The following is a 53,757-nucleotide window of genomic DNA, read 5'->3' on the forward strand; positions in this document are numbered from 1 at the left end:
AGTAGTGCTTATCACGGTCGGTGTTCGGCAAACGTCTTATCAACTCACGCAATCTTGGAAAGGTGCCGCCGGTTGGCCGGTGGTGGTGGTTTATTGACGCACCGGCAGAGTGGCACTCGGTTGGTGTGGGTGCCTCTCGTGAGGGTGGGCAGGTTCTCAGGCGCTCATCTTCGCACGCAGACTCCGAACACTGGACCGTGGCCATGTACCGCGAGATAAAGAGCATCTACAATTGGCTCGTAACGGTCGCGATCAGTGGCATGCGAGCGCTGGGCGCTTTCAGACCGGCTCGAGCTGTACAGTGTTCTGGTGAAATGGTGAAAACGGGCTCCGGTGGTGGAACGTCGGCCGCTTCTGGTCGGGTCGTGTTGAGCCGCAAGACGACACAAACGGATGCGGTGGTGCAGGAGTTACGCAGGATGCGTGAGGATAATGCACGCCATCAGCCGCACGATTACTCGCACGTGTTCAGGTACACCTGCAGGGTTAGCATAGTGTGGGAGGCTACCGTGTTGCAAATAATACACGAGTGATCAGAAGCTGTCAGAGCGACATGTTGTGACATCTACAGAGCAGTGCCTGTAACATGCAATTTTGATTCACGTGCGGAATGAAGCCCTATGTGCAGTGAATAGGTGTTACATGATTCCGTTGGCGGAAGTAGCTATAACGTGGAGGTCTCCGTTTAAGTAGGGTGTGTAGAAAACAGTGCGCATCATTCAATGGGAGCTACGTGGTTCAATCGAGATGCATTTGTGTGATGCGATCTTGTGTAAGGTCGAACGAGATCGCCTGTGACGATCTGCTGTTTTGTGTCAAAGCATAGTAAGACCATGAGCTAAAAGTTAATTGCTAATATATCACCAATATCAGAGTACAACCTGCAGTAATTTGTTTTCATAAACTGCAATTTAATCCGCGATTCCAAAACAAAGGAGCAACTGATGTGAAAAAAAATGAAGTGTACAATGTTAGAAGGTTACCGGCATTTTAGACGTAAATTTAATTTGTGAAAATAAGTAAACACTTGTTATAGAAAAATTATAAAACAGTTCATATAATAAATTCTTAGTGTACCTATAATGACCTAAAATGCAATAGTGCATTAGTAGTTTTAGCAAGGGATGTGTAATGTGATCTTTTCTATCATCTGATCTGTTATACGTTTGTTCTCGTTAGGAAAAAGTCTCTGCTCGATTTCGTGCGGTTATCCTTCGTGATCATGGGCATCGAGATCGTGTACTCCGCGGAAACGGCTTTCGTGACACCAATCCTGTTGGGAATAGGCATCGAGCGCCAGCTGATGACGGTTGTTTGGGGCATTTCACCGCTAGTAGGCTTCATTGTGTCGCCGTTCCTTGGTACCTTCAGTGACCGGTGTCGTTCACGGTTCGGCCGTCGAAGGCCTCTACTGATCGTGCTAGGACTTGGGCTCGTTCTGGGTGAGTATCGGCACCGGGGAGTGGGTGAGATGTTGAAGGCGGTCTGTATGTTCAGGTGATCTTACATTAGTTTGTTCATTGAATGACACGTCGGTGATAAATAATGCAATTGAAACAATGTCACAGAAAAAGACATTTAATTTAAAAATAGAAAACATCTCACCCTTAAAGTCTAGCATTTCGACATATGTGTTATCTTGCTGAAATCCTTTTGTTATGAATCGGTACCGCTCACAAGCCATTTGTATACTGCAGTTGTGGTAAACTGTTTGCCCTCATACACATGTTATGGTTCGTGTAGCTCTTATCTTGCTTCCTTGCGTATGCCGAAAGCAACATTACGCTATCCAACTCAGTAGCCTTCAACATGATCTTCATCAGATCGAGCAACACCGCGTTGGGTCTCAATCGAGACGGAGTTGGTGGAATTAGTACCGGCGAATGTAACACAAATTAACTGGTGGCTTATCGTGATAAGCCGTATTACGATATTGCTCCCAAAACGATGTAGCGTCTTGGTACGGCTGCGCTATAAACGAATCCGGCCGGTTTGCCGTTGATTGATGATGAATGACTCAATGTACTTATCAACGTTAGCGCTTGGTGGTAGACGGCCCACAGCAGACGATGTGCTGCCCGACTTATCGCACTCCAAGCGTTGTATGATTTAATTAAATTTGTTACCGTTCCGTTAGGACGATTACCAGAGATCCCTTGTTTGCCCTTGCTGATCGATTACGGTTGAGCTCAGCTGCATCGATGCAGGGCGGTTCGCAGCCACCACATCGATTGCACGAGCCTGGTGAAGTTTTGAGCTGATAATCTTTAATCTGTGGGTTCGCTAAAACAATTTTGCACTGAAAACACGTTCGCTTTGTTGACTTCACGTAAACGAGCGTGCTTTGTGGTCAGCTTGCCGATGAGCAGGCTCAGTGGCAGATTAATTAACGTTTCTTACGCGTAAATGCATGCAGACTCTCTGAGTCAACGAAGACCAATCATCCAAGCAGAAAAAAAACAAACATTGAGGATGTGGCAGAAAATATATTGCGACACGTTATCGGTTATGACAGATGGTTTAAATTTATGCTTCATGCTCTTAAAAACTGTTTTAGGCATGTTTTATTGTAAATTTTTATTCTATTAGATACAATATTAATGTAGCTACTTATATTATCAAATGACGCTTTTATAAACGATTCAGGATGTCTTTTGCTGCCGTTTGGAGAAACCATTGGCCGTTGGCTGGGAGACATTGGAGAATCAGGAGAGCCCGTCATAAACAACACGGTCACGATCGATCGCGGTTTGTACCAACCAGCCGTAGCCAGCACGGACCATTACCAGTGGGCGATAGCAATTACCATCTTGGGGACGATACTGCTGGACTTTTGTGCCGACTCTTCTCAGGCACCATCCATGGCCTATCTACTGGACGTGAGTCTACCGGGTAAGCAGCACGATGAGAGATCCTCATAACATCCGCGTTGCTCACTTATGGATGTTGTTATTCACAGAGGATCATGGACAAGCGTGCAGTACGTACTCTTTGCTCTCGGGAATTGGTGGATGCATCGGTTACCTCATAGGAGCAATCGATTGGGATGGAACAGCACTCGGGGAGCTGTTGGGGGGCAACATCAACACCGTCTTCATTCTGGTTACAGTAATCTTCGCGAGTTGTCTCGTGGTCACGGTGTGCAGTTTTCGCGAGATTCCTCTACCCCTAATGGAGCACGACGAGTTACTGCAGCCATTAACCGAGCACGCCATCACCTGTGAGCGGAAACGACGTGCCACTGAGAAAAACCTGCTTCCCGTTAAGGATCTTGCCGGAGCGTTGCTACTGCAGCTCGACGATGATTCCGCAAAGAACGGGAAAAGCCACCCCTCGAATGGGTACTCCGAAAAACAACCGTTGTTGATGGGTGACTACCTCGAAGAGGAAGAACCTCGAAGGCCTCGGTCAGCGACGGAGTTCCTAAAGTCAACCTTCCGGATACCGGGTGCCCTCGGGTTGCTGTGCGTAACGAATCTCTTCTGCTGGATGAGCCACATCAGCTACTCGCTGTACTTCACCGACTTTGTCGGGGAGAATGTGTTCGGTGGTGATCCAATGGCGCACTCCGATTCGGACGAGTATGCGCTGTACATCGAAGGCGTCCGATATGGATGCTTTGGGATGGCCATCTACTCGATCGCCTGTTCAACGTACTCGTGTACGATCGAGCGGCTAATCAGGCTGCTCCGAGCGCGAACTGTTTACAGCGGTGGATTGCTGATTGATTTCGTCGGCATGCTGTGTATGGCTCTGTTTCCCAACAAGGTGACCGTGTATGTGTTCAGTGTTACCGGTGGTATTGTGGGGGCTTTGCTTTTCACGATGCCCTACATCATTCTGGCGAATTATCACGCCAAAGGACTGGTATGTATCCTTTTTTCATGAGGAGAATGTGTGTTATTGTCGATTTTTAATTAAACATTTCATGAAAGTTTATTGATCAATATCACAAATTATTGTAAACGTAAAGATAAATTTAAACAAAAACTATTGGTACTGAATAGCGTACCATCAAAAACCATTTGAATTGAGTTATGCTGCACGTTAGCTTTGTTTTCATTCTTTAGTATTGTTTTATTAATCCTTTTTGATCACCATCTTAAAATCGAATAAAAAATTAATTTACGGTTGTACAATGTATAAGCAACATGGAATAGAGAAAACAGTTGCGTTAAAGCTCTTTACCGCTCCTTATTGTCCTTTCAGCTTGATGCCAGTAGCGAAACAAACCTAGTACGTCCACGGCGTGGGCTAGCGTCGGACATTTCGATTATCGGAAGCATGTTATTTGTGGCGCAAATCATACTCTCCCTCACTATGGGTCCGCTGGTCAAACTAACGGGGACGACGGCCTCGGTCATTTACACGGCAAGCGCTTGCAGTCTCATGGCGTCGATATGCGCCACCCGAGTCCAGTATCTGGACTTGTAGAAAGGGTGACATTTATTGCGTTTAAATGCAACCCAAACAATGTGATACTAGCGAAGGGATGTTCGCGTATAAGGTTAGCTGTAGACGTTCGATTTTATCCAATAACAACACAGGGTTGCTGGGCAAAGAAATTGCCACGATATAGCCAACATTGTTAGCAAGGAGTAAAATGATAACGGAGTAGGTCGTAAAAATAAAAATAAAATAAACAGAATTGCACGACCAATTGCATAGTTTCAGGCGCATATCGTTCAAAGTTGAGAACATGAACAGGCTTTCTATGAAGCTTTGTGAATATTGTTCATCATTTAATTTCAGATATTTCACACGAATATAAATCATCAGCATAATTAAAAAATTCCCAAGCTGATAAGTAGTAATAGTGTTGGGAGCGTAGTCTAATGTGCCACTCACGAGTGACCTTGTTGACGTGGGCACTTAGACAGGCACCCGGGAGTGACTCGCTCTCTTCTGCCGGGACCGTCGACGAGGACGGATGTTAAAACATAGATATTAAGTTGTGCGTATTAAATGTAAAATAAAGTGTAACGTTCATAGAATACAAAAGTGGCGACGAGGAAAATACAAATCTACGTGAAATATTATAGTTGAAAGTAACCATAGTAATTGTTATAATATTAAAAAAAAGAGTCACACCTCAGATACACGATGCTGAACCCAGATGACCTCAACGATGAACAGCAGCCATCGCGAAGCAGCCATGAAAGCCACCGGCAAGGCAGCGTCCCTGAGCCTAACACCGCTTGGATACACGAAATGTTCAAGCAGCAACAGTGCATCCTACACCAACAGCAGGAAGCATTTTTGAAGCAGCAAGAAAGTTTTCTAACGCGTATGATGTCGTCCATGAATATGCGTGAATCGACCGGACCGGAATTCCTGATTGACTCGTTGGCGAATCATGTGACGGAATTTCGTTATGATCCGGAGGAGAACGTTACGTTTGCTGCATGGTACAGGCGTTTTGAGGGGCTTTTTGAAAAAGATGCTGCAAAATTGCCGGATGATGCCAAGGTGCGATTGTTATTGCGTAAACTTGGTGTGGCGGAACATGAGCGATACAACAACTATATACTGCCCAAAAATCCAGGTGATTTTGGTTTCGCGGAAACCATAGTGAAGTTGCGGGCACTGTTTGGTTCAAAGGAGTCGGACGTCAGCAAAAAATACAAGTGTTTTCAGTTGCAAAAAACACGCACAGAGGACTATGTTACGTTTTCATGCCGGATCAATAAGGCTACGCTAGAGGCGGAACTAGCCGGGCTCAGCGAGGAAACAATGAAGTGTTTGATCTTTGTGTGTGGTCTGAAAGACGAAGAAGATGCCGATGTGCGTATGAAACTGCTGAGCCGTATGGAAGAAAAAAAGGATGTTACGCTTGCGCAACTATCAGAGTTGGGTGAAAAGCTGGCGAATCTTAAGAAAGATACAACTTTGCTCGCGGGAGAAAGGAAAGTCCAGTTGATTGGCGAAGAAAAGTGTCGAAGCCCGAAGGGAAGGTGGCAAATTAATAAGAAGCCACACCAACAAATAGTTATCAAGATCATCGAATGCGGAAATAAAAAATAAAAAGAAGTCTTCTAAAATTGAGATAAATTGGGCATTGCTTAAAATTCAACTAGTCTTCGGATGAAAATTCGTTTGTGAACCTCGTAAATACATTTTATGAACGTTGCTTTCTTGGCTTCCATATACCTAACCTACCTTATTGAGAGAGGTAATTCCACGCCTCCCAATACTAGATCGTATTCAATGAAGATAATGTTAGATTTGTAATTCGCCTATCGGTGCAATTTGGTTGATTGATACCTTATCTGTTTGATGGTTTCAAAATAATGCAATTAATCGATCGACTATATATAACTTGAAGATATTGATTCGTTGAAATTTTCATCACAAATCCAGGATTTTATCTTCAGTGAGCTAATCTCTTAACTTAACTGTATGATGGTTACAAAACAAACTGCATGATGGCTGGTCGAAGGTTCTATAAATGATTTACCAAATTTGTTACACTGATACCAAATTTACAGTTTAATTTGTTTATTAATCAGCGCTTATATAAACCATCACCAATTGTTTACAAAACCACATATGTTTTCACTTAAAAAAAATCATATGTGTAAATCACACATTTACAGCACCACATGAACAATTACGGTGCGATACTTTTGCTATCACCGTTTGTGGTCTGGTATGCATCAGCGCTATGATTAAGCTACATCACATCATAACCCTCTAGGCGACTGTAAATAATCTGTCCACGATAGAAAATTACCGTCCGGTCAGCGCAATTAGTCTACTATCCCCGTTTTACGTTTTGTGCCAGCAGATTGGAATCGTTCTGATCACACCGCTCGTCCGAACCGTAGGCCATTTAGTGACCTTCCAAGCCGCCAGAAGTTTAAGCATGTCACTCACCAAAAGCGCCCATAGTTACGCACGATCATGCTTATTTACCGGTTGATTTTAGGCAAATAAAACATAAACAACTAAGATCAGCAGTGCAACTTCGATTCGAACAGGATAAGAAATAGCTCTGCCCTTGAACACAATCAGGGTAACGGAAGAATCAGATGATGAACGGATTAGTTTCAGATGCCCGAAAACATGAAACAGGAACAATGACATGTCACGAATCAACATCTGACGTGGTTCATGCCGCAAACAAAATAATGTTTTGCAATGTTAGCTATTCTCTGAATTCGCACTACTACCAATGTAACGGCACCGGTAATTATTTCCAGTTTGTTTTTCAAAACACGATCAAACTGGTAGTGATCTATCTTTGATTACCGTTAAGAGAGGTTTTTCTAGTTTGTGATCATACATTTTATATAAATATTGTTAATACGAAGCAAAGCATTATTTAACTTTTGAAATTCTTCCCCCTAACGTATCAGTTGAAAGAGGTTGTTTTTGAAGAGCTATTTTAGCGGAAATTGTATCGCATTTATTGCTTGGGAACAGATTTTCAACGGAAATTGATGCACTTCAATTTCTAACTGTTTATTACGTGTTTGGAGTTTACTGTTGGGAGTTCAACATTCTAGCATAAAAACTCTTTATCGTCAACGATATACGAACCTCGCTAAGATGTTAAGCTACCCGTTGAGTATCGCGATCGAGTGATATCATTTGTGTCGCCAACTGTTAGTAACAGTTACCATGCCTTCAACTACGATTGAGTTCGTCTACCCGGTGAGTTAGAATCTTGCAACCACTGCAACGCAAACGCAAACACGTTTGTTCACGTTATACCACAAAAAATGTACACCATCGTAACGATAGCAATCCCAGCTTTGCTCCGTTTATCGCGGAAAAATCACCCGATTGGAGACGTTCCTGGCAGGTGGGCTGTCCGAGAACAACAAATAAAACAACACCGATTAGGATAATAAAGCCGTCGCCGTAAAAATCGCTTATCAGCCGGTCCGCTTCGCACGATACTTTCTACAAATTGTGAGCTCTTCTGCCTGTCTCGGTTCAAATCTTGCATGGACCGTTTTTCCATCTTCCATGTCGTCATCCCTTGGCGACGACGTCATTTGCCGGCGACCGGCAGTGTCGCGACGCTGATATAAAAACGCGATCGCGACCGTCGACTCGGTTTAGTAGTGCGTTAGCGGTGCCCTTTTCGTGATCGGTTAAAATAGTGGCAACGAGCCGGAGACACGTGTTGTAAGTTTGCTGCTCCACGCGAAAACATTGTGCTCGGAAGGGTTGTGTCGCGAAGCGTGTGTGGAATGTGTGGTGGTATACAATTTCTACAAGATCGGCGTGTATTCAACACCAAGAGGTTGTGAAAGAATTTCGCTTAATTTGAAGCACGAGTGCGAATGGTGATCAATGCGTGACAAGTGTTTGGGTTTTGTTGTTCCAAAGAATCCTTTTATGGGTGTTACTTTTATCATCGGAAAGAGTCAGGAATTAACGTTGTGCAATCGTTCGTAGAAACTAGTACAGTTAGTGCATTTAAGCTTGCTAGACGCATCGTGTATTTTTCACATTCGAATAACAATCACCGCATTGATCGGAAATAGTTGTTTGAGAAGCGGTGAACTTGATCTTGTGGAAAAGAACAACAATAGATCGCCGACATGATGGCAGACACAACGGAACTATCCAAGATGGAGGTCGCAGTTTATGCAAACGCTTTGTCTTGCCCCACCGATAAGGAAATCATGGATGGCATGCTGCAAACACGCTTTTTGCACGCTAAAAAACAAGATCGCGACTATTCACACTTATTCAGGTATGGCCAGATATTCGCCAGCGGGTAACATTTATTATCTTTGTTGTAGTTAATGGGTATTAAATTGGACACCCATTTGGAAGTGTAGCTAATTTACTGTAATGATTTGGATCCAGTCGATTATTTAGAAGCTGACATTTCGATAGTTGATTGTCGATTTAAACAAGCCGTTTTTTGGATAGAAAAATGCTATCCCAAATTTCAGTCTTCGCAAATAAAATTGTCCAAAAGTATGCTATTTACTTACAATTCAGTACTTGACTCTTGAAAAACTTGAATACTTGAAACTTGAATACAATACTTGACATTAATCTTTACTTTCTTCGAATAACATTTACATGTTCTGAAAGATATGAAATTATAACAACAGCATAGTTCGATAATAGAGCAAAGTGATGTAAGCAATAGTTCTCGTGCGTCAGTTCTATATTTGAGCTAATAAAGCTGTGTGTCGGCGTGTCGTATACGTATAATGACTGTCGTATACTACAAAACAATCATTGTTGTTATATTTCCCCACTATCGCTGTTTGGTGTCATTGACATAATTTGTCAATTATAAACGAATGAAATTTTACGGCCGCTTTATCGGTATCGTAAATTGTTTATATCCTGATACATTTCTTCAAGCCATCGAGCTTTAGCAGGAAAGAAAGTACAACCGCTGTCTCGTCGATGTCTTGTTTTCGCTTACGTAGTGATGATGTTTGGCCGTACAACCAACGTGAGCTAGATAATACGAGTTTTGTTTATGGCATCTACCTGCTCGGAAAGCTTAAACACTAACTGAGACTAATCGCTCCATTGATGTTTTATCTGCCATCGCACGAGAAGCAAAAAAACACGAATCTTATCAAACCCGTTTACGGTTTCAAGTTTTACGGGATTGTTTGCACCGAACAAACGATTTAAGCTTTACTCTTCTATTTGGAAGTCATTGAGTGCAATGTGCAAGCTCGAGCGGCAATTTCACCATCCAGTTAATGTGAGCTCTTAATTCAAGCATGGCTTTACGAATGCAAAAAAATAATCTATTAACTGCTGCGTTCCAGCCCTACCATGGAAGCTGGATTATTAGGGGTAAAAAAATGTTCTTTGTGCCTCCATAAATTTCACCCATCAACCGTCGCCAGATAATGTGTTGGTATATCATCAAAAATTCAGTGTACGGTCAAAAAGAATTAAGATAAGTGCATTGTGCCACGGAGAGGATTAATGTCACGCGCTAGACTTCATCTTTTTTTTCAACAAGGTTTCTGATAACCTTTTTGACCGAATGGTGGTGATGTTTTAGCGACACAACTGTAGCTTTTACTAACGGGCCGTGATTGTTTTCAGCTTTCATTGTGCATTGATATTGTCGCCTCGTGACGTATTATGAATCGACATGTAAAGTTTAATGCAAGTTGGTTAATGGCACTTTTAAAAGCAAATTTGTGTGTTGATGGTGACCTATCTTTCGCTGATCATTAGTTAGTAATTTACGTCAACGGTCATGTTTTTTAAATGTAATTAGTGAGTACAAGAATAAATTTATAAAAAATGATCGTATATCGGCTGATTTGATCATGTTAATATATTGTTTTTAAAAGGATTAATAATCAATAAACTAACGATACCTATTTCGTTGGCTTTAAAAAAAAACATATTAGAGTATTTGAAACATTTCCGTTACTAAGAAATACTTCAGCGGCTTGAAAATTTAGATAAGGTTAATATCAGGATGAGTAATACCATTCCAAGACCATCTTCCACTAACACTAGGCTCTGGTAAGAAAATCCCTCTTTAATTTGAAATTTGCACCATAAAAAGGTGATATTTAAATGTCGGAATGATATCCTATGAAGGAATGATCTTGGAGAAAGACTATTCAAAAACTTAAACATTATCTAGTCAAAACCGAAACGTACTTTTATTCAAAAATGTATATTACTACGTAAATTTTAAACATCGAGCTTTGTATGAAAATATTTTTAGAAGAATTCCTGTTCAAAACAAGAATTATTATGATGAAACAAACTATTAAATCATCTCATCAATCATCAGACTATGATCATTCATAGCTATGCTTGAATTAAAATATAATCATTTAAAACGTTAATACAGATTAAATGTAATTAAGTTTGACTATGAAAGAGTTTATTTGAAATATATATATATATATGGATAAAAATTAAAAGCCAGCAAAAGTAAATTTTTTTTTCAATTTTACTAGGCGAAAAACGCGATGGCAGCTGATCCGCCTCTCTATGGTCATTGTCGGGGTCGAGTTTCTGTATGCAGCCGAAACTGCCTTCGTTACACCGATTCTCCTCGGTATTGGGCTCTCACACACTTTTATGACGATGATATGGGCGTTCTCGCCAGTTCTCGGCTTTCTCTTCACACCAATGATAGCTTCCTTCAGTGACACAATCCGGTTACAGTGGGGCCGTAGAAGGCCGGTTCTGTTAGCTCTTGGTTTGGCCATGATGACGGGCATGTGGATTTTGCCCCACGGCAAATCGATTGGTGTGTTTTTCGGTGATCCTGATGTACCCGTTGATCAGATGGAAGGCTTCCGGTGGTCGATTCCGGTCACGATCGTAGGACTTGTGCTGACGGACTTCGATGCCGAAACAAGCAACGGCATTGCGCGGGCGTACTTCATGGACATGTGCTCACCAGGTAGGGTGCCCTAAGCGATGTTTGCTTAATCACTTGCTTAATGATACTCACGTTCACTTGCAGATGATCAGGCACGTGTACTAACGACGGCCATGTTTATTGGTGGACTTGGAGGAACCGTTGGGTACGTGCTGGGAGCGATCGATTGGAGTCAGACGAACCTGGACATACTCGGTAGCAACGAAGCAACCGTGTTCATGTTTGTATTCATCGTCGTCGGAGTTGGGCTACTGATCACGCTGACGAGTTACCGTGAGGTCCCACTACCTGTGCTAGAAAGCGACCCACTGTTACGACCCGTAAGTTCGTCATCCTTTGAGGCGGAAAAAGCACGCCAACTGGCGGTGTACAGCATATCTAAGGATGTCCTCGTAGATCCAGTGAAGCCTGAACGTGATGTGCCCCTGGCGGTGGGGACTGACGAAAACGAAAAACCACTGCGTTTGCGCGACTTCATACGCAACATAGTACGAATGCCGAAAAGCTTGTTCATCCTGTACACTACGCAGTTTTTCTCGCAACTCGGTTACCTCAGCTTTTGTCTGTATTTCACCGATTTTGTTGGGGCGGAAGTGTTTAATGGTGACGTTGCCGCACCGTCGGGATCTCCTGAGCTCGCGCTGTACGAAGAAGGTGTACGATACGGTTGCTGGGGAATGGCAGTCTTTGCTGTATGCAGCGCATCGTACTCGACCGTTATTGAGTTGTTTATCAAGCGTTTCGGGTAAGAATTTCAAATGAAATGACAGAGTACATCGGGTTCTTTAGGAGAGCTGATGAGTAGTCATATAAATGATCTCCAACCATTAAGGATCAACGTAGATAAATGTATTATTTTTCTTTATTTAAAGCGCACGCCCAGTTTACGTTACTGGACTGCTACTGTTCAGCCTAGGAATGCTCTGCATGGGGCTGTTCAAGGAGAGATTTGTTATCTTCATCGTCTGCCCCACGGTTGGCATTATGTACGCTACTATATACTCCATTCCATACCTTTTGGTGTCTCATTATCACTCTAAAAATTCAGTAAGTTCTTATCCGAGTCATTGTATGAAGTAGTTTCTAACTAGCATTTAAATTTCTTCTTGTAGTTTGAAGTGAAGGATGGCAAATGTGTGCCCAACACAACCAAGCGTGGATTTGGGGCTGATGTTTCCCTGATGAGTAACATGCTCTTCTTGGCACAGGTGAGAATTACTGCCCGCCAAAGTAAAATGTGGCAGGTAGATAATGATTCACTTTTCTTTTGCAGCTCATCATATCGCTGGCCATTGGGAGCATAATCGATGCGGTTGAGTCAAACGTAGTTGTCATTTTTTCCGCGAGCATATTTTCTCTAATTGCTGCTTTTTCCGCCTCGCAAATTGTCTACATGGAACTGTGATATGCAAGATGGGCATGCTAGCTCGAGACGAGGTAGAATCTAGCATCAGTCATTGGCGGGGCCATAGGCTAGCACTTAGGAATTGTGATAAAATGTACGATATAAAAATGCCACAAAGCTGAGAGTATTAGCCAGACATTAGATCATTATCGATAAGTTTGTACGAGAAGTAGTACCTAGTACTGATAAGCAAATATAAGCTCATCGAAAACATCGAACTGTTCTCCCAGATCAAGGAACAGAAATATTACTGATGTAATTATATAATTGTTAAATTTTGATAACTGGATCATATGATTCAAACAAAAGAGTTTGACAATTCTTAAAACCGTTATAACCCTGTCAAAAATATCACAAAATATCACAATCTCTAAGGTATTAGCAGTATGTCATGGAAACTTTCACTGTAGCTTTTAAAAACAGTCAAAAAATAACCGAAGCAATGCATAATTTAATCCTCACTCACACGTTTGCAAGGGACCATCTAACCCGAAATTATATTGTAATCTAGCAATACATGACGATCACTACAATTGTTTAAAAAAGGATTAACATGGCTTGAAGCGATTAGTTCCTAGCAACACTCGTGTGTAATTGGCAATTACAGTTTCTCTTTTTGTGGATTGTACACATCCAACACGTATAAGCCAGACATCCTTATCGCTGGCGGTGCACAAATTTGAAGCGCACTGTAGAATGGATTGCGGGTAAAGTCGGCCAGCCAAAGGGAAAAAAAGTGTCCCATCTCTCCCGAGATTACCGTCGAGACCGTGATTTTTGGGCGCCTTCCACTTCCGCGCTGAAAAGATTACGAACGTCATCCAGACGCTCTCGGTTCGCTTTCGATCAGCATTAGCGTCCGTATCAGTGTTCTCTAGGTGTCTCAGTGACTAGCAGCAAACGAGCATGTACGGATCGTACCAGCAACTCGGTCGACTCTCGGAGGATGAAGTCCTTGAGGGAATGCTCGAGCGGCGCCAGCGATTCGCTAAACTTGATCACACTCGAGGATATCAACACTCCTTCCGGTGAGTTTCCGTGAAACTCGTGAAAAGTGTTCAGCTCGTAAAACACGGTGAAAATCTCTCCCACGTGCAGGAGTAAATCGAAATGGGAGCTTGTGCGCTTGTCTCTGCTGATAGTTGGAATCGAGTGTACGTACGCCACGGAGACGGCTTTGGTGGCTCCGATTCTGCTCGGTATAGGACTCTCGCATACGATCATGACGATGATCTGGGCGATGCCGTCTTTGGCCGGGTTGCTTTTCGCTCCAGTGATCGCTTCCATCAGCGATCGGCTTCGATCACGGTGGGGTCGTCGACGACCTGTCATGTTGGCACTGGGCGTGACGATGCTCACGGGGATGCTACTTCTCCCGAATGGAACAGCCGTTGGTGAGCGATTGGGTCTCTCCAGCGTAGGATGGTTAGCAACGATCACCACCGTGGGGCTGGTCATGACGGACTTCTCTGCGGAAACCAGCAACGGTCTCTGCCGGACGTACGCCATGGAGGTGTGCACTGTGCGCGATCAGACACGTGTCCTCAGCATTATGGTGTTGACGGGTGGAATCGGGGCCACGATGGGTGCGTTGTTTGGAGCCATCGACTGGAATCAACTCGGTATCGGGCGATATCTGGGTGGAAACGACCCGTCAGTGTTTGCCGCCAACTGGATCGTGCTGTTCGTGGGACTGTTAGTGACACTGACGAGTTTCTCGGAGATTCCACTACCGGTGCAGGAGTCTGAACCGATGCTACGACCTGTTACGCAGAAAATGCTACTCGATGAGGTGAAGCGCGTGAATGGAGACGGCCCGGTGGCGATCGAGGACGAACCTCTGGATGAGGTCGGTTTCAAGCAGTTCCTGCTCAATGTCCTCCGAATGCCGCGATCAATGAAGATCCTCTGCCTTACTCAGCTGCTCAGTCACATGGGCTATCTGACGTTCTGTCTGTACTACACCGATTTTGTTGGCGCAATTGTGTACGAAGGAGACGTTTGGGTGAGTTGCCTTATCGTTTCCTCAGATCATGCTGGAGCATATAGTAACATCAACAAAGTGAAACAATGTGACCCGTGCTAATGTGATTTGAAATAGTATTTTAAGTTCAATTAACATGAAAAATGTCATTATTTGTTACGTCAAATAACGATATTAGTATTCAGAAGTAAAATCGTGTTGTTCAAAGAAGTTGCTTTTAATTAGATTATTAAAAATTAAAATCTAAAGAAACAAGTTAGCTATTAAAGATAAAAAGTAACTAAAAGAGTATTTCATACTAATTATCAAGAAAAATATCATTATTTTTTACATAATAATAAGTTTCGCAAATGTTACGTTAAAATAAGGATGGTGAAGTAAAAAACTGTGTTTCAAAGAAGTTGCTTGTAATTAGATTATTCGAAATTCAAATTAAAATATTAAAGTTTACAAGCATCTTCTGTGTCAATGCAAAACTTCTTAAATTTTAAAGCATAACGGTTTTTATAAAAATAATTTTCTCAATTCAAATATGATAAAAAAGAATGTTTTACTTCGCACAGGCTCACACCGGTTCGCCGGCTCTAGAACGGTACAATGCGGGTGTTCGGTTCGCTTGCCTAGGACTGGCGCTGTGTTCCATGACTGCTTCCATCCACTCCGTGTTTATTGAAAAGCTTATAGCTCGATTCGGAGCTCGGCCGGTTTACGTTGGTGGTTTGCTAGCGCATAGCTGTGGCTTGCTTGCGATGGGTCTGGTACCACACAAAGTGGTCGTCTGCTTGTGCTGTGCCACGGTTGGAGTCATGTACGCAACCATCTACTCTATTCCGTTCCTTTTGATCTCCCATTATCATTCTAAAAACTGTGTAAGTAACACCATAACGTCTTTGTTGCTAAATAAAATATGTTAACAATTGCTTCTGCTGTTTTTATTGCTTAAACAGTTTTCTGAAGTCAACGGTCAGTATGTAGAAAACATCGCGCAGCGAGGTTTCGGAGTGGATGTTTCAATGATGAGCAGCATGCTGTGTTTGGCGCAGGTAAGCATTTACAACACCCATTTGAACAGAATTTAATAGAAATGTAAAAAAAATATTCGTTTTTTACAGCTGATCGTTTCTTTAGCCATTGGTGCAGTTGTGGATGCTGTTGGGTCAACTATTATCATTACTTTCATTTCATCCGCGTTCATGCTATGTGCTGCTTGTTCAGCTATGGCAGTGCTCTACATGGGGTTGTAAAGTAAAGGGAAATGCAATTAGTTCAATTTTAGAAATAATGAGGAAATAGAAACAGGTATAATGTAACATTAAAGCTGTATTTGAACAATGTAACATGAGCAACTGTCGAACAAACCAAATGGATCTTCAAACAAACTATTTCAGGAACTTGAAATATTTCATTTGAAACGATCTTTCACGTAATTAATTATGCGCCTGTGCTTATGCAATTGCAGACAAGCAAACGCTTTTCGCTCGTTTTTAAAACCATACCAGGTAATTCCGCACTGATTCTTAACTATGTAGCACAACTCATTAAAATTTTCTCCCTCGACGTAAATGCACATAAAATCAATATTACGTTTCCCTATTCCTATCCGGTGTGAAATTAATAACATGTGAAAATTTGTAGAAAAGATGCAAAGCAAAGATGATGAAATTATGGTAAGTTTTGCGGACCAGCGTGAGAGAGAAATAGCTTTGCGTATGAGAGTAATACAACCCTATAAGGATAGTATCACTATAAGCTAGCATTTTTTTTACGGAAAAAGATCTGCCTACTCTTACACGCCTTTGTTAAAGAAAGTTCCAAGGAAATGCGCATATTTTGCTGTGTCAATACACAGTAGATCGTGGACTCTATCGTATGCAACCTAGTTTCATTGATCATACCTAGCTGTTAGGCAGCGATTAACGTGAGTAATATTTATTCACTTTGCACGGAAATATGTTTGTGTCTGTAATCTGTGGTAGCTACAAAATGAAAATAGATAACCTGGTGCTTTTGGTAAGCAAAAGAACAAAACGTTTACTATCGTTTATGATACGTATTCCAGCACACATTTACCCATGCCTGGTCCCATCAACAACAATAAAATATCTTCTGTACATTTATTTGTAGTACAAAAATTGTTATGACATTAAATTGAATGAAATATAAATAGAATGAACTGAAGTGAATCATAGCGCAAGCCGTAAAAACCTTAAATAACATACAATGCGATAGTAATGTACGTTTGTTATAATCTTCATCTGAAAAGCCATCAGTCACCCATCACAGATTTGAACGCGATTCGCATTCAGTGGTAGTTACTTCATAAGAGGAGAACACTTAGGATACATCACTTGATGAAAAATAATACATGAATAACTTAGTTCAAATGGAGAGAATGCCCTTAGATAACACTTTGCGAGCGTTTTGAAAATTTATATGATTTTTATAAACAATTTTCAAATAGACTTAGACACGATTTTCATGCCCACGAATAGTTTATCTTCTTAAAACATAGCAGTACTCTCCGTAAAATTGCTGGAAAAATATAAAATTTATAATAAGTTTCATCATTTGTTGCAATTTGTCGCACCTTTTCTGCAAATTTACAGTTTAGACCTTGGCTTATCAGCGCTATCTCACTCTACAATGCTTTAATATAAGCATCAAGCAATTTCCGCTATTATCGCAAAGCTTTTCTCGCCATCAATTGCGCATTTTATCATCAACTTCCCGTGAAATCTCTGGCAAACCACACACAATCGTAATCGAAATTACCGCCACTAAAACTTTATCATATCTAAGCATCTCGATGCCACGACTATAGCACATGGATCGTGCGTGCGATGAACGAACAGCTGTAGCAAATAAAATCCCTTAAAGCGGTGAAGGGCAAATCGGCATGTATGACCTACCGTAACATACTGCTGATTAACTGCACCTGCGAGCTGACCATTGAAGCCCTTTCTTTAGCACCCATAGCAGCAATCGTGGTCACCTTCGCGCTTATGCGAATGGTCAATCGCTTTAGCGATTGGAACAGAAACAAAACCATGACTATCGATACTAACACTACCGCGAATGTGTAATGGATTAAGGCTTGTATGTCGATGCACAGCCCCACCACAGCTCGGTCTAACGCGGTCTTAACTTATGCTATCCAAGCACCGGATCGCGAACATACCACATGCTCTGGGGCCACGGTGGTGGTACGATGAAGAGAGAGAGAAAAATAGATAGGAAAATGGAAGGGAGATACGGCAGAGTAGCCTCACAGCAGCCCCAACGCTGGATTCCACTAAGCCAAGTACCATTTGGAACAGTATCGCGGTGCACGCTTCGGTCGCAGGTCGCATTGGCAGGAACGGTTGTGAATTCGGGTACTGGTGTGAACATCCCCTAGTGAATCCTCATGGTCACAAATGCTCGACTGCGGGCCGTTTTCACAGGGCTAAAGTGAAAGTTTTTCCCCAAGTACCACGTGCGTGCAGCCGCGTTACATAAAACCTAAACCCACCCCATTGTCACCGGTGGATGTGGTGAACTATGCCGGCACTAGTGCGCGTGTGAGAAACGCATCCGAAACATCCCCTTCGTGAACTTTCTTCAACGGCGTAGTTCCACATGGACTGCGATGCTGCAGCTTCACGCACGTGGTTCACAACCGTTGGGGGAGGGCAAATATTTACCCCAATAAAGCGAACGTTTGATTATTCGCCGACGCCGACGCTTTGGTGTAGCGTGTTCCGCGTTGGCGACGGGGATTAAAACGATCCAGACAAACCGGTTTTTGATATCCGACCAGGTGCAATAACCGTGCAAGTAAAGGGCTGCAAGTAAAGCTATGCTTCGCCGCATTGGATAGTGAATATTAGGTTTTAATTGTTTGCTGGGTGAGCCAATCACCCAACTGTAATGGGTCGGTTTTTTTTTCTGTGAGGAATATGTTTGCAAGGCTAATGTCAAATCGTTCAATTGATGGATTTTCGAAAATAAATACATTATCCGATCAAATTGTAATTATCTCGGTTTTAAAAAGATGTAGTCCATGTACGATTTTTGCTGTAAGTAACGTAAAACTCACTGTAGTCTTTTTACTTACTTAAAAGTGGTTAAAGAATTCTTACTTAGTTCCAAGCTAGGATGACTTGAAGCTTTGGAGAACCGTATTTGCATGATTTAATGTAGATTATATATAATTAAAATTCACACAAACACCAACAACACGGAGTATAATTTTGCTTTAAAACATCGAAGAACATATCGTGCTTTAAACAAATCTAGCGCATTAATGCCGGTAAACGAGCCAAAATGTGAAGTAAGCATCTTTGTCAGGCTCAAACACCAATCAAACACTTTAGGATCAAATTACGGATCGTATTAAATGTACATCCTTAGGCAATGGAATAATGAGTGTCAGTTGTTATTTTTGTGACAAAATACAAGAAATAAGCACAGAGCACAGTCACTTTCTGAAAATGATACTATTTTTTGGACACGAAAACCTGCAACTGCAACCTCCGATTTCTCGCGTCACTGTTTGTTAAGATGTTGCAGAAGTTCTCCTCGGGGAATTTGTGACAAGACAACACCTTTAGAAAACAGGCAAACCTTGTTTTCTGGTAAAAAACAAAGAACCAAAATTTGCAAGACATTCCCAATCGACCCACAGTACGCATTGTGCGTTCGAGGCGCGTCTGGGGCGAAATTCCCCGAATTAGACACTCGATAGCCACCGGCTCATCAGGAAATGCACTCGCCTCTTCCGCTCTTACGCTTGACTATCCATCCAGCCCCAAAAACAGTAAGACCGGATCACATTACCCGAAAAAAAAAACACCTACAAGACTCTCGGCGCGCTGCCTCGAGGCGGTTTTTCTCGCTAGTGCATTCTACCATGGCGACGAAGTTTGGTGTTATTTTCGGCCACCTTCGGGGCCATACCCCGGCCGGCTTTTGGCGAGAGGTCCTAAAGCCCACCCACAAACGCAACAACAGCCGGAAAAAGTGCCCTTACGGTCCAGCAACGCGCCCGAAGGAATGCCGAACGGGCCGTTGTAAGGTTTCGCTTCGGTAGCGCTCTTTGGCGGCATTGCGGTTCGGGCGAGTCTTGCTGGATTGCACGGTATTATAATTGTACCGAGTCATTTACACTAATAGTGGCCACGTCCACGCCCGTGTGCTTAAGTTTCGGGGCCCCAACGACGGGCTGCGTCGACGTGGAGGATCATCGGTCGAGTCAGTTTGCAGGAAGCCGTTCAGCCGGCCGGAGGTTCCTCGTCACCGAAGGACACTCGCAAATCCGAACCGCGGGAAAAATCAAACCACCCGCGCATAACCGACCTCGGTGGATCAAAAAGAACAGTGCGCGTGGCGGCAGAACTTAAGTGGACATAATTGGTTTTAATATTCACTCAAAGCCGCGTTCGCGCGCAGTGCGTTGCGTTTGATCTCGTCGGGACGAAACCGTGACCCGTTTATTGCGACACACATATCTGAGATAGTTCCGACTGGCGCCAGCGCGCCCTTTGGGTAATCCGTTTAGTAGCAACGTGCCGTCTGCGAATTTTGTGACAGTCGCGGAGACCCTCGTAGGCTTAGTAGCGCTTTGGGCACCTGCTTTGTACTGCGTACTTCTTGAGCACCGGCTCCTAGAGCGCCCTCGCGTAGGTTTGCGCCTCTGCGGAACCGGTTCTCACGGTAGTGTTAGACTAACCCAAACTCTGTAGGTTGTTCCCGTAGATTGCCAGCGCGGGCCATGCTGCCCGAGTTGGATGCCACACGTACAAGTAGTCTCAGGTGTCCCTGAGTGGTAGTTCGCACAAGTAAATTGAAACCCGCATCCAAGGAGCAGCCGAGTCGAGCGTGCAGTTAGGTCCGGTGATCGCTAACGCTGGTTTCCTGTAACACACTTTTCCCAACATGGCGACTAGCAACCCGGCATTTGAGGGTGATGAGCCAGCGGTGGTGGTGACGCATCAGCAGCCATCGGTCACGGGAAGGACCTCCGGTAAGGCGAGTGACCCTCAGAATCAGGCTGAACACGCACTGGAAGCCACACTCGAGATGAACCTCGTGAAGAACATGCACAAGAAGCAACGTGACAAATGGGGCAAAGACGTCGAGTTCCTGTTGTCCTGCATCGCGCTCTCGGTAGGGTTAGGAAATGTGTGGCGTTTTCCCTTCACGGCGCTTGAAAATGGTGGTGGTGCGTTCGTGATACCGTACCTAATCGTACTGCTGTTGGTTGGAAGGCCCATCTACTATCTCGAGATGTTGGTAGGACAGTTTGCGAGTCGTGGGTGTATCAACGTGTATGATGCTTCGCCGGCTATGCGCGGTATCGGTGTTGGACAGACGTACTCGACGTTCATCGTGATGACGTACTATGCGTCGTTGATGGCCGTTACCATGCGCTATCTGATAGCGTCCTTTGGCGATCCGTTGCCGTGGAGTGCGTGTGATGATGCGTGGAATGCGACCTGTATTGATTCGCGGTTGATCACGAATATGGCCGAAAACTCGACGTCGACGGCCGTTACATCCGCGGAGCTATTTTTTGTGTGAGTATCGGTGGCTGGAACCATGGGAGTTGATTATTCTGTGCAGGCTTTTCGTAGGGGAAAAGACAGCATTTTGTCCCCAGTAATGTGTCAATTGATTCTCAATTATATTAAGTTTTTGTGTAAACCATTGCATGTCTTGAGGGCATGTAAACTTCAAACATAATTGCTTTAGAAACATCATTAGATTCAATGGATACATCAGAAAAATTCGATAGCAGAAAAACGTTAAGCTGCAAATGCATTTACTAATGGAAATGGTTAAAGTACCACGAGTTCAGATCAAATAGAAACCCTGTTGTTTCGATAGGTGGCAATGGGAACTTTTAATTTATTGGGCTTACAAGCTTCACCAGTCTTTACGCTGGGCTTCTTAAGGTTTCTTAATGATTGTGAACGAAATTAGTTTCTAATGTGTTCATCCTCCACTATTGATTGAGCATGTTTGAATTGATTTCCAAAAATGAATACCATGTTTACTTATCTGTGTCAGCCAAATGAAGCATCGAATGACATTAAGCTTAACAGAATTTTCGTGTGGAATGGAAATTTGTATCTTTGGTTAATCTAAACTTTTTGTTTGACAGAATAATTGGAATGGGGGAAATAAATCATCAAATCTTAAGCTTTAAAATTCAGAATTAGTAGAAGAATTAGAAGAAATTAGAAGAAATATCTCTCGTAAACTAATTGCGATATTTTTGAAACTTCTCAGCAAAGACGTACTTAAAGAAGCCAGCACCATACACGATGGTATCGGCACACCCGATTGGCGACTAGTGCTATGTTTGCTCGTTCCGTGGACCTGCATCTGCCTCACAATGATCAAGGGTAAGCATCTCTACACGCACCGAGAGCCTCAGAAAACCCTAAAATCAAACTGCTCTATTTTTCAGGCATTAAAAGCTCAGGAAAGGTAGCTTATTTCCTGGCCATTTTTCCGTACGTCGTCATGCTGGTGCTGTTGGTGCGAGCTTGCACGCTAGAGGGAGCCGGCGATGGCATGCTGTACTTTATCAAGCCCCAGTGGGATCGCATTCTTGAGGCGAAGGTTTGGTATTCGGCCGTTACGCAAGTGTTCTTCTCACTCACGATTTGCTTCGGGAACGTGATCATGTACTCGTCCTACAATCGCTTCCACAACAATGTTTATCGGTGTGTATACCTCTCTCTCTCTCTCTCTTTCGTAGTTGAAATAGTTTTGCATGACTCATCGTGTGTTTTTTTCTATACTTCCCGATCTCAAACTTGATGAACTTGCGCAGAGATGTGACTATCGTGTCGATAATGGATACGATCACGTCAATGTTAGCTGGACTGATCGTGTTCGGTGTGATAGGTCACCTGGCACACGTGCTGGAAGCACCGAACATCAATGAAGTCGTCCGAGGTGGCGCAGGACTCGCCTTCATCACATATCCTGACGCGATCGCCAAATTCACCTTCTGGCCGCAGTTCTTCGCGATCGCCTTCTTCCTGATGCTGTTCGTCCTCGGCATCGGTAGCAACGTCGGTATGGCCACGACCATTATGACGGTGATACGTGATCGCTTTCCACATCTTCAACCCGCAGTGGTGGCCGTTGGAATCGCACTGGTTGGGTTCGGGATCGGGATCATCTACACCACACCCGGTGGACAGTATTTGCTGGACTTTCTGGACTTCTACGGTGCGTCGTTTGTCGCCCTTGTGCTGGCCGTTTTCGAGATGATCACGTTCGCGTGGATCTATGGTGTGAGCCGGATTTGTCGCGATATCGAGTTCATGCTTGGTATTAAAACCGGCCTTTACTGGCGTGTTTGCTGGGGCATTATTACACCGGTATTGCTGGCCGCGATCCTGCTTTATCACGTCGGCACCTACGAGACGTTCACCTTCAACGGCTACGTCTATCCGACTGGGATGTACGGTGAGTCAACCTGCTGACACTTGCGTTGGTGACGTCTTTTCTAACATCTCTCTTTTTCGCTAGCATTCGGATGGTGCGTCTTCGCCGCGGGAGTTTTGCAGTTGCCCGCGTGGGCTGTATATACGTTCCTCAAGCGGAAAGAGCCCGATTGGCGGGATCGACTAATTCACTGCTTTAAACCAACGCACGATTGGGGACCAGAGGACCCTGAACTGAACGCCAAGTACCACGAGTCCGTGTACAAGTACGAACAATCACTGCCAAAGGACCGATCGATAGCGAGGCGAATGTTTGACAACGTTTTCAGCTAAGAACTGTCCTGCACAGACTCGAAGAGTTATTTTTTTTCAAGATCACATCGATTAATACTGTAGAGTTATGTTTGTACTAGCCAAACTTCTTCTTAAAACATTACGTTTTTACAGGTAGTTATGTAAGCTTACTTTAGCGAATGATGCCACTGATGGTTATGTAATCTAATCGAAAAATAATATGAAATTAAGAGATCAAACGATATTGTACAATCATTTGCATTTCAATACACGGTAAATGAAAAAATCTAATTGTATGTTTGTGTATTTTTCATAACATTTTCCTTCATGTTACTTCTGATACCCGTTTCGTGCTTCCATTAGATTTGAGAAACATCAGAGACAAATTTCATTTTCAATCAATTTAATCAATTAATTTAATTAATTAAATTAAATTAAATTAATTAATTAATTTAATTTCAATCAATTGTTTTTCGAACTATTCCAGATCTAATTTGTTGCCACGCATACATCGAGTCCTAGTATCATTAAGTTTGAAATTTTATAATCAAAATACAGTTGATTTTTTTAATCGAAAAAAGTTTTCCATATGGCACTTTTATATGGCTTTCAATGAACATTGTCAATTGCCTACAGCAGTATCTTTGCCTCATATCAAGTTAAAATTCAATTCACAATTTATTCTAAAGGTTATATACGAATTCAATAAAATATATTGATAAACATATATTCTACCTCACCTTCGTTCAAAGTCTCATCACCAGCTTAACGCCACAGAATGGCAGCCTTTGCGTGTTTGCCTAGTCTGCGTTGTTGGTTTAAAGTGAATGGAAATCCCCTCCAATTTAACTCTCGGCAGTTAATAAAGCATTGAAGCAGTTCAAGGCTTAAATTAAAATATCAAGAACATCGGTTGATGGATTGCTTCTTCTGAAGTGTAAAATATAAACTCTTGCTTGAGTTATTCTTTATCGTATCAGTCATCCTGCTGTAAACTAGATGAAACAATATGTCATTGTCTAGAACATTCTTGCAACAATATGATAAACAAATTGTCACCCAACGTGCTGTTACGGTTACTTCCACGTGATTTTGAAGGGATTTAGGATGTTTTATGTTTACCTTAAAATAATACAGCTTTCTTCCACACTCTAGTTTTTAATCCCCATTAACGCGCCTCGCTTTTGTACTTTTATCAGATCATGACTCACCTGATAAACCAAGTAATCAAGCTAACGGAATCATCCTCCCCGGTATTAGGGGCACGTTTTCTCCACAAATCTCGCTCGATCCCGGGCAGCTCCCTCGGGACACGGTGTATCCCCAAATGATGTCACATTTGAGTCATATTACACCCGTTAAAGAGGGATTAAAAAATTTCCTTTCCTCAAACAATCCACACACCACTAGAACGACCATACGCTGTCATTGCACTCGCAGACTCACAACACGTCACAGGGGTGCATGGTGGGACCAACCCCCACCTCGTAGGGGTGGAATTTCCACCCGCCCACTCCCACCAGTCGACGGAACGTGCAGCCGCAAAAAATGCACCATTCGGCACGAAAACGCTGCACGCCGAGCTGCAACGGTGTGCAACGGATGCAACGTGTGTCTCGGCATTTCCCCGTGTATGTGTGCGCATCCCGGCCACATTCGATCTCCATGCCAACGCGCGCAAAACCACTCGGCGTGTGTTTTGGCGTTCGAGTTTGTCAACACACATGTCAAGGCCTGCTGAAAAAAAAAATCGGAAACGAACGCGACGTCAGAATAAAGGCGAATGAAAAGGTTGGATGAAAAAACAAAAGACAAAAAGAAGCCCCCAACCGAGCAAACCTGCTCGCGGCTCGCGATGTCGAAAGCGAAAGGGGGATTTCCCCACCGAACGAGGCTCGATCACCGATCTAAACCACCCTACCCCAATAGGCACGGAAGCTGCACCCCACTTCGCGAGCATCGTCTAAATGTTGGTGCCCACCCGCCGTTGATATGTGTGTGTGCTTCGGCTTTGATATTTCTTTGCGAACACGCGCGCCAAGCCATCCACTCGACTGGAACTGACCCGACCGAGCGATCGTGCCAAAAAGATCACTCTCCGGACGACGCCTCACCTGAGCGGACCTGAACCGTTTTGTGCGGCGTTTTTCATCGAACGCAAGCAGGCACGTGCGCGATCGTTCACGCGAAAGTGCCTCCGAGGTGCACGGAAAACGGCCGGGAAAGTGCGTGCGTGTGTGTGTGGGGTGTAAGGAAAAAGCAGCAGAAATTGTGGCGCCAAAGTGTGGCACAAAAGTGTTGAAGAAGAAAGAAAACAAAAAAAAAAATAACCGTGGAAAAGCGTGACACGAACGTCGGGAATTCCCACCGACCAGCAGCCCGCGATGGAAAACCACAGCTACGTTGGGGATGGAGCCGGAAATTTCGAAACGCTACCAATCGGGCGGCTTGCGGCACCTCACGAGCACCATCAACGGTCACCCCAACAGCCCAACGGACACCAGGTACGCTAAATGGAAAGCGCGCTTTTCGTCGTCTCGCTTGCACCAAACTGGTTTCCGTGACTGGGGCGCTTACGTAAGCAGCATAATCGTGGTGGTTTTGCTGGCCAAAAATCAAAAAAATCCACCCAATTCACCCACGGTGGTGGGTGGTGCGCCGGCGCGCATCTTCCAACGTTCGCGCGAAGGTGCTAATGAACACGTTTACGGTGGGCAGGGAAAATCCGCGCACCGGTGACGACCCCCAGACGAAGCACGTGCCAGAAATGGTGTCGGTGGTGTGTGGCGCCCGCGGCCGGCAATTGGCGCAATTGAAAAATTGTACCGTACGCGCGGCTTTTCGTTTGGTTTTTATTGACGACCGATCGGGGCGTTGGGCTTGCTGCTTGTGGCCATATTAATGGGCTCGAGTGCGCAGTTTTGTGACGAGTGGCGCGGTTTGCAAGCAAGATAATCGAAGTGTCTGTCTCGTTCAACTTAAGTGGAGCTTAAGAGGGATCTTAGAGAGTGTAGGAAGTAGATATAAATTCCACCCTCCACAGCGGTCACTTGAAAGCGCACAAAGAAAAAGAAAAACTTTTAAAAGATTGTCTTTTTGAATTATTACAATTATATGGAAAATTGCGCTTTATGACTCTGCATCAGCATTATTTTAAAATTCGCCTTAATTGGAATGTAAAATGCATTATTTCAGGTTGTACTCCCATTTCCAAGTATAGGCTATGGCGAGGACTTGATATCGCAGTCAATCATGCAATTAATATGACATGCGGGCAAACACGTTTATCCAAGGCGTCTTATCTCCCGCATGTTAGACAATATCTCCCTTTTTTAACAACGTAGACAAAATAGCTCTTTAAAGGCTGTATAAATATAAGACAAACTAGTCGACGTGGAAAGAGTGATAAAGTTCAAGTTTGCAACGTACTATAAGGCAATCACACACTTACTTACCGCTATGTGTAAGTGGCGTGTTAGATAAAAGTTTTCTTTAAATTCCTCCCATGGTTGCTATGATTAAAATAAACCCAGCGTAGCGCATCATCACGTTACATTCGTGACAAAGTGATAAATGACTAATTTCTTTGGTAGTTAGAGCGCTCGAGCGCTTCAATATTGGCAATGACTCTAATAAATCGGCGCATTTCTAGGAATACGATCTAATTTTCCGTTTCACGAGAAAACCTTTGTCAATAGGCGTGAATTGGTTGTGTTATGCGGCCCGTGTGCAGCCTGGGGTGCGAGTACAACGAAATTGATTTCCAGTGGCACAATTGAGCTTATACGACTTCGCTTCATGCTGATTACAAATTCTCCCCGGGGGATACTATCCTGCAATGGCCACATCCCGAAGATACGCTCCCATCCCAAAAACCAGTTCCGTACGAGTGGGGTTTTTCCAATAAATTTCTCCCGTTTGCTTCACCTTGCAGCACCACACCACAGTCGACGTGAAAACCCTGCCAATGGATGAAAAACCACCACTACGAGAGAAATGGGGCCGAAACATCGAGTTCCTGCTGTCGTGTGTCGCCCTCTCGGTCGGTTTCGGCAACGTGTGGCGTTTTCCCTACACCGCATTCAAGAACGGTGGAGGCGCATTCGTCATCCCCTACCTGGTGGTGTTGTTCATCATTGGCCGGCCCATCTACTACCTCGAGATGGTGCTGGGACAGTTCTCGAACCGGGGCTGCGTGAAGGTGTACGATCTGGCACCGGCAATGCGCGGTATTGGCGTGGGTCAAACCGTGGCCATCTTCACCGTCATCACGTACTACACCTCGGTTCTGGCCGTGACGCTTCGGTATCTGCTTGCTTCGTTCAGTGCGGAGTTGCCGTGGAGCAAGTGTGACCCCAGCTGGACGGATTGTGTCGATTCCAGCCGGCTTGAAAGTCTCGTGCTCGGGCCAAACGCTACCCAACCTCGCACGTCAGCCGATCTGTACTTCCGGTGGGTGTCCGATGGGATGGTTTTTGGGTGGTAATCAACTTTCGTAACCAGGTGTTCGCTTCTCGCATTTGCAGCAAAACGGTCATGCAGGCGGCTGACTCGTTGGACGATGGCGTGGGTTTTCCCGAATGGAGACTGGCGCTGTGTCTGATTGTTTCCTGGATTTGTATTGTAGCCATCCTAATCAAAGGTAAGTGACATTTTGGAATGCGTTTTCGTAGGAACGAATATTGGAAATTGTATTTGATGAAACGTGCTGAAGCTCCAGAGCAGTGATGGAAAAGTGAAGAAACTTGTTTATGTTATTACGAGCCACAAAGAGCTCGAATTTATTGATTTTGTTCTCATAAATACTGCATTTGAAACTTGGTCCTTTTTGTTTCAATTTGAAACATAACATAATCCTATTTTAGAATTTATCTGAAGATGCGATTAAAATTAGATTTATCGAATATATCATATTCCATCAATTGAAAATAAAAGCAGAAAAATTATTGTAAAATTTAGTTATAATTTTAGAACTACGAATCAAATCTCAAAAATAGCTTAATCATGAAAAATAATTTACGATTTTTTAAACTAATTACCAAATTTGATGATTTTATTGAACGAAACTGATTGTTCCACTCCTTCTCTCTCAAGGAATCAAAAGCTCCGGCAAGGTATCCTACTTCCTGGCCATCTTCCCGTACATGATCATCGCCGTCCTGTTGGTCCGCTCGCTAACGCTGGAAGGTGCCTGGAATGGCATCAGATACTTCTTCGAGCCGCAGTGGGACAAATTGCTAACGATCAAGGTCTGGTACGAAGCCGTCACACAGTGCTTCTTCTCACTCACCATCTGCTTTGGTGGGCTGATCGTCTACTCGTCTTTCAACGACTTCTCGAACAACATCTACCGGTAGGTAGTGCAGACAGGCCTCCGTTTAGTCTTGAGGCTGATTTTCGACCCATTTTGCAGACACGCCCTTATCATCACGTCACTTGATACGGTCACCTCGCTGGTGGCAGGATGTGTCGTATTTGGCGTCATAGGACATCTGGCCCACGTCACCGGTCAGCCGGACATCTCGAAGGTGGTCCAAAGTGGGCCCGCTCTCACGTTCATCACCTATCCTGATACGATCGCGAAGTTTGACTTCCTGCCCCAGCTCTTCTCGGTGCTCTTTTTCTTCATGCTGTTCCTGCTCGGTATCGGTACGCTCATTGGCATCGTGACGTCCGTCATCACCGCCATTCACGATCAGCGGCCAGACGTCGCACGGTGGAAAATTGTCGTCTCCGTTGGACTGGCCGGTTTCTGCGTCGGGTTGATCTACATCACACCGGTAAGCAATTGAGGATGCTCACCCGATTTAGCGATGACACTTATTAACTCTTTCAATCAAATCAACCCCTAAATAGGGCGGTCTCATCATTCTCGAGGTGATGGATTACTACGGCGCCACGCTGGTGACGATAACGTTGGCCGTTTTTGAGCTTCTCACCTTCGCCTGGATCTATGGCGTCAATCGGGTGTGCAAAGACATCGAGTTCATGCTCGGCATCCGTACTGGCCTGTTCTGGCGGGTTTGCTGGGGCATTATCACTCCGATCACCGTGTTCTTCATTCTGCTGGTAAGCTTGGTGCAGTACAAGCCACTGAACGTGCCATTCAGCTACAACGGTAAGTACCTGCGAGTATCCTTAGGTGGGTCGTTCTTAACAAATAGTTCGTTCTTCTGCTCCCTGTAGCTCTCGGATGGTGTCTGTATGCATTTGCCGTGCTTCAGCTGCCTTGTTGGGCCATTTATGCCGTGTTGCAGAAGCAAGGACTCACCTGGCTTCACAGTTTCCGTGCTGTCCTGCGACCGATGGCCGATTGGGGTCCGGAAGATCCATCAAAGCGATCTGAGTATGGTACGTTCATCGAGCAGTATAAGCAACAGTCGCCCAACCTCTCCGGGACGGTGGTGGATAAAATTCGGAGGAAACTATTTAAGTAAGCTCGCGCTGTAGATCTGTGATTACTCTGGTATTTCGTTTATCGAACGAAGGTATTGTTTTATTTAATAAAAAGCTATATTTATCAAAACAAAAACCTACCGACTTTTTTGTGTTTGTTTTTCTTAACTCCATTTTGCCCGTTTTATCCAACGCATCCGTTACACTGTGCAGTATCTTTTATCATCTGACAAACGGCATCTGATGCTGCAACACAGTTTTATCGTGTTTTCCTACGATGTTGCACGACACCGTCGATGCGCTGCGAAAAACGCGCGCGAATTAATTGATTCCTCCCCGCTGCGTACTACTCGTGATTGTGATGTTTTTCTTGAGAGCATCTCCCTACCCGGGCGTCGGTCGGCATCCGCCTTGACCGTGACCGTCATTCAATGCCGCTTCGAAACGGATGCGAAAGACGAGCGCATGCGTACGCTCTCCGGTCGGCGGTGCATTCATTCAAGATTTCCTCGCGAAGCTGTTACGCTGTGTACAGGGTGACCACGAGATGGTGATGGTCGAGATGACGGGAAAAATATGTAACACATTTTAATAACACAATGGTTTACTAATAAAATTTCACAAAATTAAACAGTAAATAAAATTTGAATAAACATATATATGTTCATTATCTATGTTATGCATGATGTATATAAAAAATTATAATTCATTGAATTAAATCTGATAAAACAAGCATTCAAGTATATTTAGGAGATGCGCTTGGTAAAAACGTGAATTTTTGAATAAAGTAGTTAAATAGTTTGTCTTCTCAAATTCACCGAATGGTCACCCTGCGGCATCGTTATTAGTATTACGAAAATAAAAATCAAGCGTCCACACGCAGAGGAAATGTTTACAAACAGCTGATCAACGCTTGGTGTCTGGTGTCGTGATCAAAACAACGCATTTATTATTCTTCTTGCTTTCTGCTTGCATTCATACACAAGGGCGAGAAAATGCTTACGGATGGGACAATCGAACCAGTGACCTATAAAGCACGTGAACAGTACGTTGCTTTTTTACCGAGAATTTTAAAGATTTATCACTCAAATCGCTGTAAATTCCTATAGATACCTTTTATTTCTGTATGAATACTGCCACTAAATTTGCAAAAGGAATTATTTTTTTCCTTTAAATGCCGCCAAATATGCATCATTTGTTATCCACTCACGAAGCGTGCAGCACTGTTAATTTTGTTCCGCCATAACCAAAGCTCCTGATCCTGCGCACAGCAGATCAGACGGAAGGATCCCGAAACCCGCCGAATCACGAAGCTTTTTATACAACCCGACCATCCGGCACAGATCCGGATCGATCGATCGATCGGCCAGTATCAGCGAGGACGTCTTCCGGTGCGTTTACGTTCTGCGTATTTTCCCTCAACGTGATCGGTGGCCATTCATTTCGTCCCGATACGCAATTGTGGTGCAAGTGTGTGCAGCATCCGTGTTGGGAAGCATTAGTTCTGCTGAACAAAACAAATAAAGATCATTACTAAACTCCGACCACTGGTTGCGTCAATCAACCGCATTCGGAAGGCCCCCGAGGATGGATTCCACTCCAAAGACAATCGCTAAAGGATTAAACGTACGTGATTGTAGCTGCATAGGGTCCGTTTCGTTTGAACCTAAAGGTCACCCTGACCGATTCCGTGTAGTTTAGATTGGTTTTCCCTACGGCCCACCCGGTGATGGAATTTGCTCCCAACCGCAGAGCGTAGGTCATAACTAACAACCATTACCGTGGCCGTTTGAAAATTGCCCGACCTCTGCTCACTCGCACCAGGGTTTTGTTGGCTTGTTTCCAACAAAATGGCATTACCGTGCATTAGGGAGGTGCTGGGGTGGACGTAAAGTTCCAAAATAAATTCAATTACCACGAACACTCCCAACCGGCGCAAATGGGCAGCTTCTCAGAATCCATTTCAAGTGGGGGTGTCTCTCGAATGAAGAAATTCTTTTTCAACAAATTTCCGCACTCATGTGCGCGCCATAGATAAACCCGATAGAGCGAAACAGGATTGAGGTTATATTTAACGAACTCGTCCGCCCGGCGAACGAAAACGAGATGTAGGACATGGGTTGATGTGTTGCGAATTCTGACGCTTTGTTGATCATGTTGTGTCAACTTGATGTAACGATGTCAACTGCAACAATGTTGGCGGGGTTTTAAAGCAGATTTACGGGGTGATTTTATCAACTCGCTGATTCTTGTGAGATTCTGCTAACGATAAATCAGTGACACGGTTATTGATAAAGCAATTAAAACGCATTAACACGTTTATTAATCCTCTTCGTCCTGCAGCACACCAATTGCGTCAGCATCGCGATCGCATCCCCCACCGTACCGGTGCGTGAAAAATGGTCCAGCAACATCGAGTTCACGCTTTCGTGCATCGCATACTCGGTGGGATTCGGAAACATCTGGAAGTTCCCGTACACCGCACTCGACAACGGAGGTGGTGCGTTCCTGATCCCATACCTGGTGGTGTTGTTCGTGATCGGTCGTCCGCTTTACTATCTCGAGATGGCGATGGGACAGTTCTGTAGCCGGGGTTGTGTCAAGATCTACGATATGGCCCCTGCTATGCGTGGTGTCGGTATCGGCCAGTCCGTTGCGATGGTTGTAGCGATGTCCTACTACACGCCGGTGTTGGCCATCACGCTTCGCTATCTATTGCTGTCGTTTAGTAGTGAGCTACCTTGGAGCAAGTGCGATCACTCGTGGAGTCGGTGTATTGATTCGGACTTCCGAGGGTACACTAACGTGTCAGAAACAGCCATGGAAGATCGCAGGAATGTCTCGGCAGAGCTTTATTTCACGTAAGTGATGAGATTTAAATCAAAAGAACTTTGAAAAGGATGCAACTCTGCGTTATCTTGCTCCACAGCAACACGATCATGCATCGAGCACCATTAGCCGAAGGTTTAGGGTTTCCCGACATGCAGCTGGTTCTCTGTCTGCTCGTCTCGTGGCTGATATTGGTTGTCATTCTCATCAAGGGTGTCAGAAGCACGGGAAAAGCCTCCTATTTTTTGGCCATCTTCCCGTACGTTATTATCTTTATCCTGCTGGCACACTCCCTGAGTCTTGAGGGCTCCCTGAAAGGTATCAAGTTCTTCCTAACACCCAAGTGGGAGAGTCTCTTCTCGGCCAAGGTCTGGATGGAAGCCGTCACGCAGTGTTTCTTCTCGCTGTCGATCTGTTTCGGTGGCATTATCGCGTACTCCTCGTTCAACAACTTCTCGAACAATGTGTACCGGTAGGTAACTGTGCGTCACATCCAGACTTTCGAACCTCCAAGCCTCCAGGACTCGTTCTACAGTTAGCGTGCTTTCTTTTCCCCAGTGATGCGATGATCATATCCTGGCTGGACACGTTCACCTCGATCATCGTTGGCTGTATCGTGTTTGGAGTACTTGGGAACCTGGCGCACGTCACCCATCGGGACAGCATCCAGGATATCGTGCGTGAAGGACCGGGTTTAACGTTCATGGCCTACCCCGACGCGATCGCCAAATTCGAGTACTTTCCTCAGCTGTTCTCCGTGCTGTTCTTCCTAATGTTCTACATCGTGGGCATCGGAAGTAATCTCGGTGCGATTACGAGCGTCATCACGGCGATCCGTGACCGCTGTCCGACCGTCGACAACTGGAAGATTGTGCTTGGGGTTAGTGTGTCGATGTTTGGCGTAGGTGTGGTATACCTAACACCGGGTGGATTGGATCTCCTTGACGTGCTCGATACGTATGGTGCGAAATACGTCACCCTTACGCTGGCCCTGTTCGAGATCATTACGTTTGCGTGGATCTATGGTGTCGATCGGGTTTGTCGTGATATCAAGTTCATGCTGCAGCTTGAAACTGGACTATTTTGGCGCGTTTGCTGGGGCTTTTTGGCACCTTTGCTCGTGGGTATCATTCTAGTTGTGAGCTTCATCGACTACGTTCCACTAAAGGTTCCCACGCAGTACAACGGTAGGCGTGTAAAGACTACAAGTTTCCATCCTATTTCCTAATGATATCCTTCTCTCTCATTCACTCTCCTTACAGTCGCTGGATGGATTCTGTATACTTTTGCCGTTCTTCAGCTACCCTTGTGGGCCTGTTATGCGGTGGTTACACAGGACGAGAAAGGATACCGCTCCAAGCTGAACGCTGCTTTCCAACCCACCGAATCGTGGGGACCGGAAAACGACGGCACACGCGATCAGTACAAAAAAATGGAAAGCAAACGGGCGAACATTGATGATTTACCCAGCCGGTCCATCACGAACAGATTTTATCGAAAGTTATTTGATTAGCTGCCGCCTGCTTGCATGAGTACAAATGTTTATCCTTCTCCAGCACCAGCTAGGGGCTTGTGAATTTCGCTCGGGCTGCAGGTTTATCACAGTGATAACGAACGGATGGAAGCAACCTGCAGAGACTAGAAACATCACGACCGAATCTAGCAGTTATTCAGTGAATGCCGGAAAGCAACAACCCCCTACGCTCGTTCTCTTCAAACGGAGCAAACAGTTCTTCGAATCGGATGTATAGCGTGGCGTTCGAATGTGGCGTTAAGTGGTCCAGCTTGCAGTGGCCGTAAACTTCGCCGTAGATTTGCGCACATTGCCGCCTATTCGCCCAGTGTCTTTGATGTGATAGTGCACCTATCAACACCACTCGGCGGGTTTGGTATTGGCAATAGTTTGCTCGCGGGAACAAAAGGCAACCAGCGAGCGCATTGTAGCGGTGCAGTTTTGGTGCATCGGACGTGTTGCCAAATTGTGGATGCGAACAAGGTCGTAGCTTGCAACTGCGTAGCTGGTAAAGTGTAGTGCCGTGAAAGTGAAGTGCGGTAAAAAAAGACACAGAACAAAGCCGACGAAAGCGATTCGAATCGAAAATAAACCCAACTGCGTCGAACAGGTTGCATGCACGTGATTCGGTCCAGCTGAGAATGAATACTGCAGAGGTAAACTTGTTGTGTACAGCTAGGATTAATGTGATTTTTTCGTTTAAAAATTGCGTGTGATGTTTTAGTCATAGAAAGTTTACTTTTAAAATATATCTATATTAATATAAATTAATATGAATATATTGTTATTAATAATATATTGGTATGAAATAAAATGTAAAGTTACATTTTGGTAGCATTAAGCTACATGAATACTTTATGCATCAAAATATGACAACCTTTGTCGTATAATTTGTAGCTAATGTACAATGCACTAAATAAATATCCACTCCAGATTCTCTTATGACGAAAATGGCCCATTAAATCTTATACCTTTACAACCGCCCGTGTTTATTAGCACTTGATAAAAAATTAAAAGGTTCAATCGCATCCAAACAATGCTGGGAATACGAATCCTTACTCAGAGTGTAAAAATAAATAATTAAATGCTTCTGCAAACCGGATTGGACGCAAGTAAATATTTTACAATGTTCCCCGAACAGCTTATTTATTCAGTTTACATTACATCAAGCAAACTGCTTACCGTGCTGAATCATTCATGACCGTCCTCGCGATACATTTTCTTCGCAAACACGCTCTTATCACGATGCAAATCCTCCCAGCAGGATCTTCCCGTCGAGCACCAACGACGCGTCGAGCACGGGGAAACTTTCTAATCTACGCGTAATTATAGCTCTTGACTGCGTTGCCAGTCCCAGCGCGATAAACGAACAAAAATTAGACGCTCTTTCATCGCGACTCGGGTGCCCGTTTCGGTCACGTTTCCCAAAATGGCGTCGGTTTCGCGTCAACTTCAATCAAAGCAATCACTGCAACATGGCAACTAATCGGTTGATGATATAATTAAGTTACAGAACGCCACGATGCCCGCGTGCCGTCCTGGCGCAGTCTCGAGCGCCGACAGCCAATTAACGCCCGCCGGCATTGAGGCGCCGGAAGCAACCCCAGCGCCCCCTGGTGAGGTCCGCGAGAAGTGGGGCCGCGGTATCGAGTTCCTGCTATCCTGCGTCGCTCTGTCGGTAGGATTCGGCAACATTTGGCGCTTCCCGTACACGGCGATGCAGAATGGTGGAGGCGCATTCTTGATTCCGTACCTGATCGTGCTGTTCCTGGTCGGTCGCCCTCTCTACTACCTTGAGATGGTGATGGGACAGTTCGCGAGTCGCGGTGGTATCAAGGTGTTTGATGTGGCACCGATGATGCGAGGTGTTGGTGTAGGTCAGACACTTGCGCTTGTACTCATTCTGGGGTACTACGCGGCCATACTAGCGATAGCCCTGCGATACTTCATTGCATCCTTCAGCGTACCTCTGGCTTGGGCTCGATGTGATCTCGGATGGGTTGGTTGTGTCGATTCCGAGTTTAAAGGGCGCGTCCAGAATGGCACCCTTCGTACCTCTGCCGAGTTCTACTTTAACCGATCGGTACTGCATAGCTACTGGAGCGTGGAAAATGGCATCGGATGGCCGGATTGGAAGCTGGCGTTGTGTCTGCTCGCTTGCTGGCTCTGCATTTGTGGCATCTTGGTTAAGGGCATCCGCAGCTCTGGAAAAGCGTCCTATTTCTTGGCCATTTTCCCGTACGTCATTTTGCTGGTGCTGCTCGTGCGCACGTGTACGCTGAATGGAGCCGAAAAGGGCATCATGTTCCTGTTGAAACCGCAATGGTCCAAGCTGCTTAGCGTTAAGGTAGGTCGCCGATTGAGCCGAGAATACCCAACTCAATTGTTGATCATTTGACGCGTGTTCCCAGGTCTGGTATGCTGCAGTGACTCAGTGCTTCTTCTCGCTGACGATTTCACTTGGTTCGGTCATCGTGTTCGCTTCGTACAACAGCTTTCATAACAACATTTATCGGTAAGGATGCAGCATATCCTGACGTCAGAAAAGTGAATGAAAATCTTAATAAAAAAACCCCTCCACAGTGATGCCATGATCATCTCCTGGCTTGACACCTTCACGTCCATCATATCGGGCATCGTCGTGTTCGGTATCGTCGGTAACATCGCGGACATCACCGACGATCGCATGGAAGACATGCAGCTTCAAGGGCCCCAGCTGACCTTCATCACGTACCCGGATGCGATCGCAAAGTTCGATGCCGCCCAAAACTTGTTCGCCGTGCTGTTCTTTCTGATGTTCTTCCTGCTCGGGCTGGGTAGCAACACTGGCATCGTGACGACGATCGTGGCCGCCATCCGTGATCGTCATCCACACCTGCCCAACTGGAAGGTGGTTGTGAGCATCTCGATTTTTGGGTTCGCGTGCGGGCTCGTCTACATCACGCCGGTAAGTGTTTGTCTTTCGTGCTGCTTGGGAGACTCGATTCCCAACCGATCACTGTGATTTCGTACATTGACAGGGTGGTCTACACGTGCTGGATGTAGTCGATAGGTACGGTGTGACGATGACGATTCTCACACTCGTGATCTTGGAGCTCATCACCTTCTGCTGGCTGTACGGTGTAGGGCAAATTGGGCAGGACATCCAACTCATGCTTAACAGAAAAACGGGCATATTCTGGAGAGTGTGCTGGGGCTTTCTAACCCTCGGCATAATCGTCGTCATATGGCTGTTTAGCTTCATCAGCTATTCTTCGCTTTCGGAACCCTTCGGTCTCACAGGTAAGTAGGCTTTTACTGACGTTTAATGAAAACCATTATCTCCATGGCTTTCATTTGTCGTTTATTTTCCAGTATTCGGTTGGTGCCTGTACACGGTCGTTGTTATGCAAGTGGCAATATGGGCAGTGCTCGCTTTGCGTAATAGTACCGGAGAGGGTCTTATCGAAAAGATAAAATCAGCATGCAAACCAACACCAGATTGGGGTCCAGAGGAATCCAACATGAAACTGCGCTATCAGATAGAGCGAACTAAGCGCAAGGAAGAAGTGGCATCGCAGTACGATGGAATGGGAAAGAACGTTATACGAAAGCTTTGCAACACTTTTTATCGCAAATAAAAATGCTGCCAGCAATTACATTATGTTCCTTTTATACTTTAGTAGTTTATATACACAAATCATTGAAAAGGAGATTATAATATTTTGAGATTGAAACATGCAATAATTGCGCAATCTATGAATCCTAAAAATTTAATCGAAATATATTCAGTAGGGTATTTGTGTATTCAAATATATTTTTTAAATTTGAATTTTAGCTATAAAACAATAACTAGTGATAACGTTTGTGACCCTATCATTTGTATAAATATAATATTATCATCTTAATAAATTCTAATAATATGAGTAAAAATTGTATAGAAAAGTGTAATGAGTAATAAAATTAGATGGAAATTAATGAGTCATGGTTTACAAAAGAATGTGCATTTATTCCTAGCTCAAAAAAGGGCTGTTCTTGTTGTGACTAATCATCTGCTCGTAGATGATCTAGTAGTTCTTTTGAGCATGCGTGAAAACCCCGTTCAAATGCAACGAGCCAATGAGTTGTTTTATTTTTTTTATTAGGATGCTCGTTTTCCCCAAGAGAGTAGATGACGGATGACAAAATTCCAGAGAAATCGACATATTAAACTGACATGCAAATTGTTGTACAATATATAGGGTTAAAAACAAATAACGGGACGAAGCTTCTCATGTAAATTTCCAGAAAAATACAAGCATATTTAGACGGGTTTACAAGAAATCTTTGCATTATTGTAGCAAATATTTTAGCTGAAACCTTATCATGTTTATAGCACTCCATCTGCTAGTATCTCTACAGCTCTCATAAACCATATTCTCAGAGATATAGTGTGTATAACAATATACCATGGGCAATTATGACTAAGTTAAGCAGGGTTTCAAGAAAATTGCACAAATCCCAACCTACACCTTCGTTACAGGAATGTATTCATAGTATCGAAAACCGTCTAAAAACGAGCTCATACGCTGCTTTACAACCGCCGATGGGTGCCAACTTTCAAGGTGCAAAAAATTGCAATAAAAAACCACCAAAGGTACACCGAGCGGAAGTTAAGAAAACACAGCAAAATGCTCTTCAACACTTCCGAACATCTTGGCATGTGCATCGGATCGCCAGTGGCCGGTACAGCTAGTGTTGCAGCAGCACCGGTTTTGCTTTCGGGAATACCCCGATCGATCGTGAACCGGGACCGTTCGGGTTTTTGCGAGATGGAAATACTACTTTTCCCGCCAACCAACACCAACACCAGCTAACGGTCCGGCTGGTCATCGCGTAGTAAGATCGTGTCGCTTGACCAGTCCTCTCGGGCGAGTGTTTACACCACACACTGCACGCCAACACTAGACTAGTGTTGAGTAACCATTCACAACCCACCGGCAAACCATCGCGATGCATTAAATGTGTCGTGCATCCAGCGCTGCTCCATTAATTGCACCCAGTCCGCGATCGCAGCAGGTTCGCGGTCGACTCACGACCGGAAGAGATAGATTCTAAGCGCGTGTGTAGAAAAGATTACGTCAGGTGCCGCTCGACGCTAGTATCAGTGTGCCAGTTTTCGCTTATTTGTCCTTTTTTGACAGCTATCAACGGCGAACGATGGAGAACCAAGCGTTCAGTGGTGTGCCGGAGAGCGGACAGCCTGATAGCCGCTCGGTAGCGTCGGTAAGTGTCAAAATGACGCAGCGATCGAGCTGATAAGCGAACGCACGCTTCCTTACGATCAAGATTTTGTTTTGCTTTGCAAATTCACAACAATGACTCGAGTGATGTCGGCGCGTTCGAGGATCCGCATGAGCGGGGATCGTTTGAAGTGTCCGTGGGTGAAAGAGAGAAATAACATGAGACAAATATTACACAACTCACCGGAGTGGATACCACGCTAAGCAAGCAGTAATGTAAATTGTTATTGTTCGCTTGTTTGATTTGCATGTGCCGGATGCTGCCAAAACAGTGCATGAACTCCAACACCACACTGGAAACGGAAAGTGACACGAAAACGAGCACGACCACGACACGTGACAAATGGGGTCGCGATATCGAGTTCATGCTTTCCTGCATTGCGTATTCCGTTGGGTTCGGCAACATCTGGAAATTCCCGTACACGGCGCTGAAGCATGGTGGGGGAGCTTTTTTGCTTCCTTACCTTATCGTGCTGTTCATCGTCGGGCGGCCGATCTACTATCTTGAGATGATCCTGGGACAGTTCTCGAGCCGTGGCTGTGTGAAGCTGTACGATTTGGCACCAGCAATGCGAGGTACAACTCTACACTTTTTTTCCACAAAAGCTGCACTACATAATACGCTAACATTGTTGCTATCGTTGCAGGCATCGGAGTAGCTCAAACGATCGCAATGTTCGTCGTGATGACTTATTACGCGCCCGTATTGGCCATCACCTTCCGGTACTTTGTGGCGTCCTTTAGTAGCACTTTGCCGTGGAGCGAATGTGATCCTTCTTGGGCGAACTGCGTGAATTCCTCGTTCGTAGGCAAGCTCGATCCCGGCAACTCATCCATCGCACTGCAGTCTTCCGCGGAGCTTTACTTCCTGTAAATATTTCCGTGCGATTCGTCTCTATCTTTACTAATCTCTATTATCGTTTGCATTGTCATACAGCAAGGATGTCATCCATAAAGCTCCATCACTCGAAAACGGGCTGGGAATTCCGGACTGGAAGCTGGCGCTGTGCCTACTGTTCGCGTGGGTTGTCGTGGCCACGATCCTTGTGAGGGGAGCGAAAAGTACCGGCAAGGCGTCCTATTTCCTTGCCATCTTTCCGTACGTGATCATCATAATTCTGCTCATCCAAACCGTGATGCTGGATGGTGCGATGGAGGGAATACTTTACTTCATCACACCGCAGTGGGACAAGCTACTCAGCATAGAGGTACGTCATCACCATAGAAGCACGTGTACTAGCATCGCCTGCAGCTAGGCAACACGTATAACACTCATGAGATGATTCTCTCACTGGGTGTGAGCTCTTCATCGATGACTCACATCACTCAGCTCACGATTCATATTTTTCTCTCACTACCGTGTGCTCATCAGGTCTGGTATGAGGCTGTAACGCAGTGCTTTTTCTCGCTCTCCGTCTGCTACGGAGGCATTATCGCATACTCGTCCTTCAACAACTTCAGCAACAACGTCCACCGGTAGGTTTTGTGCGTCTAATTAGGCCCGGTGCCACCAACGTTTTGTCCTCGCTAACCATTCGCCTTTCCCATCCCGGGTTTTCAGTGACGCCGTCATTATCTCCTGGCTCGACACATTCACGTCCATCATCGCCGGGTGCATCGTGTTCGGTGTGATCGGTAATTTGGCGTACGTTAGCGGTCAACCGGACATCCAAAAGCTAGCTCGCGACGGTGCCGGCCTCACGTTTATGACCTACCCGGACGCGATCGCCAAATTCCAGTTCCTACCGCAACTGTTTGCAGCCCTTTTCTTCCTGATGCTGTTCATCGTCGGTGTCGGCAGCAATCTGGGTGTAACGACGAGCATCATTACGGCGATCCGAGACCAGCGGCCCAATCTCAAGCATTGGCAAGTCGTACTGGGCACCGTCACCGTTGGGTACTTCTTCGGACTGCTCTACCTAACACCTGGTGGGTTTGATTTCCTCGATGTGATCGACTACTACGGCGCGAAGTACGTAACGCTGACATTTGCCGTGCTCGAGCTGGCCACGATCGCCTGGATTTACGGAGTCGATCGCATCTGCCGGGACATCAAGTTCATGCTGGGCATCAACACCTCGTTCTACTGGCGGCTGTGTTGGGGTTTGATTGCTCCAGCCGCAACACTACTCATCCTTATCTTTAGCTTCGCGGACTTTGAGCTGCAAAGCGTACCAATGGGCTACAATGGTAGGTTTACTACCCAAACCCTCCTGTCCTGGGCGTTGCGAGGTCACCTCGTTAATAGGTTGCTGTTTGCTTTAGTTCTAGGGTTGTTTATCTACGCCATTGCCCTTTTGCAACTACCAGGGTGGTACATTTACGCGGTTTACCAGCGACGCAGCAAGCGGACGGAATCGCTCCGCAAAGCCGCACGAAACGCACTACAGCCCATGGACATCTGGGGGCCGGAAAATGACTCGGTCCGGATGCAGTACCAGGCAGAAGAGGAACAGTATCAAACCATTTCACCGGTGGCGTCTAGTGCCTTGCAGCGAATCAAAAAACGAATGTTCAACATCGCTTGAAGGCAGATCAGGCATTAGCTGGCTACTTCCGTGACAAGTGATAGCGCCTCTCAACCGAGCTGCCTTACGAGCGAGGTACATTTTCTCTCCGGGTGAGAAAGTACTGCAACATTTGTTTATGCTAAGTATTGTGTTCACGCTAATTGGTATGATACGAAAATCCTTTCAGATAGTTTTAGGTTGGCTGTTTTATGCTATGAATAAATCGTACCAAAGCTTTACTCACTAACTATAGCAACTATGGCACTTTAATTCTTACATTTACTTTCTTTTTCAGTATTTTCTTTGATTAGTAGCGTAATAATTCAAACACTATGAAAATCATTGGAATTTAATGATGAAAATTTTAGCCTATATCTTTTGAAAGAAGGATCATATTGTGAACTATTTAGCTACTAAAATATTGAGCTTTTTAAGTCACCCAAGGGTATAACGAATGCTTTATAATTTGACATTTACAGTAACGTTGATATTGGTGTGTAATTAAACTTTTTATTTTAAACGCCCTTAGACTTCCTTGTCCATTTTGCTAGCGTAATTTATTCCAGTTAAAATGCAAGGTAACGTAGGAAAAAAACACACACCGCACAGGGTACTTTAATCTGACATGCCTTCCGCACCGTGTCAAGTTGACCGATCAAAGAGCACGCCACGCACGAGTGCCAAAATGAGCTTTTGCGAATGTGCGAAGGCTTTTCAATGATCGTCATACAAACAAAAAACAAAACGTGTTTGCGGCAAACGCCAACATATCGTGTACCATCTGCGCTGTTCAAATATTTTGGATTGGCCCCAAGGGAAAACCCACTTCCAAAAGCCAAGACGGGTATTTTTATTCCTTTCAATTGTGACGACGGCAGCTTAGCGATTTGTGGATAAAGTGCGTCAGTTATCAGTCAGCACATGTTTTATTATTTTCAACACCCGTTTACGGTTCGAATCATCCAAGAGCAATTGCTACAATTTAGACAAATTACGTGCGGTACATCCCTGAAGGTATCGCGCGAAACCACTCGATTCTAGCTTTAATGAATGAGATTGAAAAGAACAAAAGTAAAACGTGTTCTCGGCTGCGAGGGCACGGGTGCGGAATGCTGATTAACCGTGCGGTTGGTACTTTCCCCAATCACAAATGTCCCGAACGCGATGGTGTACGTGAGTCGTTAGTGCGAGTGTGATTGATCGACGGCCATGTGCGGTGGAAAAAGCCTTTACGTTGTAGGTATATCATGGCACATAACTTGAGTGCTGGATGCAAATAAATCCCTCATCAAATGTGGGATTTTTTGGAGAAATCGTTTTGGGAAAATACCAGCATGGATGAGCGTTATTAATCACAGGTAAACAGTTTCTTCCATGGTAAAGGTTTCATCAATTTAATCGTTATGTTAATTTTTTTAATTTTATTTTTATCCAATGATTCAGTTGAATTTCAATTTATTATTCGCTATACACTTAAAGATTATAAATAATTATAAAAATCGTTCAGTTAATGTTAAAATTAAATTTGTTTAGTTATGTTATTTTATTTTTTGTTCAACTGAATTATTTTATAGCACATAAATATATCAAATTAAAACATGTTGGCCTTTTGCCACGATTGCGTTGTGATTATTGAATAATCGCATAATCAATCAAAACATACCCCCTCGATTGTCTGTGAGTATGAGTTATATTTGACATATTACAATCCTTTCTCCTAGCAATTATCAAACGCATCTTCAAGCACTCCACCTCAAACAAGGTATGACATAATTATTTGCATCGTGTACTTCTTCGAGTGGCAGAGAAAGCAAACTACACGGGGCGAAAACATTCGCAGATGTGGCAATACCACTGACGATCGTTTAGAACAAACTATGTGGCACAAATTGAGAGGATTTTTTTTATTGTTTTGCAAAAATTGTTAAATACCTACACAACGTTCTCTGTTTAACGGATAATTTATTATCCTTGCCTTTAAATCCGTACCCCCCCCATAAATGCTGTTTTACAGCGCAAGCGATTTTCCCGCCGGTGTGAATTGGCGCACCTTTAGCTACTTGCGCTTTCGTGTTACGCCTTTTGATAGGTGATAAAAAAATGAAAAAAAAAAACCAACAGAAAGTGGGAATTTTTTTTAGTGCTTTCAAGACAAGATAGTGGATAACGGAGGCGTAAATATTATGGACTCTTTCTGCGGTATCGGCGCGCCGGCCACGTGACGGCCAAGTGACATCGCAATGACGCGGAACAGGATCGATTGCGGATTGTGCATGTGGTGCTTTCGATTTCCCAAGATCATCCCCTTTTGCCGACGATTGAGTGTACCGTGACCAAGGGCAAACGTTAGCCCACAAACAACACGTCAATGCGGTTATATTGTGGGCAAATTTACCGACGATACCAAGAAGGCCGGAATGTGCGATGCGTTACAAGACACGGTCAATAAGCTACCTTTAGGAAGGGTTGCGTTATCGTCACCGGCATACATCAATTAAACCGTAAACTAATGACACGAGCGGGTTTGAGCGAAATCGATGCAATGTTATCACACGCGAAGCGCCTCCCAACCACCCACTTGGACGATTTGATAGAACACTGGCAGATTGGAACAGGAAATTGCAGCCCTATTGACATCCGTCTCGGATTAGAGTTCCGAGAACGTTTAGGTGTACGCGAATTCCACACCAGAAGTACGTACGTTTGCTGATGTTTGCTTCATTCGTTTGATAAATGAGCTGAAGGCACACGTGAAGTGGGCTTCTATTTTCCTCCGCCACAGAAAGCCTTGCGAGCGCGAGCTGGTTCGTTCTAGTTTTCAACAAACCCCCAAAGGTGCACATATTTGTGGCGGGTTTACGGCGAAACGAGCGTTTTCGCTATCACTGCAGCGAGCTGCACGTGAGCTCAGAGATGAATGGATCGTTCAGGGCGAACTGATAAGCGGTGTTCCGGCACAAAACGTTTCACCGCACGATCGAGGGGCACAATCATCCCTTAATGATTCGCTTCCCTCCTGCCAGGGGTAGCTCTCTTTAATTGCATAATGAATTGCGCTTGATGGTAGGATGGAGCGCAAATACTTACCTGTTTGTCGACTGGTGACTCTTCCTTGGGCGTGATTCCCAAGGAGATCAAGGTCAAGGTCAGTCTTTCTTTTGCTCCCATATATTATCAACCATCGGGAGGATTTTGCGATGTGCGTCAAACGACAGCTGAAAGGAGCGTTTTTCCAAAACCATGTCAACGTTTTCGGTTTGAATTTGATTCTGCTCACTGTGGAATTCGGACAGGTTGATGGTGAGATTCAAACTGATGATCTTGCACACCAGCGCTACGTCACGCGTGGATGGCGAATCAGAAATCTCTGGAGCAGGTTTTAGGGGAACTTCCCGCCCTTTAGCGATTTGCGTGATTAGTGAGGTGGTGCTTGTCCAAAGCAGGCATCAGGGAGTTTTTATTCGCCTCTTAATCTGCTAGTTGATGGTGTTTTGGATTAGCATTCATCATACGTTTGATATAGATTTATTTTTATTTCAGAAAGAAAAACAACCAAAATGTAATTTCAAAATCAAATTGTAATAAAATCAAGGGCTTTGGTAAAAAAATTGATTTTGAAAAAAAAGAGAATGATGAAAACAAAAATCGAAAGAAAATGAATGATGTTTCTTACTAAGTGTCTAAAATAAATCTAAGTTACTAAATTAAAGATAATTGATAAAGCAAGATACTAAAACCCTATTCAATATTTATTCTTCAACTCACCATAAATAGAAAGGTAAATAGTTGGCTAAAAAGCTTTGTTAGATTTGTTTGTTTGAATGAGCGCGTGCTAGTCATTAATCTCCTTTTCATGCAGCGAAACTCCGCGTGTACGTTAAAGACAATGTATCCATTGCAACTTGTAATAGTTGAGTTAAAAACGAAAACTACAGTATGTGAAAGAAATCATAAAAAAACACCTCAACTAGCCCCGTTAAACACAAAACGAGCCTCAGCGGTATACACCTACATTAAATCGCGCTTTTGTGCTACCTTGTGCGGAAGAATTATAAAGTCAAATATACATCGTTCAAGTGTGCAATTTTTTTTTTTCGGTGTGTTCGTCTAGTACAACTAGAACTCCACCTTGCAAACGAGCGATAGCCCAGAGCAGGAAGAAAAAATGCCTCCAAACCACGGGCTCAACTCGAGTGCCTTTTACGTAAGCCCAGTCGCGTGTGTTCCTACTTCGACTTTGCGGACAGTGAGATGCGTTTTCCAAAAGTGAAACCAATCCAAAAATCCCCTTCGCGCGACGGTTTCGGTTTTTGGGAACCTCCGCGTCGATTCGACAGGCTCTTTTTTTGTATCCACGTACGCACAAACACACACACATGAGAGGGAAACAAATCGCGGCTAAGTGGACGCGAGAAAAGACAAAACAAAAAACCCCCAGACATCGGTAGTTTAATCGCTCACCTGCGCCGCCCGGGCTGATTAGAACACGACGCGCACACTAAGACCCACGGAGGCGCCGCTCGATGGCTATAAACTAATTGGTGCTGACTCCGGACCGGCTCACTGACAACCGAGCGTTCGAGCAGTGCGGACATGCTCCCGAAAGCTACCCGACAATCAATTGCCTTGCTACGAGTTTTGCCCGCGAGCAAAGTTTTTGTGCACCACTGTACGCGCTAGGAAGTGATCACTAGCGGTGTACTGAGAGGTGTACTATTCAGGAAGTGTCCGGAACCGCGGTTACATCTCGGTTAAGGTTCGACAGTGCGGTCAAAGCACAATCAGGTGCCGGCTGTGTATGTGTGCGTGTGTGTGTGTGTGATTTTGTGCCGATCCGTCCTTCGACACCTCGGACACGTTGGTCCTTGAGAGTCGCTGCTTTCGCCACGCTCCGTTGATCGGTGTGCCGAATTACGGCGCGTACAATCAGACACAGCAAAACCGCAGCAAATGCGCATCGCGATCCGTCCCGGCCCTGTGCACTCGAGGGTGGCATTAATTTAGCACATTAATTTGGCCGCGATTTAGTCAAAGAAGACAGAGAGAGAGAGAGAGAGAAAAAAAAGCGAGCTTCACTGTGAAACGGTGACCACTTCTGGAAAGTGCGGTGGGAAAATCAAATTGTGATTGTCTATTGTGCCTGCGACGCGTGGTGCTAATATAAGTATATTGTTTACGACCCGTACGTTGATAGTGCGCCTGCAAAGCGGCGTGTGGAGTTTAGTGTTAACCGAAGTGTCTTTGACAAGTCCAACATGTCCGGTGCGGACAATCCTGCCTTCATCCCAACGGAAGATGGCGTGCCTGTTTCTGTGGAGCCGCCGACTGACGTGAAGCCACCGCTTGCGACGGTGGAAAAGTCCACCGAGAAAGAGCCCGTTGAGCGAGAAAAATGGGACAAAGGTGTCGAGTTTCTGATGTCCTGCATCGCGCTCTCGGTCGGGCTGGGTAACGTGTGGAAATTTCCCTCAACGGCGTTCCGCAATGGTGGCGGTGCGTTCGTGATCCCGTACCTGATCGTGCTGCTTGTGGTTGGAAGACCGATTTACTACCTCGAGATGGTGATGGGACAGTTTTCGAGCCGAGGCAGCGTGAAGGTGTACGATGTTTCACCTGTCATGCGAGGTAGGTAGAACGCGTTTGAAAAACCGATCTCATGTGCCGCTGGAAGAGAAACGATGCAATTAAGCTCACTTAGCGAGCGAGATGCATCTTTTAGAAAGCGGCACGTGAAATATGCATCAGTTTGATCGTGTTTTGAAAGTTAATGAGAACGCTTTAAGATTAGAATTGCTTTAGGTACGGTCATTCCGATATTGAGCTCATTAGTGAGGGTTTAGTTCCGTTCTCTCCGATAAACGCATTCTAAACGCAATTATAAAATGGTTTGCGAATCTACACAGCTTATTTCTACCCTTCTCGCATGTGCATAGGTACTACACTTTGTACATTGAAATACGGCTTGAAGCCATTCTTTACGTGAATGCTTTTTGATTGGCTGTTCCAGTTGAGCGATTTTATTTGCTTATGAATATATTACTTCACATTTACTTTTTATTTTTCTGCTTATACATGCTACAAATAAAGTGGATGGTAATAATCCATATATTTAAATATATCTTTCTTAATTGATTGAAGCAGAAATATTTTTTATTAATCATTTTTAACTATTTACGTAAACCAATCAATCGCTATTGAAAATTGTTGTTTAAAACTATGTTCGATGGTTAAATACGCACCAGCTTTAAAATAATAGCTCAAAATATACTTGAGTTTCTTATAGTCAATCTATCTATAACTTATCGCAATTTAAACTGTTTCCCTAATTTGCAATTTTTTATGAAAAAAAAAACATAATAAAATAATATGCCTTGAACAATATTTAAACATTTTAAAAGAGTTTTGCCTGTCTAATTATTTTGTGGCAAAGTATTCGTGTTAATCATGTACATTTCAAAACGAGATATGACGGTATATCGAACAAATTGTAAATGGTTTGAAATAATTATACATCATGATTTCAACCCTAGTTATATTCGTGCATAAAAACACCTCGTCACCCAGAACACGCTGCAACCGGAAAGCCTTTTTAAAGCAAATAAACCGATACTCCTCAGAATGTTTGGTTCCAGCCAAGCTGGAGCTCCATTCCCATCGTGACCGTTTGCAAATACGTTACGGACCATTAAACGCACAGTCAATCACGACCTCAGATGCAACAGTGGATGCAAAAAGTACCAACAAAAAAATAACTCATTCACGTGTTTCCTCCCTTTTTGTTCGACTTATCATGCTCCCATCACAGGCATCGGCATCGCACAAATGGTCTCGATATGCGTGGTGATTGTGTACTACGCGGCAACAATCGCGACGGCAATCCGTTTCTTTGTCGCCTCATTCGAAAGTCCGCTTCCGTGGGCCAGCTGTGACGTCTCATGGACGGGCGTCAACTGTATCGACTCCTCGAACGCTGGCCCAGCACCCCAGTTCAACAACTCGCTCCCAGTGAAGACCTCCGCGGAGTTGTTCTACACGTAAGTACAAGAATCGCTTTATGCCAGCTGGTTTGTTAACACGTGTCCTTTGCTCCTCACAGACACTCGGTGACCGGTGAGGGACTTCTTGAGGCGGGAGAGTTCGGTGCGCCAGATTGGAAACTGACATTGTGCCTACTGTTCATCTGGGTAGCGATGACCGTTATGATGGTGAAGGGCATCCGAGGCTCTGGAAAAGTGGCCTATTTTCTCGCGCTTTTCCCATACGTCGTGCTGATTTCGTTCGCCGTGTACGCGTTCACGTTGGAAGGCGCCGGCGAAGGACTAAAGTACTTCATCACACCCGACTGGGACGAACTGCTAAACGCAGACGTCTGGAAGGAGGCCGTCTCACAGTGCTTCTTCTCACTGTCGATCTGTTTCGGGGGTGTGATCGCTTTCTCATCGTACAACAACTTCAGCAATAACATCTACCGTGATGCGATGATCATCTCGTGGCTGGACACGTTCACCTCGCTACTCTCTGGAGCACTCGTTTTCTCCATCATCGGCCACCTGGGCCATCTTACGAATGAAACTGACTACACGAAGGTGGTCAAACCAGGCAGTGGACTAACGTTTGTCACCTACCCTGACGCGCTGGCTAAATTCGAGCACGTCCCAAATCTATTCGCGCTGCTGTTCTTTTTCATGCTGCTTACTCTCGGTGTGGGTAGCTGCACGGGACTGATCAACAGCGTCCTGACGGCCATGCATGATGCCACACCGAGGTTAAAGTCCTGGAAGACGGTCGTGGTGATGGGAGTGATCGGGTTCGCATTGGGACTGCTTTTCGTGACACCTTCCGGTTCCAAGATGCTCGACTACTTCGACTACTATGGCGTGCAGTTTGTCACGCTCACGTCAGCCATCTTCGAGCTGTTTGCGTTCTGCTGGTTGTATGGCATTCGCAACCTCACTCGAGACATCCAGTTTATGTTGCAGCGGCGGACTGGCTTCTTGTGGCGGTTCTGCTGGCGGTTTCTTACCCCAATTATGCTGATCGTTGTGCTGGTGATCGGGCTGGTGAAGAGCCAGCGACCGCAGGGCATCGACGACATCTACCATGGTAAGTAACGGGTTGAGTTCAAGGATCTGATGCCCGAGTGATATTGGTGGCAAGGAATCGATAGAGAACGAGAAAAAGAACAATGAAAAGGTATTGTTTTCAGTTGGTTTGCTGGGTTGCTTTATTCCACAACCAACATAAAGCATCTCAGGAATCAATTGATCTATTACATTTACATTAGTCCAATTTGGATGCATTTTCACGTATACGTTACTAATTCCAATTTACTTCTTTAACCAAATCTTCAATCGAATGATCCATAATAGAAACAGCTACTTATTTATAGTAAAGCTGCCAGAACAGACACCGTGTGTTAGGTTCAATTTGATTATGAAGAGCAAAACTGGAAAACATTCATTTTGTATAACGAATCCTTGTTCTATAGCTGATCCTTGTCACCAATCAACACTCGATCTATGAGTTCTAGTAACATTGGGCATCTTATCACCACTAATGTTGTTCGTTTTCCATCTTCTCCAGTGTTCGGTTGGTGCATCTACGTGGCAGCCCTGGTGCCAATCCCTCTGTGGGCCTGGTTCGCGATACGCAAACGCAACGAGACCACACTCAAAAAGCGCATCATCGCCTCCACCAAACCCCTCTCGGACTGGGGTCCAGAAAGTCTCGAAGTTCGCAAGCAGTACCTCGAGTTCTGCAGCAATTACCAACCGCTCGAGTCGCGCTGGAGCCGATTACGGCGCGTGCTACACCGGAACGACAAAACCTACCGCGTGTCCGTCTAGCCGGTACGCTCTACCTTTCTCTCTCACACACACAGACATACCCACCCTTGGTCATCAGCCCTGGGAGATGCGTCAGTATTACAAGCGAGAAAGCCACCCTCTCGTCGGGGCCGGATGGCAACAGCTGCTCGAACGCCGGCGCAACTCCACCACCGACGAATGGTTCCGTGCGAGAGATGGGAGGCTTTCGTTTTCGCCCCAACCACCCACATTACCTTCTAATCTAGCTCCTCAGTGAGACCCTAGTGCGAGCCCTCCTGGACGAACCATACCAGAAACCGCGGGCTCGCGCAGTCACTGACGTGCATATGCCATTGTTCGCGCATTTTCCCGCGCGACGTTAATTAACCGGATCGGAACGTGAAGTGAGGCCTCCCATTGAGCGAAGGGAGGCTGCACGTGGAAGCCAGAAGGCCAGGGACGCGCGCGATGAAAGGAAAAGTTGAGTCCGTACGCGAGTAAACCCCCTGCCGGAACCGGTTCCCGATGCTATCGTGATAATTTTATTATATATTTTTAATGACTTTTAATTGTGCCACTGGACAAAGTAGAGACAAAACCTGCTGCAGTTTAGCGTTAGTTCTATGACAAGCCGGAAATAAAGATAGCTACCAAAACCCGTTAGTTCTGCCGTGTGTCCGCGTTCGCTGAGATGACATTGAATAGCCTTCGCTGGGGGTTTCGGGGATTGCAAATGTCTGCGCGCCCCAAATCAACCCCTGCGGGTGTTAAAGGCTTCGAATTCTTGGCGTTGAATTAAACCCCGCCAAGGGTCAAGCATGCTGTTGCGATGGTGCTGCATGCTCGCTAATTACTGCAACCTTGGCCGCTGTGGGAGTTTATTAGACGTGTTTTGTTAAATTTCAAGGCAAAGCGCGATGTGTGAATCAAATCGTTTTTCGCGATTTGATCTCGTTACTTATGCATGAGAAGGTGCATTCGAATTGCACCGTGAAATAGAAAATATGGAATCATCGACAGAGAAAAATGCACCTTAGCTGATTATTGTTCCTGTAGACATTTACATACTCAACCACATTCTACATATTTTAGCATAGTTAATCATACAACGTTTTACATATTTAACTGTAGCTATAAAAAAGTGCTGAAAACATAAATATATGCTAACAACCAAACGTGGTCTGTTTGAACAGACTTGAGCTGTTATTCTAATTTCAAGGGCGCAAAGTGCGAAGATAATTTATGTGTTTACTGCAATAAAAAAAAATATAACTAGCCAGAGTCAAAGGATGACAAATAAATGAGAATAATACAACAATCTGCCATTCCGCTTGACCTTGAGCAGTAATGCAGCCGGTAGTTACGAATCCGTAAATTGATCGGATTATCATTCCACACTCAATTCATTTGATAAAAAATTGATCGTTGCCTTCTATCGGATGGTATTTTCTTTTTTTCCACTTGCAAATCCATCATCGAGGGGTTATTTTCGGAAGAATAACTTGCCGTACCGTAATCGTGGATAATCGCGTCGGCATAAAAAAAAAGTTGTGGAAATCGTTGTGAATGCAAATAAAAAAAGCACATGTGCGCAGGGTAGTTTGCATATGGAGGCGCATTTGGAAGCTGTTTGTTGTAGCGAGAGCAATTTTAGCGTAATTTAGGGGAGGGTACTGTGTGGATGTACGAGACTCGTGGCTATATCTGCCTCATGACACTGACAGTGTCGAACGTTGAGACAGTAAGGCTGTAAATCCCCTAATCGTGCAACGGTCATGTGCATACATTGGTGGTACTGTTAGGGTGCTTGGGGCTAGGAAAACGTGAGAAAAGCCAACTTTTGGTTCTAAATTTTAGCCCGTTCAGGTGTATTATTAGTAAATGTTAATGAAGACGATACGTGCCGTGGCAAATAACATTCTAATTTTATCTTTAGCGGGTAAGATATGCTCACTATGAACATCTTTTCAAAAAAAATTGTATGTTTTGTCCTATGTTACTTTGTGAACAAACAATAATTATATCCTTATTTGTGATCGTGATCAATATGGCGCGACAAATAATATCATTAAATTTTGTCAGATAGCAATAAATCATTTATATTACATCATTATAGAATGTATTACAATAAAATCATTTCTTTTAAAGTGCACACAGTAATCAGCTTTTTAGGCAGCTTAACTAACGTCAATAATATTATCAAAACAAATCTTATGCAATATACCGATATTCTATACTTAAAAAAAATCAAACAATTTATTAAATAAACTTAAAAACAACGATAAAAAAATCAAATCAACACGAACTAACCGTTGAACCACGAAACACAACCGTTTGAAACGAGGCGAAGCTTTCGAAGAGCTTTTGCAAAAGCTTTCATGCAGTGTGTCCCGACTGCAAAGTGACTCCAAAACGAAATGAAGTTTTGTTTCAACGGTTTCATTCAATTATAGAATTTTTATTTCTTCCATTGTTTTGAGTTAGAATGCAATGGGAAAATAAGTAACCAACAGCTAATTGAAATCAAAGCAAAAATATAACGGTACAACTCCTTAGAGATATTTTTCATACGTTTGGAGCTTTTTTTATTCAATACTCGGCATAGCGAATATGCGCTGATTGTTGTTTTACTTTTAACTACCTAAGCTGCTTGATTACCTTTATATTCGTTTATATTCTATATTATAATTTTATAAGTTTTTTACGCAAGCATTTATTTTGTTAAATATTAAATATTTTATAAAACATTATCAATGAAACAAAACATATAATCTATTACACATTTTGACCTTTAGATGAAAATAAGTGGCTTTAGCGGTTTTAGGGGTATATAATAAAAAATTATGCATCATAAATTAATAAAAATTCAAAATAACAAATTTAAAAATCCTTTACCATAAACGGATACTTTTATTTTCACTTTTTTTCAACTGTTGCAGAATATATGGAATCAAACTT

General features: G+C 44.3%; 9 protein-coding genes across 9 annotated transcripts; all 9 read left to right on the forward strand.

Annotated features, from left to right (window-relative positions):
- Nucleotides 1–203: 203 nt before the first annotated feature.
- On the forward strand, nucleotides 204–4,617 carry LOC128732043 (proton-associated sugar transporter A-like). Its single transcript, XM_053825204.1, has 5 exons — nucleotides 204–472; nucleotides 1,180–1,442; nucleotides 2,647–2,892; nucleotides 2,960–3,867; nucleotides 4,210–4,617. The coding sequence occupies exons 1-5, from the start codon at nucleotides 204–206 to the stop codon at nucleotides 4,432–4,434; spliced, it is 1,911 nt and encodes a 636-aa protein (XP_053681179.1). The 3' UTR covers nucleotides 4,435–4,617.
- Nucleotides 4,618–8,440: 3,823 nt separating this feature from the next.
- LOC128720103 (proton-associated sugar transporter A-like) lies at nucleotides 8,441–12,933 on the forward strand. The gene is made up of 6 exons (XM_053813749.1): nucleotides 8,441–8,710; nucleotides 10,926–11,377; nucleotides 11,441–12,101; nucleotides 12,229–12,403; nucleotides 12,469–12,564; nucleotides 12,630–12,933. Exons 1-6 carry the CDS (start codon nucleotides 8,556–8,558, stop codon nucleotides 12,759–12,761), a joined length of 1,671 nt encoding a protein of 556 aa, XP_053669724.1. The 5' UTR covers nucleotides 8,441–8,555; the 3' UTR covers nucleotides 12,762–12,933.
- A 734-nt stretch (nucleotides 12,934–13,667) lies between these two features.
- On the forward strand, nucleotides 13,668–15,989 carry LOC128721064 (proton-associated sugar transporter A-like). Its single transcript, XM_053814773.1, has 5 exons — nucleotides 13,668–13,789; nucleotides 13,860–14,766; nucleotides 15,309–15,614; nucleotides 15,693–15,788; nucleotides 15,858–15,989. Exons 1-5 carry the CDS (start codon nucleotides 13,668–13,670, stop codon nucleotides 15,987–15,989), a joined length of 1,563 nt encoding a protein of 520 aa, XP_053670748.1.
- Nucleotides 15,990–20,661: 4,672 nt separating this feature from the next.
- On the forward strand, nucleotides 20,662–23,750 carry LOC128726599 (sodium-dependent nutrient amino acid transporter 1-like). The gene is made up of 5 exons (XM_053820417.1): nucleotides 20,662–21,302; nucleotides 22,018–22,133; nucleotides 22,199–22,457; nucleotides 22,568–23,211; nucleotides 23,275–23,750. Exons 1-5 carry the CDS (start codon nucleotides 20,662–20,664, stop codon nucleotides 23,520–23,522), a joined length of 1,908 nt encoding a protein of 635 aa, XP_053676392.1. The 3' UTR covers nucleotides 23,523–23,750.
- A 1,968-nt stretch (nucleotides 23,751–25,718) lies between these two features.
- Nucleotides 25,719–29,989, forward strand: LOC128722193 (sodium-dependent nutrient amino acid transporter 1-like). The gene is made up of 7 exons (XM_053816039.1): nucleotides 25,719–25,987; nucleotides 27,418–27,935; nucleotides 28,010–28,125; nucleotides 28,578–28,836; nucleotides 28,897–29,263; nucleotides 29,340–29,601; nucleotides 29,670–29,989. Exons 1-7 carry the CDS (start codon nucleotides 25,868–25,870, stop codon nucleotides 29,918–29,920), a joined length of 1,893 nt encoding a protein of 630 aa, XP_053672014.1. The 5' UTR covers nucleotides 25,719–25,867; the 3' UTR covers nucleotides 29,921–29,989.
- Nucleotides 29,990–31,466: 1,477 nt separating this feature from the next.
- On the forward strand, nucleotides 31,467–34,221 carry LOC128726610 (sodium-dependent nutrient amino acid transporter 1-like). The gene is made up of 5 exons (XM_053820428.1): nucleotides 31,467–31,505; nucleotides 32,223–32,740; nucleotides 32,809–33,180; nucleotides 33,267–33,895; nucleotides 33,971–34,221. Exons 1-5 carry the CDS (start codon nucleotides 31,467–31,469, stop codon nucleotides 34,219–34,221), a joined length of 1,809 nt encoding a protein of 602 aa, XP_053676403.1.
- Nucleotides 34,222–35,732: 1,511 nt separating this feature from the next.
- On the forward strand, nucleotides 35,733–37,841 carry LOC128732020 (sodium-dependent nutrient amino acid transporter 1-like). The gene is made up of 5 exons (XM_053825179.1): nucleotides 35,733–36,568; nucleotides 36,633–36,736; nucleotides 36,805–37,168; nucleotides 37,242–37,503; nucleotides 37,576–37,841. Exons 1-5 carry the CDS (start codon nucleotides 35,744–35,746, stop codon nucleotides 37,839–37,841), a joined length of 1,821 nt encoding a protein of 606 aa, XP_053681154.1. The 5' UTR covers nucleotides 35,733–35,743.
- Nucleotides 37,842–39,399: 1,558 nt separating this feature from the next.
- On the forward strand, nucleotides 39,400–42,144 carry LOC128730483 (sodium-dependent nutrient amino acid transporter 1-like). Its single transcript, XM_053823533.1, has 7 exons — nucleotides 39,400–39,465; nucleotides 39,755–40,058; nucleotides 40,130–40,352; nucleotides 40,420–40,690; nucleotides 40,855–40,958; nucleotides 41,044–41,672; nucleotides 41,748–42,144. Exons 1-7 carry the CDS (start codon nucleotides 39,400–39,402, stop codon nucleotides 42,008–42,010), a joined length of 1,860 nt encoding a protein of 619 aa, XP_053679508.1. The 3' UTR covers nucleotides 42,011–42,144.
- A 5,103-nt stretch (nucleotides 42,145–47,247) lies between these two features.
- LOC128731564 (sodium-dependent nutrient amino acid transporter 1-like) lies at nucleotides 47,248–51,456 on the forward strand. Its single transcript, XM_053824695.1, has 4 exons — nucleotides 47,248–47,617; nucleotides 48,798–49,026; nucleotides 49,089–50,095; nucleotides 50,576–51,456. The coding sequence occupies exons 1-4, from the start codon at nucleotides 47,248–47,250 to the stop codon at nucleotides 50,836–50,838; spliced, it is 1,869 nt and encodes a 622-aa protein (XP_053680670.1). The 3' UTR covers nucleotides 50,839–51,456.
- The last annotated feature ends 2,301 nt before the right edge of the window (nucleotides 51,457–53,757 follow it).

Source organism: Anopheles nili, chromosome 2 (assembly GCF_943737925.1).
Source record: "Anopheles nili chromosome 2, idAnoNiliSN_F5_01, whole genome shotgun sequence".
NCBI classification, from domain to species: domain Eukaryota; kingdom Metazoa; phylum Arthropoda; class Insecta; order Diptera; family Culicidae; genus Anopheles; species Anopheles nili.

Bases quoted from the DNA above. Each gene is read 5' to 3' on its own strand.
- LOC128732043 (XM_053825204.1), top strand. From the start codon at position 204: ATGTACCGCGAGATAAAGAGCATCTACAATTGGCTCGTAACGGTCGCG. The intron at 2,893-2,959 runs GTAAGCAGCACG...TGTTATTCACAG, and splicing joins ACTGGACGTGAGTCTACCGG to AGGATCATGGACAAGCGTGC. The intron at 3,868-4,209 runs GTATGTATCCTT...TTGTCCTTTCAG, and splicing joins ATTATCACGCCAAAGGACTG to CTTGATGCCAGTAGCGAAAC.
- LOC128720103 (XM_053813749.1), top strand. From the start codon at position 8,556: ATGATGGCAGACACAACGGAACTATCCAAGATGGAGGTCGCAGTTTAT. The intron at 12,102-12,228 runs GTAAGAATTTCA...CTTTATTTAAAG, and splicing joins TTGTTTATCAAGCGTTTCGG to CGCACGCCCAGTTTACGTTA. The intron at 12,565-12,629 runs GTGAGAATTACT...TTTCTTTTGCAG, and splicing joins ACATGCTCTTCTTGGCACAG to CTCATCATATCGCTGGCCAT.
- LOC128721064 (XM_053814773.1), top strand. From the start codon at position 13,668: ATGTACGGATCGTACCAGCAACTCGGTCGACTCTCGGAGGATGAAGTC. The intron at 15,615-15,692 runs GTAAGTAACACC...TTGCTTAAACAG, and splicing joins ATTATCATTCTAAAAACTGT to TTTTCTGAAGTCAACGGTCA. The intron at 15,789-15,857 runs GTAAGCATTTAC...CGTTTTTTACAG, and splicing joins GCATGCTGTGTTTGGCGCAG to CTGATCGTTTCTTTAGCCAT.
- LOC128726599 (XM_053820417.1), top strand. From the start codon at position 20,662: ATGGCGACTAGCAACCCGGCATTTGAGGGTGATGAGCCAGCGGTGGTG. The intron at 21,303-22,017 runs GTGAGTATCGGT...GAAACTTCTCAG, and splicing joins TCCGCGGAGCTATTTTTTGT to CAAAGACGTACTTAAAGAAG. The intron at 22,458-22,567 runs GTGTGTATACCT...GAACTTGCGCAG, and splicing joins TTCCACAACAATGTTTATCG to AGATGTGACTATCGTGTCGA.
- LOC128722193 (XM_053816039.1), top strand. From the start codon at position 25,868: ATGGAAAACCACAGCTACGTTGGGGATGGAGCCGGAAATTTCGAAACG. The intron at 28,126-28,577 runs GTAAGTGACATT...TTCTCTCTCAAG, and splicing joins TGTAGCCATCCTAATCAAAG to GAATCAAAAGCTCCGGCAAG. The intron at 28,837-28,896 runs GTAGGTAGTGCA...CCCATTTTGCAG, and splicing joins TTCTCGAACAACATCTACCG to ACACGCCCTTATCATCACGT.
- LOC128726610 (XM_053820428.1), top strand. From the start codon at position 31,467: ATGGATTCCACTCCAAAGACAATCGCTAAAGGATTAAAC. The intron at 32,741-32,808 runs GTAAGTGATGAG...CTTGCTCCACAG, and splicing joins TCGGCAGAGCTTTATTTCAC to CAACACGATCATGCATCGAG. The intron at 33,181-33,266 runs GTAGGTAACTGT...TCTTTTCCCCAG, and splicing joins TTCTCGAACAATGTGTACCG to TGATGCGATGATCATATCCT.
- LOC128732020 (XM_053825179.1), top strand. From the start codon at position 35,744: ATGCCCGCGTGCCGTCCTGGCGCAGTCTCGAGCGCCGACAGCCAATTA. The intron at 37,169-37,241 runs GTAAGTGTTTGT...GTACATTGACAG, and splicing joins GGCTCGTCTACATCACGCCG to GGTGGTCTACACGTGCTGGA. The intron at 37,504-37,575 runs GTAAGTAGGCTT...TTTATTTTCCAG, and splicing joins GGAACCCTTCGGTCTCACAG to TATTCGGTTGGTGCCTGTAC.
- LOC128730483 (XM_053823533.1), top strand. From the start codon at position 39,400: ATGGAGAACCAAGCGTTCAGTGGTGTGCCGGAGAGCGGACAGCCTGAT. The intron at 40,691-40,854 runs GTACGTCATCAC...TGTGCTCATCAG, and splicing joins ACAAGCTACTCAGCATAGAG to GTCTGGTATGAGGCTGTAAC. The intron at 40,959-41,043 runs GTAGGTTTTGTG...CCGGGTTTTCAG, and splicing joins TTCAGCAACAACGTCCACCG to TGACGCCGTCATTATCTCCT.
- LOC128731564 (XM_053824695.1), top strand. From the start codon at position 47,248: ATGTCCGGTGCGGACAATCCTGCCTTCATCCCAACGGAAGATGGCGTG. The intron at 49,027-49,088 runs GTAAGTACAAGA...TGCTCCTCACAG, and splicing joins TCCGCGGAGTTGTTCTACAC to ACACTCGGTGACCGGTGAGG. The intron at 50,096-50,575 runs GTAAGTAACGGG...CATCTTCTCCAG, and splicing joins CATCGACGACATCTACCATG to TGTTCGGTTGGTGCATCTAC.